Raw genomic sequence first — 72089 nt, 5'->3', positions numbered from 1 at the left:
ATCCTAATAAATTGGTCAAGGGTCCAAAGAGTAATGCTGTCAACTTGCAGTAAAATATGCACTGGAACTTGGCAACAAGAAAAGGTGGAACTGAAAAGATCATTTTTGACTATTCTAAAATTTGATAGTGGACTAATCTAAAAAAAAAAATTGACAATTTCTTTTAAAGAATCATCAATTTATTGAACAGCTGGAATAATTTGCAGCAGCCCTAAAGCCAGAGGTTTTCATAGGAAGTCCTGTTATTTTCACATGGCTGTAATCAGGGACATATTTCTGCACCTTTAATTACTTAAGTTTCCCACCACTAAATGCCTAATAATACTGCAGTGTCACTTGGTTAATGCACGTTTATTGATGAGGTTTAAACACATGCATGGCCACGTTTTACCGTTGTGGGTAGATTATGTTGTATCTCTAGATTAGAGTGCTTTTCTTTCTCTCCCACGCTCTCTGATGCTTAACCCTCATTTCATTGGTGATGCTGATCACGTGGACAGCAGGACATTGTTTTTGTCATCCTCCCCTCATTGTCACTGCTGGAAGACTGCTCTCTGGAATGCAGAAACCAAGCTTTCAAGATCTTAAAGACCACCGGACTTTTTACATGATGTAACCAATAGAAATGAGAAGACAGCTGTAGAAGATTGAATTGAAGACTTCTGAAAAAGTGGAATGGAGGATCCAAACTCGTATGCTCATGTTTTATTCACTTTTAGTGTTTTTTTGTGAACTTAGTGGTTGTATGTTGCGTGTTCAGCTTGTGGCTGTAAGAGAGTGTGTCTTTGTGAATGTAAAACAGCCCTACTTGTTATTATGGCATATCTTATTGTTGCATTAAGGACAAGTTGTAAATTTGCTCTCTCTGATCTGTGTGTAGTAGAACCACGCAGTATTCCTTCCTGCATGCCCGCTGCCAGGAAACAATGGTCACGTCTGACTGGGGGATTCCACTGCTCGTCGCTCTGTTGCTGCTTCTACTCGTTTATGCCTTCCTCTATCTGCCTGCGCTCTCTCACCGAGAGCAGCTTCAGCACGCTCTCAACAACCACACAGACACCATCGCTGTGATGACTGATAAACTCGACTGAAGCAAAAATGCTCCACCAGCTCCAGTGTGGTCTGGTTGACCAACATGCCGTGATTTACCGCCTTTCTCAGAAGGATTCAAGAAGACGAGAAGAATTCCAATAGTTTTCCAATTTCTTTACATTTTCTAAGAGAAGGACAACTTCTTATGGCTTCACAATGGAGACACTGACAAAGTCCCTACCTAAAGAAACTTAATGAATTGAACTTTTGACTTTTGGTCATTTTATTTGTACAATCAGCACTGGTTTTGCTGCATATTGAAAGGTGAAAAGTCTTTTTTTTTGCACACAAATCCCATATTTTTGGATGTCTCAGTGTAATTTCCTGCATATTTCCATTCAACATGTAAATGTCTGTAAAGTCTTTGATTCTTTGGGAAAAATGATTTTGAATGAAATTATTTTGATTGCTCACTCAAATCAGTTAACCAGTCAAATCTCTGCCCACCGAATAAATTCAGAATCCAGAATTTTACAAATTTTTGGGACAGTTCTGGGAAGTCAAACTTCACAGCAGAACCAGTTAGAATCTCCATTTCAGCTGGGGGTGAGACAACAATGAGCTAAACTCAGAGGCCGAATTAAAAAAAATCTGTTTTAACTGTGGATGGGACAACAGACAATGGAACTGAACCAGTTGGATGGTATTTCTCTTAAACGGTCGGAGCAGCGATACTGTGATATTGAGAGACAATTCTCTATGATACTTTTACTGTATCTGTGGAACTGAACAGAATAAAACACTCCTAAATAATTAAATACCAGAAATTCTAGCTTTTTTATGTCTAAAAGAGTCTAATATTTGCCGTAATTAAGGAGTTTAATATTTAGAGACATCATGAAATGAAACATCAATTTGAAAAATCTTAGTTTCCACAACACTGTCAAAGATAGATAAGGATAGTACGTCAAGTAAAGTGGTGTGTAAATGAAGTAATCAGGAAAAAAGTATTATTTAAAGTGGTATATTTCATTATTTGTTTTAATACAGAGTGCGGCCCGTAACTTCAAATATATTCTCCTTCTTGCCTCCAACAAAAAATGTTTGGACACTCCTGGTGTAAAGCTTAGCTTGCTTGTGTCTCTTACACTGACATTTATTATTCCAGTGTTGTAAAATAGCCACAAACTGCCATAAATTAGAACAGTTCTGCTGCTTTTAAAATGTAAGTAGAACACAACTACGCTACACGAAAATATTGTAACTGTGTAACATAAGTATACAGAAAATAGAAAGTATATATTTTAAACAACATAGGAAAATGTTTTGCAAATTAAAACTATACAATATATCACTGTATCAATACTTTGCCCCACCTCTAATGTTAACACTGAAATGTATAATGATATTTAATTCTTAAACTAACAGATAACTTCATACTTCTCGAGAGGTGTTGACACAGTCAGGTTTTCCAATAAAAATTGCGTAACGAGACACATTACCTCAAATGAGTTTGCCACCCCTGGCATTATTGAGAAATAGTCTCCAAAAAAAAAATTATATTATTTTACCATTAGATTATTGCATGTAAAACATGTATTTACTGGTGGGTTTGGACAATAAGTAAATGTTAACAGTTAAAAGGTAAAACTGTTAAATTGTGTTGTAAAAGGACGTGTATTTCTGTTTGTCTGATGATTGTTTTTTATAATGTGTGTGTTTGCAGTAATGTGGAGGATGTGGTGCGGTTCCCTGGTCTGCCCCCACGGAAGCAGTTGACCTATCAAGTGAAGCAGCTAATAGCCCGGGAGACCGAGCTGGAGAAGATGAGGAGGGTCGAGCAAGCTCATCAAAAACGCAACCCCCAAAAGGTGCTCAAAATGCTTAATTTTCCCTTAAATTTAGTTTTCTCATATTAGCTAGAACTCCTGTTACCAAACAGTGCTACCAATACTGTACTGGCAAGCTGAAAGCTGTTAAATGTAACACCAGGCTGTCTTATTAGGCTGATGTAAACCCACTGACTTTGATGCGTTTTTGCCTTCTGTGTTCTGTAAACGGGTCCTTTTTTCAGTTGATATTCTGCTCCTTTTTCCTGCTCTTTAATGTCGTCGTCCACACGAGCGACCACACATCAAAAGAGAAGTTAGTTTACGGTTCTTTGTGAACATAAACAGACAAGGATGCACCTATATTTATTTAAAATTCACAGTTTTGTAGTCGTGATGATTAGAGCATAAGCTTCTCTTTGCTGTTGTGTCTTTTGTTTGGTCTGCAGCAATGAAAATGGAGCTTAGCTCTGATTGGTCAGCCTCATTTTATCGCATCTTGCGCCGCCAAAAAATAAGCTTGATGTGTTTTATGTGGAATGTTGGATGCAGTGTGAAAAGTATTTTAGACTCCTGCCATGGATGGCAATGATTAGGTCAACACTTAGACAGTTGCTCCACCCAGGACTCTCCTATTTTTTTTTTTGTACATATTGCCAATGTTAAGTACATTATATTTAGAGAATTAATCATTTGAGGCTGAGGAATGACTCTTTTAAACAGTTACTTTTTTGAGATTCTTTATTGTTTGCAGGTGAGCATAAGCCCAATACATGTGCCTTTGGGTGACCAGTTAACTTAACAAGACTCTGTAGTGTTTGGATTCTTAGTTTGTAGAAAGTGGCTAGAAATGTTTTGAACATTTCCAGACAGATGTGTTTTAACTTTTTCTTATTTTTCCTTTGCTCTAGGTGGTGGAAAAAGAACAGCAGGTGAAAAAGCCGGTGACGACAAAACCCACGAGCAAGAACCATCAGCAACGTCTGGAGAACATTGTCAAACAGACTGTTGTGGAAGCCAAAGTGAGCAATCTACAACACACTCCTTTATTTTCCCACCAATCGCAACTATATAACCTATATAATATAGACAGATGGAGCATAACATTATAATAGTGGTTTAAAAACTCCAGCAGCACTGCTGTGTCTGATTCACTCATGCAGGGACAGCACATACTAACACACCACCACCACGCCAGTTTTCCTGCAGTGCTGAGAAAACTGACCCACCACCCAAGTAACAGCTGCTCTGTGGTGACCCTGATCATTCAGAGAAACAGAAGCACTAATGTCTGTCATTATAGGACTACGAATTGTGAAAGACACAGTAATACACATTATGGCGTACATTAAAGCAAGACAATACCTACCACAATAATTCAGAATCCCATTAAACCTTCTGAAATCCTCTACACATCACCTTTATATTAATACCCCCCTACAAATCCTCACCCTTTGACCATAAATACACAGAAGCTTTGTGCCTGAAGGTCTTAACCCGGGATTAATTGGGTTAATAGAGGATCTGAGTTAAAGCTTGGGGGGTTTATTGCAGGGTTATGTGGCTGTACATGAAATGTGTGCTTTCTCCCCTGTTGTGTTTTTACAGCCTGAATTGGATTTCTTCGGACGAGCCATCGTACCAAAAGAGAAGCCTGCTGTCTGTTTATCAACAGGTGAGTTAGTAGTCTCTGATGTCATCTTCTGCCTTATGTCTGTTAATGGTGCACTTGTTTGCTTTGCTGTAGACGAAAGGGAACCAAACCATAAGGCGCACCGGATTACAAGGCGCACTATAAATAAACTATTTTCTGGTCTATTTTCATACACAAGGTGCACCGGGTTATAAGGCGCATTTTAAGCGGCACTTGTTAGGAACAGGGTTGTCACTATGTTATTCTTCTAATTCAGCAGGTCTTGCAGCTGAGTTAAGTTTTATAACTTAAGCTAAGTTATGAAACAAAACTTTAATTCTAATTCTTAAACAAAAAGAGTCAGACAAGTCAAAACTCTTACCTGAAAACTGTTTATTTGGGTGAGTAAAGTGCTGCCGTTTATTTACAGTAAGGCTGGAGCATTAGCATTAGCGGCTAACCTGCCGCCCGACAGCGCTACACTGAGGAACCCTGTGTTCCGGTAAGCCAGGGCGATATTAGCTAGTGGTTTGTATGACGGAGCTTGCTTTAACACGGTAAACAAACAGACTACAGTCTGATAATACTCACCTCTGAACGGCCAAATGGCTAGCACGGTTAGCGGCGGATGCTAATGCTGCACCAGCAGTTCTAGCTAGGGTTAGCAGCAGACTACAGGTCAATAATACTCACCTCTGAATGGCCGAATGGCTATCGATGTATTATAAGCACTGGATTATAAGGCACACTGATTATTTTTTGGGTAAATTAGAGTATTTTAAGTGCGCCTTATAGTGCAAAAAATAGGTTAGATAATCTGACCAAAAGAACTGCACTGAAACCCTCTAGAGCAGTAGTCTTCATGGTAGTCCAAAACACAGGACTTTTCTTTCTGTATTTACTTTTCTGCTCCTGCCCCAGACAGATCTGGCCAATAAGCAGAAAGAACACATGGTTTGTTGTTACTCATTTTTTTACTCAATTCCATACACTTCAGCAGTGTGGAATTGTTAAAAAAACTGCAGCGTCATCGCTGTACAGTGAGCATCCGAGATATTTTGTTAAACAATAATGTGCGCTCCTGTTTCTTTCACAGTAACTTTATGTGAGTCTTTATTTCAGTCAGAAACTCACGTTCTAAAGCTTAATCCACTTTGAGTTTCTTCGCGGGTGAGGTCAGAGCGTTATATCAGTGCATGAGCTTGTAAAGAATGTTTTGAATCACTGATCACTGACCTGTGAATAGATTCACTCAGTGAGTCAACTCCTCACTCAACCCAAAGCGTCTGAACACCAAACAGATCACATGATAATTCACTATACAGTGGAGTTTAAATGTTTAAATGTAAATTTCTATATATACACACACACAAACACACACACACTTTTCTCTATTTATAATGGTATGGTTTGCACTTGATCCCCAAAGGAGAGATTTAAGTGAAACCAAAATAAAGGTAAGCATAGTTTTGAACCATTTCTTTGTCATCTGTAGTTTGAATTTTAGTAGGAGAAAAAAAAAAAAAAAAAAAAAAAAAAAAAATATATATATATATATATATATATATATATATATATATATATATATATATATATATATATATATATATATATATATAATCTAAAATATTTTTTTGGCCATAATCGCCCACCTCTATTATAAACTAATTAACTGATTCAGTCCAGAGCAAACCAACAACAAATAGTTGTGAAAAGTAAAAACTACACTCATGAGACACTCATGTTTTTAAAGTATAGAGGGTTTTCTTCAAGGTGCAAACCACTGGAACCACTCAAGTTAAAAACTTCCACTATGATCAGGAGATTTCTAGTTTTAATCCCGGTCAAAGCAATCAACTGGTTTTGCTCTCTCTGGGTGGGTAGATGGTGCTTTCTCTCCACATCACTCCTAGGGTGATGTCTGCAGCACTGGGCATCTGTGAGCTGATGTACCGGAACCGAGTCACTGCGCTTTCCTCCGAGTGCGATGTGATGCAACTCGGAAATGCAGCATCAGCAGCAGTTCAAAAAGAGGAGGTGCCTGATTTTACATGTATCAGAGAAGGCATGTGCTAGTCTTCAATCTCCTGGTGTTGTGGCATCACTAGTGATGGAAGATATACAGCTGAATAGCAGCTGAATGGGTGGGACAATTGGCCAGATAAATTATATAATATAGAAATAATAAAGAAAAAAACTGCCAGTTTTGAAACAAGATTTTTGTTCAAATAAAACTATTACTAAATGAAGTATGGAAAAGGTAAAAAAGTGTTCATGATTCATTGCATAACATCTTTGGAAAAAATGGTGCAGGCAGTGTTATAGGATGGGCAGACAGAAGCATAGGATATAGAGTTGCATTTCTTACTCGTGGTTCACTTAATGTTGTACACACTACAAATTTAAAAAATATTATACCCAATATTTAAAAACAATCTAAGCATATCTTAAACTTAACTCTGAATGACACACTCATGAGAAAACCCTTAACATGTGTTCTCAGATTAGCATGATCTTAGGCATGCAAACATAGCTGTGAAAACTGTGCACCTGGCGGCCCTTTTTGATGGTGCTTCAGTATGAGCAGAGAATTGCCAAGAAAGAATCAGTGAAAACGCTAAATCAATAAGTAAAAACATGTATACTAATATTATCACTGCAGTTTTACAAGCCTGTTTGCCACCCTGTTATTTGCCTCAGAATTAAATATGCTGTTTTTTTCCTGTTATAATGAATATCTGGTGGTTCTTCCTTGGTTTCACATTTATTTTAATGAAACTCTCCAATCTTGCACCAATGTTTTTTACCATTGAACCACACCTGCCTTTTTTTTGATACACATTGTAATTCTTTATCCCCCTGTACTTTTTATCACAGTGACTCATCTCTCATTTCTCTTGTCTTGTCTAGGTGAAGATGGGAAACCAAACTTAACCTTGCAGATCGGAAAAGCTGTAGGAAACAGTGACGTGTGGTTTAGGTTCAATGAGGGCGTGTCCAACGCTGTGCGCCGTAATGTTTACATTAGGGAATTGCTCTAATGATGGTTAAAAATTTGTGAAGAGATAAAACCAGAATGTTTCCATCTGGATAAATGTATTATAATTCTACATATTACAAGTGTATGTAAAGAACTGCTTTTCTTCTTACAATCTAGGGCCGACTCTGTGAATAAATATTTGTGATTTATTATTCATGCTACTGTTTTCCTGTGCCATTTCTTTTTGCCTAAATTGCCTGACAAAGAAATAAATGGTGAATAGTTTTACAATGATTAAAGAACTACATGATTAAATTAAAGAGTTAAGAGTTTAGTCAAACAAACTTGACTATGGTTGATACAGTATCACAGGGTTTTAAACATAAGCTCTCAATTCAACTGTTGATTTAACTTGTCAGATTAAAGCCCAGAGCCCCAGAGCGAAGAAGGCAAAGGGGCAACAAGTGCTAAATACCTCTGGGAACTCCCTCCTTCAAGACTGTTGGAAAATATTTGGTTTGTTCAGGATTTCTGTGCTTCTATTAAACGAATAAATCAATCAGGAAAAAAATCCACTTAGCATTTTAAGGTTTTAAATGTTTTTAATGATTTTTTATAGTGTTTACACATAAGCATTAGCATATCCTTATTAAAAGATTCATACTAATGCTATATTAGCTTAATATAAATTAAGATACTACTGTATTTACCACAGGACCTGTTTGTGTCCTGCAGCATTATTAGCATTATTATTATTATGCACAAGCCACAGAATATGTGTTCATTTGCTACTGTTGGAGCCACTGCTGTAATTCCTGGTGGGTCAGAGGAAAACCCATTTCTACAACACCACACATTTCCCTGACTCCACCCAGGGGTTGTCCCTCATCATCTCTGCATTCAGAAATGGATCCTCAGCCATTTTCTCCTCAATCCATTTCACCAGCCTGGAAAAAAAAGAGAAAAAAATGAAGAATATAGACCAGCCATATTATTAAAACCAGTGGCATATGAATGTCAGTCGATCCAAAACCTTTCAAGAACCCATCAAAAAAGTTATGATGAAACTGGCTCTTATCAGGAATACCGGAAATAAAGACCAATAGTCACTCACTCAGGAACAGATACAGAGGTTTTCTCTCTGGGGATTTGCAGCTGCAATTTTAGACTGTCCACCTGAAACTTCAGCTGAGTCTCATCCAGCTCCTCCATCTGTAAACACAGTCAAAAACCAGACTCGGCTAATGTATATCATACTGATTCAATGATTAAAAAAAAGAGACGGGTGAAAATGGTCTCCATGAGAGAGTTGCAAGACAAAAAAACACTGCTGACCAAAAAGAACACAACAACCTGTCTCACATTTACCAACAAACACTCTGATGATCCCCAGAACTGTGAGTAAATATTCTTTGGACTGACGAGACAAAAGTGGAGCTTTTTGGAAGGTGCATGTCCCGTTCAGAAAAAGAGCATCATACTGAATGTAAAACGTGGTGGTGGTAGTGTGATGGTCTGGGGCTGCTTTGCTGCTTTCGAGCCTGGAGAACTTTCTCCTGTAATAGATGGAAGCAGGAATTCTGCTGTTTATCAGAAAATCCTGAAGGAGAATGACCTGCCATCTGTTTGTGACCTCAAGATCAGGAGTACTTGGGTTCTGCAGCAGGACAATGATCCAGAACACACAAACAATTTCACCTCTAAATGGCTTAAAAAAAAAGAATGTTCTGGAGTGACCTAATCAAAGTCTGATTGAGATGCTGTGGAATGTTCATGCTAGAAAACCCACCAATGTGTCTGAATTAAAACTATTCTGTAAAGAAGCGTGGAAGAAAATTCCTCCACAGAGATGTGAAAGACTCGTTATCAGTTATCAGTAAAGCTTGATTGCAGTTGTTGGTGCCAAGGACGGCAGAACCAAGTTGTTTGTTTTAGGAGCAAACACTTTTACGCAGGGCTGGATAGTTTGTTTTCCTTTAATAAATACAATTAGCATTTAAAAAGTGCTTTTTATATTTACTCAGGTTATATCTGTCTGATATTAAAGTTTGTTTGATAATCAGAAAACATAATGTATGACAAAAAAAGAAAATTCTGTCAATTGTGTTAGAAAGAAAATAAAAGTACTCAATAAAGGCAATACATTAAATTAGCTGAATAACTGTTCCTGTTTTTTAAACTATTATTAAATACGTTTGTATAAAAGAATTTAGAAATTTACAGCATTTGGAAAAAAAAAACATAGTGTAATACAAAACCTTCAGCAGTCAATCACTACAGACCTTCAAACCTCATATGGTCTTTAGATTAGCAAAAGAACAGTAGAGTGGGGAGAGCTTCATGAATGGACTAAAAAGCTTCATGAAATGAGGCTTTAGTGCAACCCACTATGATGCAATTACTCTTTTAAAAAGTAACAGATTTTCATTAATTTGTATTAGTTTCTGTGTGTTTAACATGCATAGAAAACAAGAAATTGAGACCCTCTCAGTTAATTAATTAATCAGTCTTTAAACAACTCATCACATGTGCTTTTGTTTGGCTACAATTATATTTTATCGTCACAGCGGCCCTTTGCAGAAAGGATTGGACCCTCATTTGGAAATATTACTATAAATAAATGTAATAATAAACATTTAATAACATTTATGTTTCAAATGATCTAAAATAAAACTTAAAATATGGCTAACCCACCGCCAACCTACCTTATTACTGTTTCAGTGAGCAAGCTTTCCAAGATTAGCAATAGAAAGGTAAAATCCAAAGAGTGGCTTGCCGGATGCTGCTGTGATCTTTAACAAGTGAAACAAGCGTGTATAAGCCCAGGTGTGTGTGTGTGTGTGTGTGTGTGTGTGTGTGTGTGTTTGTGTGTGTGTGTCTAATAAACCACTCCATATCCCACCACAGTAGGTCAAGCTGTAGGCTCAGACTTGTTTGTTACTCAAATGAAAAGGCATTATGCTCATATGGATTCTAATGGCAAATGGGCGTCGCCCTGATTTGACTGCATTTCAGATGTAAAACACATGTAAAGCTTTTGAGTTCACTCTTATTTACTCTGACTGGACCATCCTAGGCCTCTGTGTGTTTAAGAAACAAGATCAGTGAACAAACAGTGGTGTGAAACAGTGTTAGCCCCTTCATGATTTCTTATTTTTTCATGTTTGTCACTCTTAAATGTTTAATATCATCAGACAGATTTAAATATTAGTCAAAGGCAACACAAGTAAACAAAAAAAAATGCAGTTTTTAAATAAAAGTTTTTATTATTAAGGGAGAAAAAAATCCACACCTACATGACCCTGTGTGAAAAAGTGATTACCCCCTAAACCTAATAGCTGGTTGGGCCACCCTTAGCAACAACAACTGCAACCAAACGTTTGCGATAACTTGCAATGAGTCTTTTACAGCGTTGTGGAGGAATTTTGGCTCCACTCATCTTTGCACAATTGTTGTAATTCAACCACATTGGAGGGTTTTCGAGCATGAAACGCCTTTTTAAGGACACGCCACAGCATCTCAATCAGATTCAGGTCAGAGTCTTCATTCTGTTTTTCTTCAGCCATTCAGAGGTGGACTTGCTGGTGTGTTGTGGATCATTGTCCTGCTGCAGAACCCAAGTTCGTTTCAGCTTGAGGTCTTAAACAGATGGTCGGATTTTCTCCTTTAGGATCTTTTGGTAGACAGCAGAATTTCATGGTTCCATTTATCACAGTAAGTCTTCCAGCCCCAACGCAGCAAAACAGCCCCAGACCATCACACTACCACCACCATGTTTTACTGTTGGTATAATGTTCTTTTTCTGGAATGCAGTGTTTCTTTTACACCAGATGTACTGGGACACACACCTTCCAAAGGGTTCAACTTTTGTCTCATCGGTCCACAGAATGTTTTCCCAAAAGTCTTGGGGATCATCAAGATGTGTTCTGGAAAAACTGAAACAAGCTTTAATGTTCTTTTTGTGGAACTCTGTCATTAACTGTGGCAAGTGAGGCCTGCAGTTCTTTGGATGTTGTTTTGGGGTCTTTTGTGACCTCTTGGATGAGTCTTCGCTGTGCTCTTGGGGTAATTTTGGTTGACTGGCCACTCCTGGGAAGGTTCACTATTGTTCCAAGTGTTCGCCATTTGAGGAAAATGGTTCCCACTGTGGTTCGCTGAAGTCCCAAAACTGTGGAAATGGCTTAACCTTTTCCAGCCCTATAGATCTAATTTATTCCTATTTCTTTGGCTGTTCGCATGATGTCTAGCTTTTGAGTATCTTTTGGTCTACTTCGCTTGGTCAGGCAGGTCCTATTTAAGTGATTTCTTAAATCGGTAATCTCCTAATGAGTGGGTTGGGTAATTGGCCTTGCAAACTGGTGACAAAATGAGAAACAGAAAAACATAGAAAAAAGGCAACATTTTAAAGTCCGATCAGTGTCATGTATAGGGGAGACTCAGCAAAACATAGGTGATGATGACAGTGTGGAGCCAAAACTTACTGGCCAAAGTTATCCAATATTACAAACAAATGAACCTGGGTTCACACTCTGCTCCAGATGTTTAGATTTAAAAATGGCCTTAAATGCACCGTAACTGTCTGGATAAACAGAAGGTTGTTATTGACCTCTGTAAGGGGTTGACTTTACATGCTATGATCTTGTGACTGAGTAGCTTTAACTATTCGCACATGGGGCTCCGTGTGATAGTTGCTGTGATCTTTGCTAATAAGATCAGAAGACACTACACTACAGTAAATCCTTAATCCTTCTTCAGGAGCTTCAGAAGCTTCAGCAGTACAGCTAACATACAACCGGTAAACCCATGTGCCCCAAAGCTCATTGATGAGATCCATGTGTGTTTAAGAGTTAACACTTTACCTCTGGTTGAATCAAAACGAAAGCAAGACATTATTAACAAAAGTCACGTTCATCATACAAATGATTGACATTACTTGTTTTTATTCACACTTTGACCTGTACTTAGATCATTTGTTCTCCCAGTCACACTGGAACCAATGGAAACAACACATATATGTGAGAAATAAAAGGTAAAGCATTAAATAGTGCATATTTACAATAGTAACTCTTTCTTTCACACACATTTCATTTCACGTCATCGTTTTCCTTTTAAGGGCTCATTTGAACATCTCAACACAATCTCAGTAATTCAGTCGTAGAGATGTTAGATGTCAAACAGAGTCATTTACAGTGAGAAAACTTACAACATCAATTTTCTTTACAGTAGTGATGATGGAAATCAGGGGTTGCAAAGTCTTAAACACGAATATAGCCAGTTTATATCCAAACCCACCAGCATTTGTCTGAGTTTAACATTGAATGTTGATGATGGGTTTAATTAAAGAATATTTGCAGTGCAATGATCTACATATACCATGCAATCATTTATACATTTTATATTTTAACTCTCCTGTTATGTTAAACTGTAACATTGAATTAGTCATGTTCTGTTTCTTTTATTATTACATTAGTTAAGCCAGGTTAAAAATGATTCAATATGGCACAAAACATAACAGGAAGGTTAAGCCCAAACCATTTCTTACAATTATTACAAAGCAAGGGCTCAGACTCTATACTCTTGCAAATAAAAGTGCTTCAGATATTTGTTTGTTTTTTGCGCAGTGCCATAAAGTAGTAAAGATGAGTTTCGATTGGTAAAGTATGTTTACATTAAAGTGAGTGTTTTTTAGACCTCTTAGAGGTTCTCTATTAGAAGCATGGTTCTGGCATTGGTGTTGCTTATAGGACTATTTGAAGTACCTTTAGTCCAAGACTGTATTCGGGGGGTGTACAGTCTCATTCACAAAGGGATGGTGAGGCTGCAGGAACTCATTACAACCAGATGTTTTCAGTAGTTTTAAGAATAATAAACTGATTAAACCATGGAATCAGTTGTGGTGCTGCCCACTTAATAGAGAACGTTATAAGGATGTGTAGCAAAGTTTAGAAAAGGTTCCTGTAAGGTTAGCCTGTAATTTTACAGACATGCTGTTTCAGGAACGTTCTGAAAACATGTTAAATAATAATGATTTGCATCAGATAATTTGTCACACATTCTTCTGAGCTAGATGAATAGTAATATTGTGAAAATGTTAAAAGGAACATTCTCAAAACTAAAATAAAAAAATGATGGAAGTGACATCGCAGCAAAGTCAGAACCTTTAAAAAAAGGTAAATAAAAATGTTCTAATAACATCCAGACAACTTAAGAGATATACATTCTAAGAATGCAAACAAAAAAGTTTAGGAAACATTCTATTAATCGAAATTTGTTAGCCGGAAAATTGTTTAGAAAGAAAACCTGCAGCCATACTACTCGGTTGTGAACAAGATTGGACACCCTGTAACAACTTTGAAGAGCAACTCCATTTACCACCGCTGTGAAGAATTCTGATTCAATATATTCATCTGAAATGGAGCACCTGACTGTGGTTTGTTCTTAATCAAATAAAAATTCCCTTTCAATAACCAAGATCACAGCCATTGTACTAGATAGTCTTCTGGCTGCTCTTCACTGCTTTGCCGAGTGTTGCAGCCCCTGCAGCCTTTTCTACGCCGCGCAACCATTCGGCACATTTCAGCAGCACGCTCTGGTCCACCACCTGCTCCACTGCTTCTTCATACTCCATGTCATCGTATCGATGATGGTCATTCAGAAGAGACACTTTCACTAGTGGGATGTTGGTCCGAGTCCCACATTTGCCCGATAGTTCTTTCTGATGGTTCGCTGCCTTGCCAGAGCTTCCACGTGCCGCCCGGAGCTGCCGTTCATAACTGCGCCTCTGCAGAAGCAGCACAGCCTCGGGAGTCAGGCACAGCGAGAAGCTCACGGCCTCGCCGTTCCCGTTTCCTGAACCTGAGCTTCCTAACGAGGCTTTTGGGCTGCGTGAATCTGTCGAGAAGGTGGCTGAGGTGCGAGTTGGTGTCCTGCTGGTCTTCAGTGATGTACCTCTGCTAGAATTTGTCGTTGTGACACTTTTGCCAGAGCTGTTTCCCAAGGAATAAATCCCAGAGGCGTTGGTAAAGTAGCTTGAGGAGTCATCAGGCTGTGGGGTCGTGATCCAGGCACTTTTGCCCTTGGGTCGTGACCCGGCAGTGGCACAGCTGGTGGGTAGCTTGCTTTTGTACTGCGTGGCTTTCTTGCCCAGCTGCTTCAGTCTGTAATTAACCGAACTCTTCTTGTCACCAGCCGGACACAGCGACTTCTTCTCTGCATCTTCTCCAGACAGGATTCTCGGCCGGGTTGCAGGTGGGAATGGCATTTTCACCACAAACAATAGCATATAAGACAGGAATTCTGTCTTGGAGGCAAAGCGAGGAAAAAACAGGATGCGATCTGATATGGTTCTAGCATGATCAGCGAGAGGTGAAGTTGAGAACCGGTCCAGAACTCCCCACATGCACCTGAATGTCTCCGGCAGAACCTCACAGAGAAAACTGCACAGAGTGCCTGGTCAGACTTAAGTAAGTTTTGTAGAAGAGGCGTAGCATGGAGCAGATTAGCCTGGCATGTGCAGATTAGAAGGCAATGGTTACATAACAAGTCAGATAGGGTGAGTCCCTTATCATGGACTGTGATGCTGCTTTTACCCACACCTCCCTGAGAAGGATGAAGTCCATGCATGAGAAAGAAAGATTCTATATGAAGGTCTAATTATGGGAAGGTCATTAATAGAATATATAGAGTTTTTTTGGACACAGTATTGACTTAAAACTTTATTTTTTTCACCATGCATCATATTCATATAAGACTTCATACTAGATGAAAATTATATTTTCCCAGCTTAATCACTTTCTTTACTTTTTATTTTCTGTTTTATTTTCTTTAAAATGTCCACCCTGCACAACTTAAAGCCCCACTAGGTAGATTTTTGATCTTTTTAAAGAAGTAAAATTACAGCTTGAAACTCACTGCAGCGCTGCATTGAGGTGTAATAGGAGGAATAGCGGTGCTATCGTGTCTGTGCTGGAGCTCCTCTGAGCTCAAACCAGACTCTGTAAGTTTTCCGAGGCGGCCGCGACTAACGCTTGCGAGAACTGCGACCTGCTTTCCAACCTTTAGTTCTAACAGTTCTACACGGACTACTGGTTCATTCTTTACAAACATACAGACATGTTGAAAGAAGCTGGAAAGAGACTGAATATGTCTGTGAAAACCAGAAAACGAGAAAGAGAAACTAATCCGCCTGAAACATTTATTACACTCTACAACTGTAGGGGGAGCCCACGAGCACAAAATCTCAATCCTACCTAGTGGAGCTTTAAGGAAAATGTAGAATTATTCCCAGTGATACCTTTTGATTTTCTTAAGTGACTTTTATTAATGTGGTATTTTTCCAAAACAGGATGGACCGCTTCAGCTTTATCTCAGCTATGTATGGATAAAACTGAGAAACATTAAAGGAGAACTCCAGTGTAAAATGGACTTTTGCTGTAGTAAAACATGATAAAAAGCACTTGAATAGCTCACCTCCGTTCTCCCACAGCGTTCCGAGATCCAGAAATGTTAACAGTTTGTCCAAACACCCTTCAGACTGGGTGACACGGGGCATAATTTGCCCCACGATAAATTGCTTTTTTCACCCATTATCCAGCTCAAAGTAGCTCCACACCTCCTTGCTAGCATCTAGAGAGCCCTGACATTTAAAACGAGGCATTAATAATTTAAAAAGTGCAAAAAAAACTTTTTAAAAACCTCTGTTTACATCATATAATGCTAGCTTCAGCTCCGAACACCGGAGTTCTCCTTTAAACGAAATTATTATAATAAATTGCTAAACATGCAGAAAATGTCTTTAATCTCTTGAAAATTAAACAGTGTAAAGATTGTGATGTCACTGATATCAAAAGCACTTTTCTTAAAGAGACAATTTTCCCAAAATGACAGGGTGGACAGGGAATTCTTGGACACATTTAAAGTTTGAAATGTATTAAAAAAAATAGCTAAATAAATACTTGCATGAATTATTTAACCATTTATAAGAATTATTCAACTTAACCAGGCAGCACTGCAGACACAAAAACCCACGCCCCTCATCATTACCTTCTAAATGACCCATAAAAGTGTTTTTTACACTTTATATTCCAGAGCAGCAAATGACTGCTAAATTTACATCATCAGATGTGGAGAAACACATGGAGCATTAAGCTTCAGAGCAGTGGTGTCGTGAGTAAGATAGTATTACGTTTCTCACGTGTCATTAAGAGTTTCCCGCTTAAAGGGTTTACGAGTTTACTGGAGTTAATCTCTACGAGAGGGTAACAGTGTCTAATCCCCAAACACACCCACAACAAAGTCACGCTCAGTTGCCGGCAGCTCTTATAGGTTTATTCTGAAAAAAAAAAAAAAAAAAAAAAAACACTGAGATGAATGTGGGTTTAAAGGAATTTAAACTTTTCTATGTATATTTGAAAATGAACTAGAATACATACTTGAACTGTATATTATGCAAAAGCTACGAGTGTTATATGCAGCTCTGGAAAAAATTAAGAGATCAGTTCAGTTTCTGAATCAGTTCCTCTGATTTTGCTATTTATAGGTTTATGTTTGAGTAAAATGTATATTGTTGTTTTATTCCACAAACTACAGACATTTCAAACACTTTTCCTAAATTCCAAATAAAAATATCGTCATTTAGAGCATTTATTTGCAGAAAATGAGAAATGGCTGAAATAACAAAAAGATGCAGAGCTTTCAGACCTCAAATAATGCAAGGAAAACAAGTTCATATTCATAAAGATTTAACAGTTCAGAAATCAATATTTGGTGGAATAACCCTGGTTTTAATCACAGTTTTTTTTCATGCATCTTGGCATCATGTTCTCCTCCACCAGTCTTACACACTGCTTTTGGATAACCTTATGCCTTTACTCCTGGTGCAAAAATTCAAGCAGTTCAGCTTGCGCTCTTCCTTCATCTTTAATCATGTTCCAGAGGTTTTTAACTTGCTAAAATCAAAGAAACTCATAATTTTTGTGCTCTAAGATTTTTTTTCAGAGCTGTATATATATTTTACTATTTAACTTAATCTACTTTTTAAATACTGTATATGACTGGACCTCCTTAAGGAATATTAATTTACACAGTAAGCATGTAAATTAGAATGTAAAAATTACAGTGGCGTTAGGAGTCTTGCCAAAGGACTTTTATTTATGTAACACATTATTGTCACCCAGACCAGGAATTGAACCCCAGGCTCCCACATGATGTGGTAGCTCATAAGCAGGCGGTAGTGTTATTCACTGCACCACACCAACCACTGAATTATTTTAGCAATTTAGCAAGACTACTTTTTATTCACATTTGCTGTAGATTAGTTTGTGAGTTTTTAAGCTGTCTTGCTGCTCTGCTCAATAACCCAAACATGACATATGTTTCACAGAGCTTTTACAAGCTGTGTAAAGTTCCTTTCCTTCCAGCACTCTGTCCTTTTACTCGTGAAGACCCCTAAGTGACATATACTGAACATCCTGAGAGCATCACAGGACAGTGTGTGAGTGTGTGATCATGTGACCTCATATACAGAATGTATGACTACTTGATTGACTTGATTGGTGCTGGAAATAAAAGTATCTTCTTTTAAAGGTGCATTGTGTAGGACCTGAGGGCAAGTGTGTGAAATGGCTACAGCAGTCCAATTTCAAAACACCACAGAGAGTAGTCGGCTCCGCCCACCCCTCCCCAGCCACGAAACTTATTTGGGTTGCCAAATTCAGCAGGCTGAATCTACACAATGTTAGGACTAATAGGAGAGTACGAGTGAGAGGAGAGAAATACAGCAATTCTAAACTCTTATCTAAAACCATATCTAGAGTTATATTGACTGTATGTTACACGAGGGAGAGCTAAAGCATCGCAATGTGTCGGAGCGCGCGAGCCCCATGGTGTGTCTGACCGCGGCTCCGCAAAAGGACCTGACTGAATTAGCTTGCCAGTTAGCTTACCTGTTCAGGAGAAAAGTAGCAGCTCTGGGTCGGTCTTGTAGTCTTTTTGAGCTCTAAGTCTTCAACTTTCAAACTCACTGCCAATATTCACTCTTGTTATATTCCTGCTTTGGTCACTGAGCATTTTGAGACATGCTGAGGCTTTTTAAGCTGTGTAGCAGCTGAGGTTCAACTAAACCAGCCCTGCTAGCTAAGCTGCTTTGCTGCAGCACCGATCGCTGTAGAGTAGTGTTGTCTGGCAACCTCGGTGGGAAGAGTTAGTGTTGGGGAACGAGCAGCAGGAGGAGTCAGAGGACAAAACTAACACAAAACCCGGGACGGCCTGCGCATTTAAAATAGGAACGTACTGCTGAAGCCCTGCTGACAAGAGCTGCCAGTACTTTCACTCAACATGTTTCCTTAATATCTAATGATACATCCTGATCATTTTATCATTTACTACTGAAAATTAGTTACATAGTGGTCCTTTAAGTTAAAGTATTTTTCTGTTGTTTTACATTCCATATAACTCGTTCTGACATGATTTCTAAGACAACATTATTATTATAATTATTTGTTAATATGTTTTGTTACATGTGTCTTTATCAAAATAACAAGAAAAAAAAAACACATGAATGAGCTGTTAAATTAATTTAACTCATTCAATTTTGGATTTTCTATAAATGTTCAGAACTTATTTAACCCTAATGAGGTAAAGTCTATCTGCAGGTTTTGATGATGTTTAGATAGGGTGACTGTGAGGATCATAGTTGTCGTCTTGCCACCTTTTGAAGAAGTCTATTGTAGATTGTAAGTTGTGTTTAGAATCATTATTTTCATTTTTAACTGTTTTAGAGGGGAAATTAACTGTTTAGATTTAGTTATTTAAATTAATCTGCAGACTAGAAAGACTGCAAGACTGAGAATCTGTTATCGCATAGTGTAAATCTGGCTTAATAAAAGAATTAATAGGGAGACCACTAAAAGTTCCTAGACAAAAATCATAGAATCAAGTTAGCGATCCCTAAAGAAATCTTATATGAAGAAACAAAACAATGAGAAAACTCCCACAAATATTTTTACACCTTTATTTGTGACAACTCATATAAGCCAATTTAACAAAAATAATTTTTTTGTATTCATTTTATTACTCGTACTTGAATTTCCAAACCAGAGACAATCCATAGATAGGGGCTAGTCAAAGATGGGTGGTTTGTGTAAATGAGGTGTCAGGGTGTCTCTCCTCTATAATTCGTCTTTGGCAGCTTCTTTCTGGGCATCCAGGTATTTCTTCCTCTCAATCACTTCCTAGAAATCAACACAGATGCATTAAAAATGTGTGAAATGCCATTAAAAAATGCATACAGTACCTCACAAGTACACCCCTCACTTTGTTCCAATGTAAAGCAGTCACGGTTCAGCTTGTATAACAGTTTAAATTTATTGTGCCCTCAAAATAACTAAATACACAGCCATTAATGTCTACACTGCTGGCAACAAAAGTGAAAACGGCCAAATTGTGCCTAGAGTTTCAATATTTTGTGTGGCCAACATTATTTTTCAGCACTGTCTAAACCCTTTTGGGCATGAAATTCACTAGAGCTTCACAGTTTGCCACTGGAATCCTCTTCCACTCCTCCATGACGAATCATAGAGCTGGTGGATGTTAGAGACCTTCTGCTCCTCCACCTTTTCATGTGAGGATGTTCCAGAATAAACGTATGTTCAACTGGGTTTGGGTCTGTGTGTTGAGTTATTTTGAGCCCACAGCAAATGTACACTGTCATATCAGCAGCACACGGACTACTTTGCATTCTATCTATATAAATAAACCCTGAAGTAGAAACATTTGAAGATGATGAATAATAACCGACCTTGGCTTTGTCCACTTTGGCACGCTCACTCTCTGCATTCACAAACTCAACTATCGGTTCCAGCTTTGCTTCACCAGAATATGACACTACCTGAGACACATTTACACAGAGACACATTTACACACAAAATAATAAACAAAAGATTTCACACGTGTGTTGACATCATTCACTAAGGAAACTTTTTTTATTTTTAACTACAACCCCAAATCTGAAAAAGTTATGGAAAAAGTATGGGAAAAAAATAATGGTTTTCATTTAATTTGACTTTTATTTTATTGTAGATATTGTGGCGTGGAGGAGGAAGGGAAACCAGCGAGACTCATTTCAGTGTTCTCTTGCTCTTTTTATTTTGCTCTGAGGAGGGCGCTAAGAGCTGGATTTACACAGAATTCCACCAGAAGTAGAACTAACTACCGCCGCAGCACAGCTAACCCCACTCTCACACACAGAGAACAGGGTGAGGCATTATACAAAACAACCACATTACTGATAACTTCATGAATAATACTAAAACAGTGGGGGGTAAACATGACATGAAACATGGGACAAACAGTAACATAAACACACTGAAAACAACCCACTTCTCCAACAGGGTGGGCTCCCATAATCCCTTCCGCACCCCCTCCAGATATTTTATGTATTGTGTCTATTTCTTCACCACTTCTGAACATGGTTAACACAAAGGTTTCTGTGTTGCACAGTAAGATTTTAAGTGGTATTTATGAATGTAACTCTGCATCGTAATGCTTGACATAGGTTTGCCAAAGTAATATTTTGATCCTGTGGTAGCTATTGTTGAATGATGATTTTTTGATTCTGAGGGATCGGAGATAACAGGTGTTCAGTATATGCTTGAACTTTTGTCCATTACACACTGAAATTCCTGCAGATTCCTTGAACTGTTTAGTGATAGTATGCTCTAGGAGCAAATCCCTTTCAATCTTGAGGAACATTGTTCTAAAACATTTCAATAATGTTCTCAGGCATTTGTTTTTAAACTGGAGATTTTCTCCTTTCCTCCTTAAACTCTCAGCCTTTCATACATACAGATTTCGTACCAAATCATGATTTCCCCTGTTGACATTACCTGTTTGAAATTACGTCCTTGTTTAATTATTTAAGACTAGCACTACTTGCCTATACACTGACCCCTTTTGGGGAGAATAATAAATAGTTTTAAGTATGTAAAGGTCAGTTTACTGCTCCAGATAGATCTTACCCTCTCAGCGTAGACAGCAGGGAATACTTTAATGCATGGGTATCTGTCCATCATCCGAATGTTCACGTCGTTTGCGGTAATGTCGATTCTTGCAACTACCACGTCTTCACTGTCACTGAAGTGTTCTGCAAGGTCTTCCCACAACGGGAACAGTGCACGACTATCTGAACTCCATGGGGAATCTGAAAAAACAAAAATAGGTTGTGAGATCTTTAGTGCAACGGGGCATTGTACAAACTGGGTGTTATAATACCAGTAGCAGTACTGTACCAGTCGTGGCACAGTGAAGCTGTTCTGGTAGCTCTGACTGGTGTTGTTTAAAGGAGAATTGCAGTGTGAAATAGTGTAGTGAAAACTTGTGGTGTAGTAAAACATAGCCCAACTCTGTTCCCCCCTAGCATTCCGAAATACAGCACTTTTAGCCGATGCTCCCAACAGGCTTACAATAGAAGTGATAAAGGAGCATAGAGTTGCTCATGCCAAAAAAATCCCTATTTAAACATCATTAACAAGCTCAACGTAGCTCCACACTTCACTGGTAGAATTCTGAGTCCCTGATATTTAAAAAAAAAGAGACACTGAGAGCTTTGAAGTTCTTCGAACTTAGTTTTCCAGGCACAGCCATCTTGGAATTAAGTGACAATACGTTGACTGACAAGCATGAACAAATAAGTAGGGTAGGGGAACAGATTGCAAAATGAATTCTATTTTATTATATATATTTTCAGCAACAGCTGGAATTCATGTATTTCCACTGAATTAATTTTGCTATCTGTTCCCCTAACCGACTTATTCGCTCGTCAGTCACAATAACGTGACATTTCAAGATGGCGGTGGTCAAAGAACTACCTCAAAGTACTGTGTGTATAAACAGTGTTTTTAATAAACCTGTTTCTAGTAGTGCCTTGTTCTAAAAGTCAGGGCTCTCGAAATTCTACCAATAAAGTGTGGAGCTACTTTAAGCTTATTAATGGAGATTTTTTTGCCTCTATCACTAGCATTGTAGGGCTGTTGAGAGCATTGACTAAAAGTACTGTATTACGGAATACTGGGATGCAGACAAAGGTGGGCTATTTGATAAAAAAAAAAGTTTGTACTCGTTATCATGTTTCTCTACAGCCCAACTTCACACTGCATTTCACCTTTAATGTTGGGGTTTCTTTTAGTTTGTTAAATGTCAGTAAATAATCATTTAAAGGTGTTTCCTAAGAACTGTACATCCAATCCCCCAAACCATTTAGGGATCTAATCTTAATGCATCAATACTATGAATACTATCTTGGCTTTGCAAGATTTGGATGCATCGTATGTACGTAACTAGTTGTATTAACTTAACTGTCCTGAATCTTGATCTAAATTTAAGAAGAAGTGAGGAACCTACAGAACAGGATTAGGACGTTCTTTTCGTGGTTGAAGGCGACTCTCTCAAAGTTCATTCCCACCAGCTCCTTTACTGGTTGCTTGTCCCAGCCATCAGGGACGGGCTCACTTTGTAGCTTTAGCTGTACAGAAAACACACACAAACACATACACACAGCTGAATGACAATGTCTTTTTGACCACATATGGTTAGATGATACCTGGTTTGGCACAGAATGCATACAAACCAGGTTAAGCCTGGTTTTCTCAACACAGCTGCCTTCATTCTGCATCCAAGAGTTTAGTCTGTGCTGCTTTGTACCCAAAAACAATCCAAAAAGTTCTTCATTCTGAAGTTACACTGATAACATGATGGGCGAGCTAAGTAGGAGTGTCTAAAAGAATACGTAGTGAGTATTTAAACACACTATTTAACCTCCTAAGACCAGAACTTTTGCATGGCATTATTATTTTTCTTTTTTACATGATGTGGTTTCTGAGAAAAATGATGTCCACGTATGAGGATTTTAGTTTTATATTTTAAAAGAACACAATGAAACTGCAGTTAGTAAAGATGCGTAAAACATTTATTTTGTCTGTGTGCAAAACAAAAGTAGAAACAACAGTTGTGCCCCTTTGAGCAATATGGCTCATTTGAGGTGCTGCTTCAACATGAAGATATAACAAAGTTGGCACTAGGTGGCAGTATACTGGCCTCATATCACACCAGGCCCTTGTAGAGCAACATTTAGTGTTGTGGTCTAGACAACCAAAAATGTGATGTGGACGCCAGGTTCCAGAAGGTTAAAAATCACTTTGTAGTAGCATAACACACACTAACACCTCATAGACCACCACAAAAAGAATTATTTATATAATTGCATGAGAAATAACCACACATACCTTAGCCTTCCCTTGTAGATAACTTTCAATAAAGTCAGTAAATGTCTGAATGTCCATCAGATCTGATGGTAACTGATATTGGAAGCTGTCCGTCAAGTTAACCATGCGAACCAGCGGTGCGTCTTCTTTCCTTACGCGGAAATACTCCATGATTCGTCCATTTCGGGGCTCCCCCGAGTCAATCAGCACAAACAGAACCTAAAATAATGATTTCCTTAATATTGTTTCATTAAACACGCAGATAATACTGCTGCTGTCATCTGTTGTTAACTTTTCTCAATTCTATAAAAAATTATAAATTAAGTCTGTTGGAGAAGTGGTGAATTAACAATTATTCTAGCTGATTAGAGGTATAATCCCAAATCAGAAAAGTTATGACAATATGGAAAATTATGTGTCTGTTATATTTATTTTGTCATTTATTTAATTGATGACAGCATTAACCATTGCAAAACAGGTGGGTCAGGGCAATTTGTAAGTAATGAGGTAAAAAGAAAACAAATAATGGTCTGATTTCGAACAGGTGATGTCAGCATGTGCAGGAATGGCAAAATTACAAAAAAGAGGTAGGTGCTTTACCATCCCAACTGTTTTGTTTATTCACATATAAAATAAAGTTGAGCAAACACTGAATATCTTGGGTTCATACTGTCTGCAATCAAATAAAAGTCAAAGTAAATGTAAGAAACACAATTTTTTTTTGTAGCGTTTCCCATACTGTCCCAAACGTTTCTGATTTTAGGTTTAAATTAACAGTCATACTGATATGTAACACATAAAAAAACAGTTCTAGTCCTTAATAAATAATAAAATTACAAATGAAGTCCTACATGTATAAATCTGTTAAAGACTGTATCCATACCTTTCCTCTGAACTCTTTGGCTGTGCTTTTGAAGGCGCGATACGTTTGTTTAAATCCTTTGCCAGCCTTGTCCATGAACAGAATCAAGTGATTCTGCACTACAGAGCTCAGGATCTTCGATGATGTCTGAAAATAACCAGAAAAAAATTTGTGCTAAAAGAAATACTCAGATACCTTTTAAGTAAATTTTTTGAAGGGAATTTTACTAAATTTTTCTAAATTGTCTGTCTACAAATAAACTTAGCTGGAGTCTTTGAAGTCTGACAGTTTTAAGAAACGATCCACTATGAATTGTTTATAGTGGTGGTAAATCGAATAAGTGCACTGAAGGTATAAGTGAATTTATGGCTAGGCTCAGACTGCAGAGAGATCATATTTGTTTCTTGAATCAGATCAACTGAGATAATTGGCAGCAGACACTGCAGCAGAAAGCAGAAACCTATTTTACTCTACTTGGATTACAATACTTCTGTCATTTTGAATTGGTTGTGGTCTGAACACAAATCAGTTCTAATTTATAGCAGTCTAGGTTTCTTATTCACGACACACAGCAATTCATCGAAATGACCATCCTGCCTCTCTTAGTCCAGTGATGTGCTCTCTGTTAACTGGGTGAAAATGTCTTTGAGTGCATTTTATAGGCATGTTCAGCAATCAACAATCTCTCATGAAGAGGTGCACTACCAAAAACATTTTATAGAGGAGAGGGACAAGCAATTTTACACCTTTTTGTGGCAAAACCCAATGGCTATGTTTACATGCAAAGTTTTCCTCCAACCTGAATAAGTTCATTCTGATTCAAGAATCTGATTGAGGTGTTTATTTGAACACGTTCCCCGGTAATGTGAGTAAACTCTCCATTTATATTTACGCTACAAGTAATCCGATCGAACATGACACGCATGTGTAGTATCACTTAGTGTACGCGTATCCATGACAACGAGCATCATGTGATGTCAGCCAGCGTGAGAGGAGCAATAGCAACTGGCTAACTAACCATGTTTCCCAGTGGCATGCAGTTCATATAGTGAGTACCCCGTCTGCAAACATCCCCCCTATTCTGACTAAGCTATTAGTTTGATTATTAACAGATTATTAAGCTGCATGTAAACATAGCCTGTCTAACCAAAACACACCTGTAATCATTTACATATCTGCATGAGACAAAACAACATGCTTCATTTTGCAGCAATCTGGAGCGCATTATTACTATTTTTTTATTGTATATGAATAGGGATGAGGGATACTGAAAAATTGCTGGTTTATTCAACTAAATGTGAGACTCCTGTCCCTAGTAAACATGTGTTATTATTTTTTTGGTAAATTTAAGCAAAATACTGTATGTGATCTGTATAAAACTTTCAATGACTGCGTTTACAGCTCAGATTATGCAGAAATTTTAAATATATGGATTTTTTTTTTTGTGGCGTACCTTGCCATTGTATTCTGTCACCAGAGGCATCTCATGGATCCTGATGAAAAGAATGACGTCGTCTTTCACCGTTTCGCTGGTCATCTCAAAATGTTCTGCCATTTTTGACTGTAAAAAAAAGAATATTGTTGTCATAAAATAAAAAATACCAAACTTTATGATCATTTTTCTCCCTACCAAAATCATTCCAGCAAATTGAATTTCTTAATCATGATTTTAATCATGATTAGTCACAGAATATTATGTAACTAATTACATATTATTTTAAGCAATTGACACCACTAATACTGTATAAGTATAATTTCATGTTGCCAAGCTTAGATTCATTATTTAATCTATTTTAAGTACACACTATTAAAGGTCTTACGTCTTCAGAGGAGGAAAAAGTTGTTTCTTTTTTGTGTAATTGACTACATCACTAATATACATATATGCTGTATATATGGGTACAGCTGACTGTATTATATACAGTCAGCTATTACCCTTTATATGCTCTCTGAAAGTGCTGACACTGATTACTGGAGAGTTAAGTTGTAATAGAAAGGATAACACAACAATAGACCAGAGGATTTATGTAATTTTCATCAGTTTACTTATGTCGATTTATGAGTTTTTACCTTTCTGAGAAGCAGCACTGAATGTTCAGTTCTACCGTACTTGCTGAAGACCTGCTCGTTTCCTGTTACACCAAAGGGCAGGTCAGGAACATCAGCTGCCACCTCATAAAACACCTTCACTGCCCCCTCCTCAACATCCTACATGAACACATCAATAAAAACACAGACAGTTAAATCATGTTCATTCAGTCACTGTGGTGGTGACCAGTGTGTTACTCTCTGCTTAACAAAGGGATATTTTTTAAATATCCCTGGTAAAAACCAATTAAAATTAACATATTAAAGAGATATTACATATTATTGACCGATAAACAACATCCAAGTGTCAAATTCAAGCTAAACTTTCAGAATTAAGCATCTAAAACAGGATGCAAATACAGCAACAAATAAAAAGTTAATGATTATAATTATTATTTAAAAGCGACAGGGGATTTAGAGACCACTGTGGTGAGAATGTGTAATTGCACAGAGCATGTGTAAGAGAAATGTTGTTTTTTATAGTATATTGTTTTGTTAATATATAAAAATCGGGCAAATGCAAAAAACAATACTACCAGACCACTCTTTTTTTCTTAAATATCATTGGCATATATGGGCTTTCATTTATTTTTTAAACTGTTTTGTTTTGGGCAAAATACGTTATAGCATACATACAGTAAATCTTTTAAAAAGGATTTTTAACAATGATTTGGTTTATGTTTTGATGTTTCTGGTAGGTTTTCTAATCATAATCATAAATCACTGTGCTAGTTGTAATTTTTGTAGATATCCATCAATTATCAAAAGTCACTGTTGGACAATTAACTTATGAACTTGTGGTGAATGATGCTCCCACCACCATGCTTAACAGATCCCAACTGTACATGTTATTCCTATCTGACATCAGACATTCCATTTCTAAAGTTGCGAAGGCAGTTTACATTTCTTGATCCACAGTATCACATGTGGGTATTAGAAATCATAGAAGGCACTACCACCCACAGTGGACAGTGCACTTTGTGATAATGATTGTCATCAGCAGCAACTTTGTAGAATTGTCAATATGAAAAAAACAAACGACTCTGTAAGAAATCAGATCCAAATCCAATGCAGGTCAATGCAGCATTCTTTAGCTTCCATGGAACATTGCACAAGTCAGTAAACAAGATTTCTACAGCATTCTTAAGTTCACAGAGCAGTTAGTAAATCATCTTATAACAAATCTTACCTTAAATAATCCAAGAATGACCAGATCGTCTTCTGCTGTAAACTTCTCTAATTGGCTGAGATCTTTGATGAGGTCAGCACTAGGGCCCTTTCTTCTTTTGAGCCATGATATAATGGAGGCTGAGCTCTTGAGAACTAAAACACAAAGTAGCCAATTTTTATTGTAATAGTTGAGATAAAAACAATTTACAGTAAGTAGATTAAAAATGTACTAACCTTACAACATTTAAAATTAGTTAATAAAATAATGCTGTCACTGAAATAGATCCCTTCTTTTTCATTAGTAGTGTGCTATATAGGGAGCAACTAAATAGTGGTAGAAACACAAGTGAATTTGAACACTCAGTACACAAAAGATGAATTCTAATTAAAATTAGATAAAGCATGTTGCTCTTTAAGAAATCATTGATAATAAATAACTACACAATTCAAACACTCAGAAAAAAGGCTGATGTACTCAGTAGTACCCTAAAATATAAATATGAATCTATTTGGTCACAGCCTACATTAGTAGGTCTGTTTTTAATGGACAACATACTGTCTGAGGAATTATTGCAATAAACAATTTACGTGCTTAAACAAATGGTATAAAAACCTACAGCAGCAGTAAAACTGTAGTGTGTGTGTGGACCTTGCTCGCCTGTAAAACAGTGAAGGAGAACAGAACAGCACAGTGTGATGCTAATTGCTATCTTGGTTTATTTCATGTTAAGCCCAGAACACACCCATGATTAATTAAGAGAATTATCACATGCCTTTTGCATGTTTCCTGCCAAGCACCTAAATCAAGCTGTTAAGTGCGCGACTGATGGAAAGTTTGTTTGAGCAAATGTTTTACCCCTGAGGTTGGTTTAATTGGACTGAACCGAGAGGCTAGTCGTAAGCTCTATATATCTACGAAATACAACTACAGCTCTGGGAAAAAATAAGACACCACTTAAAAATGATGAGTTTCTTTGATTTTACCAAATTGAAAATGTCTGGGATATAATCAAGATGAAGATGGATGATCACAAGCCATCAAACCAAACTAAGCTGAACTGCTTGAATTTTTACACCAGGAGTGGCATAAAGTTATCCAAAAGCAATGTGTAAGACCGGTGGAGGAAAACGTGATGCCAAGATGCATGAAAACTGTGATTAAAACCAGGATTATTTTTATTTACCCCCACTCTCAATCTCCTAATTATTATTTTTATAATAATCTTACAATTAAGTTAAAAAATCGTCCCTCTACGTACCTGGACAGTAAACAGGGTTATACTTGTCTCCGGACAGGTAGAGTCGTACAGAAGGCACAGTGGTGACATTTAAGGTCTTGGCGAGGTCCTTCTGTTTAGATACATCCAGTCCTCCCAGTTTCACGTCCGAATTTGCCTCTTTCAGCTCACTGGCTGCCTGAGCAAATTCCAATATAGAGCCGAGAGACTCTCCAGAGAGAGGAGCATCTGCAGAAAGAACATTATGAGCCATCAAATCATCACAAGTAGAACAAAACATACTGTGAGATAACCTGTGATCCCACCTCATTACAAAATCAACACAAATCCAGGGAGACTTACGGTAGAATCCAACAGGAGAATAAACTTAACAGAGATAACTGTATCCTAAACCTAACAAGGATCTATCTTTTTACAATGTAGGCTCTACAATTACTGGTACATTAATCAGCTAAGAAGCACTAAGAAGCCACGGCCAATGTTCATACCACTAAAGACTCAATCATTCTCAACATTAACCCTTTCAGACCTAAATTATGTTTCAGTGATGAAAGAAATATAAGAATTCTGTTTTGTGTCTGTAATACACACAAAAACAAGATTCAGTAAATAAAATAAAATAAGAAATATTATTATACAAGTATTGGAAATACTGTTTAACATTGCTATTTTTATTCTATAAAACTTTACCTAAATAACTTTTTATTTCACAAATCATTTCTAAGCAGTAAAAAAACTCAAATCACGTTGGTTAAAAAGTGTTAATAAAAGTTATTCTTTTTTATATACCTTTGAATGTTAAGTGCTTTGCTCAGGGACCCAAAGGTGGCAGCACTGCAGCTGTGAAACTCAAGCCCATAACCCTGTGTTCTGGAAATCTAATCAACCAAATTTCATATCCAGTGGAAGTTTTACAATGGTTTAGTGCTCCAACCACTCAAATAATTATCTTTGCTACAGAGAGAATAGAGAGCCTAATTTAAGAACCAGAAAGTGGCAGTTTTGCAGATGTGGTATTAGAACCAACAACCTTCTGAACTATGATCCAGTGCTCTAACAACTTGGATACTTCTATTTTTATATCTAATCTTGGAAGGGTGGAGCAGAGAGCCTTGCTCAAGAACCAGAAAGTGCAGTTTCACAGATGTGAGCATAGGCCTCATAACCTTGTGATCAATATTCTCAAGACCCCAAAAATAGCAGCATCGTAGATACAGTTTTCAAATCCACAACCATGTGGCCATTGATCTAGTGCTCTAACCATCAAAGAGACATTTCACAGATGTGGTTATAGAACCAACAACTATTTGATCTATAATCCAGTGCTCTATTCTAGTCTATTCACACACATACTACTTCTTTTTGCATGTCCCAGCAGAGAGCCTCCGTCCAGACACAGCAGTGTCAGTTTCAAAGATATAGAACCCAAAACCCTGTGATCAATGATATAGTGCTCGAACAACCCCCCAATTTTTTTTTGCATAAACCAGTATAAAAGGTTGCAGCACAGAACCTCACTCAAGGCCCACATCCATGATGGCAACATAGATGCAGGTATAGAACCCATGACCTCTGACCAATAATCTAGTGCTTTAATCAGCCAAGTTATTCCCTTTGCATATTTAAGCTTGTAATGCTTGTAATGCTCTTAATGTTTTTCAATCATAGTGGCAAAACAGTTTTTGTAAACAATATTTGCTAATTAATCTTACACATACAAATTTCAACTCATATAACTGCTAAAAAGTGCTACAAAGAAGAGCCATTTTAGATGACTGAGGAAGTATGTACAGTTCTTACATTTAAAGGTTCTTTACATTTGCATCTCTTTCAGAAATTGTTCTTTATGGAACAAAAAATGTGTCTTCTTTGACACTCCAAAAAGAACCCTTTGTAAAATATTTATTTTTAACAGTATAGTCAATTGTGTTCATCTGAAACTACAAGAAGCCTTTAATGGTTTTGGACAGATGTCTAACTTTACTTTTTAAACATTGCCTCCTAGGTTATCTAGGTACCCAGATATCTCTTCTTGTATAGTAGAGAACAAAACTACAATTCTCAAATTAATGCTCTAAAACATAAAGATACTACCAAGGGTTTTTTTGCGTGATGCCAAAAAAGAAGAACCACTTTAGGTGTCTGAAAAAGAGTGTTAGAACATGCTTTACCAATTTAAAGGTTGTTCACACTTACATCTCTTCTAGAAATGTTTTTTGGAACCAAATGTATCTTCTATGACACTTCAAATAACTTTAAAATGCTTTAAAATGCTCTAGTTCTCTAAAGCAACACATTAATCTTACATGTTAATTTATACTGTTGAAAAAATAACAGTGCTACCAGCATTTTTTGAGTGATGCCAAAGACTTCTACAAAGAATTTACTAATGATTTTATTGAAATGGTTCTTTATTGAACTAAAAAAAAAATACCTATCTTCCTTGGCACTCTTCAAAAAAAAACCCTGTGAAACATCTTTATTTTTAACAGTATAGTCTACTACAAGAATTTCAATCTACTCTACATTCTCATGATTTTCTGCATTGAGGTTCAGCAGCTCTAAGAAGAATGTATGGTGAGCCCTCACTCTTACTCACAGAAGTGCACGAGTAGCTGGCTGTGCAGTTTCAGCGCCCGGTTGAAGTTGCTTTCGGTCAGAACCAGCACGTCTTTATCCTCCTGGATTGGCTCATCGTTTTTTTTGGACAGGGTTCCACACATTAATGCGCTCAGCAGGACGTAGACAGCGCACACCTGCCCGAGCCCCATGCTGCCTGCTATCAGTCTGCACCCACAGGCCTGGTGACCTTTAGAGTGTGTGTGCGAGGAGGTGCGAGGGTTTAATGACTGTGTAGTAACTGATATCTGTGTGTACTTTGGTAATGGACGGCTCTGGACCAATAAAAGGAGAGAAAGTCAGGTAGATGGAAGTCGTGGCAGCAGCTCAGAGCAGTGTGAGGGTGACCTTACAGAGAACAACAGCTCGGTTTTATCTTAAGATCGGGTGTGATTTTGCTCATGTGCAGTATCAGCTCGCTTGGAATGAAAAAAAGGCCCATATTTTCTCTTGTAAGAGAGGAATTAAATAAAGATTACTATGTTACAGTTTTAGAATTACAAAATTGGAAAAGAATCTAATGCAAGGTTTGGGTACCCGGCATCAGGGCTGTGCAGAGACCTTTGGAGGGGCAGGTGCTCAAAGTCAAAAGGGAGCACATGAAGCACAAATTGAAAACACTCTACAGCAGGGGTGTCCAAACTTTTTTTGTTGGGGGCCAGAATGAGAAATATATTTGAAGTCACGGGCCACAGACTCTGTAATAAAACAAATAATGAAATATACCACTTTAAATAATACTTTTTTCCTGATTATTTCATTTACACAGCATTTTACTTGTCTTACTATCTTTATCTTTGACAGTGTTGTGTAAACTAAGATTTTTCAAATTGATGTTTAATTTCATGATGTCTCTTAATATTAAACTCCTTAATTACGGCAACTTTTAGACTCTTTGGCACATTTTACTGCGCTAGAAATTAGGGGTGTCACGATCTCGATATTTTATCGAAATCGAATCGAAATGAGGTCATGGTCTCGAGTATCGAAGTCAAAAAGAGGATCGACGATCCCTCCCGCGCGCGCTACGCAAATAGCGCAGCGCGCTACGCAAATGGCGCGGCACCAACACAGCGCATCCTATTCATTTAAATAGAGAGCCGCTGCATGAGCGCAGCCCCGCCCTCAGTTCTGCTGTGTGAGAGACAGCTGCCTTTCAACCACGGAGGAGAAACTGAAAACGGATTTATAGAAATATAGACAGGGCTCTCAAGTTTTGAGTGTCGGCGGGAGTGTGATCACTGTTTTTATCTGTCCAACGGGGGAGGGGGGGCGGGGGTTGGGCGCGCAGGTTTTGTATCTGTATCTAACGGAGGGGTGGGTGCGCGCAGGTGAGAGCGTGTGAACTCGCTGAAATGCGTGTGTCAGTGTGACTTGAGAACACTGACTATAGATCACAGTGAGGTGGATTAAAAATCTTAAACTTATAATTGACTACACCTGTTGCTTTCCATTGAATTAAAAAAACATCTTTCTCTCAGATAAAGTAAACACAAGCGTGTTTCTGACTAAAATAAAAGCTTTTCAGGAGAGATATAAGTTATGTGTAAATATTTATAACACAATACCTGACAAAATCTGTTTTAATGACGTTAATAAACATCACTGTGACAGCGCTAGTCACAGTTTCACCACATCACTTATCTAACCAGCCTGTACTGATTTCTGCCCCCCAATAATGCTTTCAATAACCTCTAATAGCCTTTAATAGTCTTCAGTAGCCTTTAAAAGACTTACCTGGCGGCCGTGGTGTGTCCACTAAACTCCGTAGTTATAAACATCCTGAGGTTAGCAGCCCGCTAACTGACCTGTTTATAATGTAATCCGAGCAGTGCCTCCGTGTCGGCTGTTCTAACCTGCTGCTGTTAGCTGCTTGGGCTGAAAGATGAACTGTAGTGAGCTGTATTATCCGGTTAGTGGGGTTAAAACCTTTATTTGTTTAAAGAAACAGTCAAAACGGACTGGCTGAGCCCTGTAGCCCGTGGCTGGGCTGTACTGAAGTAGTGACTGAGTGAAGAGAGCGGGGCTTGTGCTGCTGCAGCTCCGACTAGTGGTTTGATGAAGAACTGCAGCTTCATGTAAGTGAGCAGTTTCACCAGCCATCCACACACAGCTCTGATAAACTGCTTGTTTTAATAGTGCACACTGTTGCTACCAAAAAAAGTCACTAGATGGCATTACCATATATATCTTAATAAATAATAATAATAATATTTATAATATTTATAATAATAATAATAATAAATATATTATTTAAATTTTATGAGGCATAAAATAATAACAAGAAAAAAAAACAAGAAAATCGAGAATCGAATCGAATCGTGACCCTCAAATCGAAAATGAAATCGAATCGAGGATTTAGAGAATCGTGACACCCCTACCAGAAATGCACATTCTCTCTGCTTTTAGACTCTTTGGCTCGTTTTTCTGCGCAACAACTGCACACTCTCTCCGCTTTTAGACTCTTTGGCCCGTTTTTCTGCGCTAGAAATGCGCACCCTCTCCGCTTTTAGACTCTTTGGCCCGATTTTCTGTGCTAGAAATGCACATCCTCTCCGCTTTTAGACTCTTTGGCCCGTTTTTCTGCGCTAGAAATGCGCACTTTCTCCGCTTTTAGAATCTTTGCCCTGTTTTTCTGCGCTAAAAAATGCGCACCCTCTCCACTTTTAGACTCTTTGGCCCGATTTTCTGCACTAGAAATGAGCACCCTCTCCGCTTTTAGACTCTTTGGCCCGTTTCTGACACCTAGCGTTTAAACTTTTAATCTCACATTATAAAAACCTGCTTAACAGCGGGCCAACTTTCATTCTATTTTTAAAATACCTCGCAGGCCGCTCCAAAAAAGGAAACGGGCCGCAAATGGCCCGCGGGCCGTAGTTTGGACACCTCTGCCCTACAGAAACACACCTTACAATATAACTGATTGATTTGTGGTCTTACTGTGGTGTTACTGTAAACTACAAATGAACAGAAGTCACGTTAAATCAGTGTTTCTCAACCCTGTTCCTGCATATTCCCACTGTTCTCCATATTCTAGAGCTTTCTCTGCTTTAAAGGCACTTAATAAAGTAAGTGGTGGTGGTATAATGTGTTTAATACACTGCTGATATACATAATGATTTATTTATGAGCCACAGGGGGCTAAGAGATTTTAACAGGTAAACTTAATAAAAGATTGTTTATTAGCTGATCAGTTGGATCAGGTGGAAAATACACAATTTTAGTTCTGTGACCAGGGTTAAGAAACTGCTTTAAACTACCAACATTACCCAGTGTTGTACTAAATTCTAGCTATCCTCTACATCCGGCTTCTAGCAAACTAGAATCATTATAATTCATTTCAATTAATTAGAGCAACCAAGTCCTGCAACCCTAAAGTAATGAAGATAATTTGAAAATGAAATAGTTATTGGCTGATCAGACACATCAGGGCAAGTTAAACTTTACATTTATATATTTTTTCTCAAATCTTAATCTATCTAATCTATCTAATTTTATAGTTAAACTAACTGACTTAGACACAAGCTGCATTTTATTAAGCACACAGTGGGTTTGATCTGTGTGTTTTGATTCAGAGGTGTATTTTTAACCAGCTATCAGAAACAGTGTCATCACAGTTTACATGTTTAGCCTACAGTTACCTTTCTTTTAGAAAAATCTCTGTATATCTATATGTATTTTAACGTCAGCAACTGCTGCTTGTTAGAACTTGCAGCGAGGTACTGCCCTGCATGTTCAGTACTTGTGTACAGTGGTATGAAAAACGTTTGGGCACCCCTGATAATTTTCATGATTTTCCTTTATACATAAATCATTGGTTGTTTAGATCAGTAATTTCAGTTAATTATATCATATAGCAGATGAACACAGTGCTATTTGAAAAGTGAAATGATTTACAGAAAAAGTGTGAAATAATTATTTAAAAAAAACATTGGGCAGGCGCATACAATGAGTTTGGTAAGCTCATTGACCTTTGACCGTCATACACAGGTGAATCCAATTATGAGAAAGGATTAAGGTGTTAATTGCAAGTTTTTCTCCTCATTTTCTCTAAAAAGCAGCAACATGGGAGCCTCAAAACACAACATTCAAATAACCTGAAAACAAAAGATTGTTCAACATCATGGTTTAGAGGAAGGATAGAAAAAGCTCAATAATCTCAGAGATTTCAGCTGATCAGTTTCCACTGTGAGGAACAGAGTGAGGGAATGGAAGTCCACAGGCACAGTTCTAGTTAAGGCCTGAAGTGTCAGAACAAGAAAAAAATCTCAGATAATCAGAGGAGAAGGATGATGAGAGCAGTCATAGTCAACCCACAGACCACAGACCAGCTCCAAACACCTACATCATCATCCTGCTGCAGATGGAGTCACTGTGCATCATTCAGCTATTCAGCGCACTTTACACAAGGAGAGGCTGTATAGGAGAGAAATGCAGAAGAAGCCTTTTCTGAGCACACGCCACAAACAGAGTCTCTTGAGGTATGCTAAAGCATAATCAGATAATCTCTGCAATTATGAACAAATGAAATGAAAACTACAGTGTGGAACATACAACCTGTTTTCCTGTAATTACTTTCTAATTCCAGCCACTGACTGGTCAGACCAATAAGCAGAAAGTAAGCTTTTTTTTTTTTACATAGTCTATTGGGACACATTTTGTTGCACTTGCACTTCCAAGTCAATGAACGTGAAGAAATAAACTACAGTTGTGAAAACACCCTAAATCTGATTTCACAACAATGCATCTAAATTCTTAATTTGGGGTAATTACACTTGTGATTACTGTGCTCACATTTGTTTGTGAAAAACAAAATGGTGAATAATGTGCATGGTCTCCAAATAAATAAATAAGTTAAACAAATACAATTTAAATGACCAGGGCTGAGAACCACTGATCTATAGGATGATGTTTCAAATAACTGGAGAAAAAAAATGTTCAAATCAAATAAAATAAAATTCTGTAAAAGTTTATTTGTGCAGACATACATTATAAATGGAAAGATCAGGCCATCCATATTGTTTGCATATTTTATTTATAAACAATACCATCTTATCAGCTTAGCTCAGTCACATTTTAGGACATACAAAACTACATGCAGTGCTATTACTCCCAAGTTTGTGCTTAATGCAACACCCTCTTCCTTAAGAATCCCTGAGACAATAAATAAATGGCATTTTACATTTCAGGAAAAAAGCAAAACTAATTCAGCCGTCCATTAATTAAGACTCTTTTCATTGTGAGCGCCTTGCGTTCATTTTGTAAATTACCTTCAGTCCATGTCACATAAAACATAAATCAGTGCCAACTGATGAAAGAAAGAAAGATAGAAAAACTAATCAGCTAAAGAGTTAACTGTCTAAAGCTGAGGAGATCAGTCTCGTACACATACTGCTCTACAAGGTCTTTGGAAAGTACATGGAATGCTGTTTAAAGCATAATGTTAGGAGCTGATAGGCAGGAACTAAAAAAATAAGAAGGATTGTGAAAAGTAATAGAGAATTTTAGACAGGAAAGGGTAAAAAGAACAAAGTGCCTTAAGCCTACGTTCTTAAGTGCAGATATTACAGTAAAGACAAAAAGAACTCAAAGGAGAAACATTTAAAAGATCTCAGGCAGAAGAAGACGAAGAAGAAGAAAGCATCAGCTTCAAAAGTCCTTAAGTGCAGATATTACAGTAAAGACAAAACTCAAAAAGGAAAAGAAAATATTATTATTGTTATTAATAATCATGAATATTATTAAAGGCACCACTACCACATTCTTGATGCACTGATGGTCACATGCCTAGTCTGGATTAGTAGTAATAGTAGCACATAGTCTGAACTGGGTTATTTTCACGCGTGTAGCTTCTCCATCAGCTTAGTGTAACACTTTTCAGTTTCTGTTGTTGATGTATTTAAAGTAGAAATGGTGAAATGTGTAATTATGTATTTAAGGTGGGCGGTCACTTGACTCAGTCTTTAACACCGTTGTGGTCTCACCACTTTAGAGTCCAGTTCATTCATGAGGACATTATTTTAAAGAATAGAGAACCGCGGTTCCTCTCTTCAGTGCAGTTTTCTCTGAGCGTTGGCACCTTCTGCGTGAATCTGACTTCCATCTGTTTTAGACACAAAAAACAGAACTTAGACAGTGATTAAATAAAGCTGTATATATGGTGAACAATGAGATATAATGAGTAATAAAAGCAAATGAATCACAATTTCAGCATGAAAATGCATAGAAATGATAAAGGCTGCACGATATATTGTTTAAGCATTGTCATCACAATGTGAGCATGCGCAATAATCTCATCGCAGGATGTGCAATGTCACTTAAGGCAATTATATTAAACACATCATGTTGCAATGTTTTGATTCTTGACACAAGGAGTAGCTACACAGAGCTGTCTCTGTGTCTGTGTGAGTGACAGGCTGCTGCTGCCTGAGAAGCGAGAGGAGGAGGGGGAGCGGGTGTTAACACGAGTTAAACGCATGGCTGGGATCTTGCTTGTAAACGCAGCAGTCGAAAGCTGTGCACCTTTTTGTGCAGATCTTTCCAGTTACAGCCGGAATCACGCTTTTAATCCTAGGAAAACACTTATTTACCATTTAAAAAGCTCTTTAAATGCCCAATTATTGTTATTTTGCTGTTTGTCTTTAAGTTTGAGTAATCAGCCTCTAAAGACTCTAAAGCACTGACTCAGCTCTCGGTTGGCCCAGATCTCTAATGAGAGACAGTGCACAGGTGGGGTTGGGGCTGATGATGTCACAGGCCCTGAATTGTTTAATCTCATGATATATATCGTTTACAAAAAAAAAATCCAATATCGTGCAGCCCTAGAAATTTGCACATTAAAAAATGATGATGATTTAGCCATAGTTTCTTATTGGGAGGCCTGCTTACAGGTAAAGAGAGTCGACGAGAAAGAATTATGTTGCATTACAGTGGTGAGAACCACTTTGAAAACTAGCCTCTACAGAGCAATATTGATCATTTATTGGTAGGAGCAGTATAAGGGTTTTTTTTCAACAGCTCTATTTATTCTGGTAAAAATGGGCTCTGGTTCATTTGTACCATTGGTGTGGTTGGTTTTGGCAGGTCGAGTGCAGACCAAAACAACCTCACAGAGACCACTCCCAAACAAACTATGGGGTGTTTTTTTTTGTGGTAAGAATGATACCAATCCAACATCGATCTGACCCAACTATCAAATACACTCCATGTTTTAGCTAATCAGCTTTTCAGGTGCAGTTTAACTAGATTTAGCACTGAGATAAATCATTGAGGTTATGAAAATGCTTTATCTCCTGCTGCTCTTCATTTAATTGAACTGACATGCTATAATTAAAACACAACTTTCTTAATGTATTTATTTTTAGTTAATGAACTTGTTAACTTATAAAAAAAAATACAGATTTGCAAAATACTCTAAATCTAAACTCTCAAAAATATATTTAACGTGAATTCGGCCACCATCTTTATTCCAGCTGCTGCCAAAGCAGCATTACCAGGTAGCTGGTGTTTTTGGAGGAAAGTGTTGGATCTCCAGCTCTGATACATCAACCAACAGACGACAGTGCTGACTATCATCACAATGAGAGTGATGTAGGAAGAGCGAGCCATCTACCCACTCTGAGAAAGCCATGCTATATTCTAGCACGACATGGGGAATTAAATTTTACTTAGAAAATTGAACCCCTAATTACAAGCCTAGTTCAACAATGACACAGACAACAATCACATAAGAAGCAAAACAAATATGTGATGTGTGAAATATGTTTTTTTTTTTTTTTTTTTAGAAGATCAATATAGCGCATTTTTTAAAAATCCGTTAACTGCACATTATGTATGAATTTTACCAGGCAGGTTAAATTACACTAACAATACACTCTGCTGAAGTACAGCGTTTATAAGGGAGTTTTAGTGAAGGTTCTTTAGCACTGAGGATGGAACAGTATTAGCATTAGCCGCTAACCACAGCGCTAACTTTTTTGCCATTCAGAGGCGAGTATATCAGACTATAGTCTGCATGTTTACTGTGTTAAAACAAGCTATGTGAGATTAACTGATAGCACCCTGGCTTACCGGAACACTCAGGGTCCTCAGTGTAGCTCTGTTGAACTGTGTTAACTAGCACTAAGCACTGCTAACCGCGGCTAACACTGCTGCTAATTGCTGCTGTTACTAACGAAGCTGTTAAAATATTCGAAATCTAAGCTTAGTCCCCCCAAATAAACAGTTTTCAGGAGAAAAATATGTATAGATTAACATCCAGCACTCATTTGACTTTTAAAAGAAAATGTTTTTTTTTTTTTTTTTTTTAGAATTACAGTTTTGTTTACTTAATTTCCCTTGTGTTGCTTAAAAATGTGCCTATAATATGGTGCACCTTATATATAAAAATAGACCAACAGAATAGACGTTCATTGCTGGTGCACCTTATGTTATTGCTGGCCGATTTTCACTATTAAATGATTATTCGAACTACAGTTTTAATGCAATTCTTAAAATGGTAATCACGATTTTTCATCTTTACATACAGACATTTTTTTAAATCTAAAATATGCAAAAAAGCTACTCATTTCATAAATGTTTGACCTGGTTACCAGTGCCTCCCACAGACAAGTTTGCAAAAAAACAAGCCAAACACTCTAAACACAGTCAAACGCAAACGTACTGAGCTTGTAGCGAAAAACAGTGTAAATGTTACTTCAGCAGTGTAAAATTGGTAATCCTACTGTTTTAAAAACTGCATTTTACTCACTATTTATAAATGGTATGGTTTGCACCTGAACCCCAAAAGAGAGATTTAAGTTAAAGAAATGGTTCAAAACTATTGTTTTCCTTTATTTTGGTTTGTCATCTGTAGTTTGAATTTTAGAAGGAGGAAAAAAATTATCGAAATCCAATCGAAATATTTTTTTTTGTAAAATAATCAAGATTTTTTTTGGCCATAATCGTCCAGCTCTACCTTATAGTCTGTAATATAATATATGAATATGTATGTTCTGGAACTTTAACATTTTGTACAGAGATATTCACTCACAGTCCTGGATGGCTGCAGTTTAAGTAATTTAAATGATTTTTTTTACTGCTTAAAAAGAAAGATCATACTCTGTGGAACTGTAATCCTACTGAACTAGAAGTGAATTTCTCTGACGGAGAACTTCTATCTGTTCTATAAAAAATGCAGCAAAATGAGATGAACATGAGAAGAAATCAAGAAAAACAAAAACACCACCAGATGAAAGTGCGCCCACAATTTTGTAAGATCACCTAAAGGACAGGGCCTAGTAGACAGAGCATGGAGAGAGGACGGAGAGGAGGAGACAGGACCAGAGAGAGGATAGAGAACACTAGAACACAGTGCAGAGTAAATACCTGAGAGAGAAAGAGGAGAGAGAGAGAGAGAGAACACAACATGAGAAATGGTCATTGTCATCACAGATGTGAGTTAATTTAGTCAGAAAGTGTATATCTTAATTTATTTGGAAAAAAATGTAGATTTTTATATCTAAAATATCAGTTTTCCCTCACCATGTGTGAGACCATACTGGAAGGTTCCGGGTCCTGGACTGGTTAGTATGGAGTCTTTGCAGATCTGGGCGTGTCCAGACGTTTTGCTGGCGTAAGTTAGTCCGGGGAAGGGTAAAGCATGCAGAGGGACTAAGCTTGTTAAACCTCCAGATTGTGGAACGTTGGGGTAAGACGAGGCCTGGAGGGAGAGGGATGGAGTCGGGAGAGCTGGATCCCCACAAGAACTTTCCACAGCTGCCTGTAGAGACAAAAAGAGGTCTGGATTAAAGAATGAAAATATGTACCATTCTAAAATGGATCTAGATGGCGTTTTCATTGTCAATTAAAGGAGAACTCTTGTGTGAAATGGATTTTGGGTTCTCCACACACACACACACACACAACATGAAGGCGTAGCTTGTGCCCAGAAACGGATCTGGAGTTCGGTTTTGCGGCGTCGGACATGGACCAAACAGGTCCTCGCTGTAAGGTGTGTTTAAACAGATTGCTTCTAAACGAAGCAGCACGACCAATTTATCTCTACACCTTAAACAGAAGCGGAGTGGGAGAAGTGCTGCTCCCAACGGAATGAACGCAGCAGCAGCAGCAGCAGCAGCTCTAGCTCCCCATCTAAAGTAAAACAAGCAACTGTCCCTGACACATCTTCCAACCGTGTACCAGGTTCTGTATGCACTACAGTTTATGATTTGTTTCATATTCATGAGAAAAGATCATCTCGTTTTATAGAACACTGGCACTTATTTAAAAGCTTTGTTTTGCAATTCAAGCCCAATGGGGAAAAGTCTTTACTTAATAGCTTATTAAATTGTAATTGTTTTCTATTTTGTAAGTTTTATCAAAAAGGGCGCCATTTTATTTCTTTCTATTTGTTTTTTTGAGTGTGGGTTTATTTATTTATTTTTTAAGTTTGAGGGTGCATTGTGTCAGTACCTAAACTTGTACCTTTGCTTGTTTCTGGTTGCACTTTAACCACAAAGGGGACATTTAAGTAGAAACTTAAGAAATAAAAAAATAGTTTTTAACCATTTCTTTATCATCTTTAATTTGATTTTTAGTAGGGGAAGAAAAAAAATCAATTTAAATCGAAAATGTGATTTCTTTCTTAAAAATCGAAGATTGTTTTGGGGGCCATATCGCCCAGGTCTATTTGTACCTGCAGCAATTTTTGTTTACTTTTCCTGTTTTTAAAAGTATCATCAATATGAAATGATTTTAACCTCAACACTACTCTATGAATTAAGTAAGAAACATTACAAATAATAAACACTAATGAAAAGTAAAAATGCATCAATTACTATTGCAGTCAAGGCCAAACGTTTTGGCAAAATTAAATATTTCTCTCAGAAAATGTTTGCAACAGCACATGCTTTGTTATACAGCTCTTTATTTCCTTTGTGTGGATTTGAACAACAGAACAAAACTGAGAAAGAAAGGCAAAATTGAAAATTTTATGCAAAAAAAAAAGGGCTGAACAAAATTGGCACCTTTTCAAAATTGTGGATACATACGTCACCTGTGGCAAAATAAAAATAAATACCCGCTGAAACCAGATTTAAAAAAAGAGAAGCTGACTCTCTGTGTGTCTGTGTATGCTACACTCTGCATCGAGAACAGAAAGAGGAGAAGAGCACTGTCTTGAGGACAGTGGAAACATATATGTTTAAGAAGCTTATTGATGGTTTAGGAAGTGACTCAATTCAGTTTCTATTCCAAAAGATGTGCAACTAAATATGAAGTTGAGAGTGGCAATGATTTTTTGGGAATTTTGTCAAATTTGCCTTTTTGTCCTCTGTTTGTGCATTGTTCCAATACACAAGAGAATGAACATGTGTATAATAAAACGTGTCATTGTAGTAATTTTCTGAGAGAAACATTTTCTGTAAAAATATTAAGGGTGCCAACACAGTAATTGCAGATACTCACTACAGCCACAGAAACTGGTGCTTTGCAAAACGAGGTGGTGGTGAGCAGTCTGGCCACACCCTGCACCGCCGCAGAGTCTCCTTCAGCAGCAGCAGGTGGAGCTACCAGCATCAGCTTCTGAGCTTTCTTCTCCCCTGCAGGAACTCGCTTCAGGGCTGAAGCCACTCCAGGACTGGACGAGATCCTCTGAGCCGAATCAACAGGAAGTGCTGCCCCTGTGCTGCCCGTCTGAACGCCGGGCAGAGGCTTCCCATCTACTGCAGGCTGAGATACCTGATTCCTGCCTTGAGAGGATTTTCCCACATCTCCTCTGATCTGCTGCAGCTCCGGCTGCGGAGGAGAAAAATAAGCAGACACTTGTGTGTCTATTGGGGGTCTGCTCACAGTGTTCTGGGGGGCTTGTTGGAGGCTCAAAGGCAGACTGATACGCTTGCGCTGAGGTGCAGCAGCTCCTTGTAACCCTTTCATCGCTGGAGTTGGGTGGATCTCCCCAGATTTCTCAGAGATGAAAACAATCTGTTGATAAGTGGATGAGAAATAGGAAAAAGGTTATATACTCAGTCAGTTATATACTGTACTATACAGTGGCTTTTAAAAGTATTTATATCCCTTGAAATTCTGCACATTGTCACCTTATAACTACAAACTTAAATGTATTTTATTGCGATTTTAAGTAAAAGACCAACACAAAATAGAGCATAACAAATAATACATGGTTTAAAAAATATATAATCAAATAAAAACCTGGAAAGTGTGAGCCACCTTTTGATGCAATAACAGCTGCAAGTCTTTTGGGGTTTGTCTCTACCAGCTTTGCACATCTAGAGACTGAGATTTTTACCTCATTCGTCTTTGCAAAATTGCTCTAGCTCAGCCGAGCTGGATGGAGAGCGTCTTTGAACAGCAATTTTCATGTCTTTCATTTCTTTGATCTAAATTATTCCACTGTAGCTCTGGCTGTATGTTTAGGGTCATTGCCATGCTAGAAGGTGAATCTCTTCCCCAGTCTCAACAGGTTTCCTTCCAGGATTTCTGCCCTGTATTTATCTCCATTCATTTTCCCATTAACTCTGACCAGCTTCCCAACTCTGTCCCTGCTGATGAAAAGCATCCCCACAGCATGATTCTGCCACCACCATGTTTCATAGTAGTGTTACTTTTCCAGCCACGCATAGCGTTTAACGCATAGGTCAAAAACGCATTCTCTCATTCCACTTCACAATTATGTGCCATTTTCTGTTGGTCTATCACTTAAAATGTCAATAAAATACATCGCATTTTGTGGTAGTAAGGTGACAAAAAGTGAAAGTGTATGAATATTTTTGCAAACCACAGTATATCAGTGGTCACCAAGGTTCAATTCCATTTCCTAAAACTTGCCTTTTTAGATTTTGGAGCAGCCAGTGATTTTTTCCTTGCCCTGTACAGATAAATATATAAATTAGAGTTATAGTCATAGAGTTAATTTACAACCCCAATTATAATAAAGTTGGGATGGTGTGTAAAATATACATATGCAAGTTAAAGCTGTTTTATGAAAAAAAAAAAAAGTCATGTCAACATGATCATAAGTTAATTTTTAAATGGGCAATAAATGAAATTCTTTTTAGTAACCATGGACGCTGTGTCCTGTGGACTGAAGAAATGGACCATCCAGCTTGTTATCAGTGCACAGTTTTGAAAGCATGCATCTCTAATAATAAGAAGTTGCATTAGTGCCTATAATGTGGGCAGCTTTCACATCTGGAAATGGACTAATCAGTTAGGGGTGGGCGATATGACAAAACATTGAATTAAAAAAATAATAAATCAAGAATACATCACTGCATCAAAATGAATTACATTTAATTTAAAGATATTATTGCTAATTGAGATTTTTACTAGACTGTAACACAAGTCAATGATCCAACATGTCACAATACTAACAATGCACTCCATATATCCAATAATTGGGTAAAATAAATGAGACTTGGCAGATATAATCAGTCTCTAGTAGATATTTTATGGGAAATTTTACTTTTTCTACAAACAGTAAAAAAGTTGTACCCTGATCGATATGTTAGGATATTTTTGCAATAGATATAATTGAGTATATGATATATGATATGATATATGATGTATCAGACCCCTTCTATCAATACTGAACAGTATATGAAGGGATTTAAAATGCATGCTTTCATCCAGGCAACTTTGCTTTCAGAGAAAGCCTTGTATATTTTCAGCAATACAGTACTGAACCACATACTGCATCCATCACAACAGACTGGCTTTGCAGAAGAAGAGTCTGGGTGCTGAAAATGCCTGCCTCAATGCAAATCATTGCATTTAGTTTTTTAACTTACATTTATTTATATTTCCCACAGCATCCCAACTTATTAGAACTGGGGTTGTACCATCATACAGTAAAATTACTGTACTTTACAGCTTTAGTAAAACACATCTTCACACTTACACTACACCCGTAATGTGGCCATGTACTCTCCGGCTCTCGATGAGCAGGATCCTGTACGGATGGTCAAAACAAGGCTCAGAAAGAGACAAATCTGAGACTGAAACATGGAGGACATTTAAAAATATGCATGTTCTGAACCAGACAGCACTCTGCTGACCTCTACTGGCCGATATATATTCTGTTCTACATCAAGAACCTTAATGGAAATAAGTCTTGTACTCTATCCTCCTTGTTTACAAGCACATTCATGTACAGGACAAGTCAAACGTATGTAAGCAGTGGTAATAGTGTCACTCAGATTATGAAGGAACACATAAGGAATCATGTAGTAACTTAAAAGTGTTAAACAACCCAAAATACTCTGTAAAGCATTTAGGCGCTCTTATCTGAGGAGCTGTTTAATTTTATCAGTTTCTGAGGCTGGTAACTTTGATTAACTTATCCTGTGCAACAGAGGTAACAACTGCTCTTCATTTCCTGATGAGAGCCAGTTTTATCATAACATTTTAATGGCCTTTGTGACCGCACTTGGGCATACTTTCAAAGTTCATCATTTTTTTCTGAATGACTGACCTTCATTTCTTAGTCATTAATTTCTTTACTTAGTTGGGTAGTTCTTGCCATAATCTGGATTAGAATATTACTCAAATATTCACTATTCACTGTATACCTGTACCTCTACCTCTTCACAACTTTACAACTGATGCTCTTAAACACATTAAGAGAAAAGGAATTTAAGTAATTAACTATTGACAAGTTCAGCACAGCTGAAGCCATTCCAGGTGATTAACTGAAAGCTGACTGAGAAAATGTGTGCAAGAGGTGCTACTTTGAAATGTTTAAAATATATAAACATATTCTGGTTTATTTAACAGATTTTATGTTTACTAAATAATTCCATATGTTTTTTTCTTCATAGTTTGGATAATTTTAGTATTTAAGTATCTACAATACATAACATTTTAAAATAATGACAAAACACTTAAATTAGGGTGTGTTCAAACTGACACTGTACATGAGTTACTTTAAGTCATCTGAATTATTTTACAGTGCTTTCAAAAGTTTGGGAAACCCTGGTCAGTCTTTATTTTACTATAAAATATTAAAAAATAAGCACGTAAGCAGACGTAAACTGATATAAACTGGAATAAAAAGTTTGGGCAACCCGGAAGAATAACCGTAATATTGTGGTTGCCCTGTTTGCCTGCAAGTTACAACTATCATTATTCTAAATATAAATCTTGTATTCAAATTCATGTTAAAACAGAATGATTTTAACACCCTATGTGAGTCACTGAGAGGCAAAAGACAAAGTTACCTGGACTGCATCCACCCTTTAGGCCACAGTGGTTTTACATTGTCCTCCAGAAACGTTCTCAGATACTCTTCCAAACTTGGGCCACCAGCAGTTTCAAGCTCATAGCAGTTCATCTTCATCTTCACAACCTCCGACAGAAGCTCCCTAAAAAGGGCATACACAAAGTCAAACATGCAAATCAAAAATATGTTCCAGAAAATGCCCATTTTAGTGTTTTTCATTTTATTTACAATATATGTCCAAACTTTGTGGAAACCCTTTTCTAATGAATGCATTCAGTGACTTATTTGCAGACTTTGCTAAGACAGATGTGTCTAGTGTCTGTAGAGAAGTACTGTCTATAAAATCAGACTCCTTTTAATATGCAGATTAATATGGCACAATGTTGGATGCCAGGCATTGGGAAAATGGATTTAATGTCCCCCCAGCATTGAGCTGAGGAGCAGTTGAATTGTGTTCTCTGGAAAGATGGTGCTCCATCTAATTCCTTAAAGGATGAGGTGGGGTGACTAGCTAACATATTCACCTAACTAATGCTCTTGAAGTAAAATGCAATCAAATCTAAATAAAACTAATATAAAACATCCTAAATCCTAGCTATAATAGGTTTGTTTTTGTAATACCCTTCATTTCAGAAAAAACAATGAATGAAAGGCTGTCCTAATACTTTTGTCCATTTAGTTCACACTATCGATTTTTTCACACTATAAGGTGCACCGTATTATAAGGCACACTATCAGTAAACGTCTATTTTCTGTTTTATTTTCATACATAAGGCGCACTGGATTATAAGACACATTATGCAACTTTAGTAAGGACAGGGGTGTCGCCATTTTTTCCTTCTAGTTCAGTAAAGCTAAGTTAAGTAAACAAAATTGTAATAAAAACAAAACATTTTCTTTTAAAGTCAAATTAGCAATGGATTTTAATGCACGCAAATTTCTCTTCGGAAAGCTGTTTATTTGGGTGAGTAAAGCGCTTCTGTTTATTCACATTAAGCTTGGATTTACAGATTTCCACCAAGGCTGGGTGCAATAGCATTAGCATTAGCAGCTAACCGCTAGCACTAGCTGCAGCTAATGCCGCCCGACAGCGCTACACTGAGGAACCCTGAGTGTTTCAGTAAACCAGGGTGATATTAGTTAGTGGTTCATCCCACAATACTTCTTTTAACACAGTAAATGTGCGGGCTACAGTCTGATATACTCAACTCTGAACGGTGAAAGAGCTAGCGCGTGGCGCGGTTAGCAGCTAAAGCTAAGGCTGCTTCAGCCTCGGTGCTGGAGAACTAAACTGAAACTCCTGTTTAACGCTGAACTTCAGCTTGTAATTCAGTGGCTTTACTGCTCCTTACAACCTGACAGGTAGAATTCATGCATAAGACACACTGGATTAAATGGTGCACTAAATGGTGACAAATTTTAGGAAAATTAAAGGATTTTAATTGCAAAAAAAAATAGGTTATATTACAGAGGACAATCTTGTTAATGAGATATAGCACAATTATTTTCACAAAGCTGAAACCTGATCTCTTCTGTCCATTTGAATCTTTTGCGAGGCCCGAAGACTCGCTTTCCACCTTTCTCTTCCTCTTCTTCATCAGATCCATCCACTGCTCTCTGTTCTTTCTCAGCCTCCAGTCTGGAAACACAGAGCAAATTAAAGAACATTTATATAAAACCAATGACTGTAGAAAACAGGGATGCTGAAGATCTAATCCCTTCTGTTCTATAAAAAACAAAGCCAAAACTCTTTGCTATGATCTCAAATTTGCAACTAGAGTCTGGAGAGTAGAGATTTGTTTAAGCCCATCAATGAACAAAAAAAAAACTCCAAAGAAATACAGTAAGTGAGGTCATGCTGTATAATTTAATACTGTTTTTTAATGCAAACACACAAACATTTTGTTCATAATTGTTTATATGAACGTAAATAAATCATATACTATTGATGTTACCACAGTGCCTGTTACACCTTTTCATAATACCTAATTGTAAAATCTACTCTTTTCAGTAATCGCTTATAAAAAACATATAATTACTGCATTTTTTAAAGAGATAAAACGAATATTGAGCCAAACTGACCCTCTAAAACAGTCCCAGTGTTATATGTGGCCCATTGGGAAAATTAACTGTCTACCCCTGCTCGAGACCGCTGGTGGCCTCAGTTTTGATAATGATTGCACTCTCCATGCTTATATACCATCATTGGGTTTGACAGACCTGTTAAAACTACCTTTACTCTAAAAACTGTCTTTATTTGTTAATACAAATGGTTTATATGATGGCAGTAAAATAGGTGGCGTACTTGGCAGCTTTTGCTTCAGAGTGAGCTTGGCAGTTGTCGTTGAAACGGTCGATCTGCTCCGGCATGGTTCTGGTAACTGCCTCTTCCAGTTTTTGTAACAGGTCCCTTAGATGATCACCCTGACAATGGATGCAGAATTCAGTGCCTGAACCAAAACTTAAGTATTCAAGTATGTATTTCATGTTACTATATCTATATATATATTTAATATATATCAGGCACAGTCTTAAGACACAGTCTAGCCTCCATAATCGATTGTGAACTTCTACTTCATGCAAAACAATATTTTGCAATAATAAAAAAAAAACTAACCTGCAAAGCAAACAGTCACATCACACATTAAATTAATTTCCCTGACAGATTAAGGCTAATTTAACCAAACTTACACTTAGTGATTCAGTCAGTTTGTAAGCAGGCAATTTTCTGCTTTGCTGTAAAGCAACATGCTAGATAGGTCTCGCTTAGAATGCTGCCAATGTTGGCAGGATGATGCATCATATCCATGCTTATGATTGAGCATAAATGAGCCTATGGGTTTCTTCTGGTGAATGCAGGCTTGTTACCCTAAGTCAGGGGTGTCCAAACTTTTTTTGTTGTTGGCCAGAAGGAGAAATATATTTGAAGCCTTTTTCTGCGCTACAACCGCACACTCTCTCCGCTTTTAGACTCTTTGGCCCGTTTTTCTGCGCTACAACTGTGCACTCTCTCCGCTTTTAGACTCTTTGGCCCGTTTTTCTTCGCTAGAAATGCGCACTCTCTCCGCTTTTAGACTCTTTGGCCCGTTTTTCTGCGCTACAACTGCGCACTCTCTCCGCTTTTAGACTCTTTGGCCCGTTTTTCTGCGCTACAACTGCGCACTCTCTCCGCTTTTAGACTCTTTGGCCCTTTTTTCTGCGCAACAACTGCGCACTCTCTCCGCTTTTAGACTCTTTGGCCCGTTTTCTGCGCTACAACTGCGCACTCTCTCCGCTTTTAGACTTTTTGGCCCGTTTTTCTGCGCTACAACTGAGCACCCTCTCCGCTTTTCAAACTTTGAATCTCACATTATAAAAACCTGCTTAACAGCGGGCCAACTTTCATTTTATTTCTAAAATATCTCCGCAGTTTGGACACCCCTGCCCTAAGTCTAATAATTCCAATATTAACTTTAATACAGCATCATATTTACTTTAAGTTTAGTTTCTCTCCTTCCAGAGGATCATAGTTACTGACCAGATGAAGGAGGTGGAGTTTCTTGGCTCGTTTAAGCAGAGTGCCTTTCTTGCAGGAAAGCTGTGATGCCAGGTAGGAAAAGATTCCTGAACGTACCTTATCAGACACCTCCTTAGACTTAACCGCCACACTATAAACACACAGAGACAAAAAACAAACACACACACATACATACACACAATGAAAATATTCAAAAGTCGATAGATTCAGATGCTGAATATATAAAGGCTTGCTCAGATATGAAAATTGCTGGATCAATACAAAATGCCCAGAACTATAAAGTGCAATTTGTGGCTACCTTCACAGGCATACTAAATGATTTCAGAGGTCTTATGCAAATATACCTGCTAAAAGAAAAAAAAAAAGTCAGATTTTAGGCCAGCTGGTCGTTTAGACAAAAAAAAAAAAAAAAAAAGCATACCATATGCTGGTCAAAAGCTAGTGAATCTATTCACTTCATGCAACAATTACTAGATCTCTAGTTTAAATAACTGTATAATACCTTTTATTTTTAAGCAGAGTGTACACTGACCTAATTGCAATTGCAAGTAAGAAATGTAATTAAAAAATAATAAAAACTACATAGAACACTGAAAAAATAGCATTCACTATAATTCTTATCATAAAATAATTATTAATAAAATCCTTCACAGATGTAATTTTTTGCACTGCTGTGTGACTCCAAATCCCATCTATGCTTTACAATATATATTTTTAACAAATCCATAATATTTAAGTTAAATTACACATTTTATTTGTGTCCCTAGGTTATCATATTTGATCTTAGTGTAACTATAACTCAGGAGGTCAATCTCATCTTTGGCTTTGGTTTAGAAGCTGCCTGAGATTGACCAGTACATGGTTTGAATAGTTGAATATACAGGGGTGGGACAATGAAACTGAAACACCTGTTATTTTAGTGTGGGAGTTTTTATTACTGTAAACTGGAGCAGCCTGGTGGCCAATCTTCATTAATTGCACTTTGCACCAGTAAGAGCAGAGTGTGAAGGTTCAATTATCAGGGTAAGAGCACAGTTTTGCTCAAAATATTGCAATGCACACAACATTATGGGTGACATACCAGAGTTCAAAAGAGGACAAATTGTTGGTGCACGTCTTGCTGGTGCATCTGTGACCAAGACAGCAAGTCTTTGTGATGTATCAAGAGCCACGGTATCCAGGAAAATGTCAGCATACCACCAAGAAGAACCAACCACATCCAACAGGATTAACTGTGGATGTAAGAGGAAGCTGTCTGAAAGGGATGTTCGGGTGCTAACCCGGATTGTATCCGAAAAACATAAAACCACTGCTGATCAAATCACGGCAGAATTCAATGTGCACCTCAACTCTCCTGTTTCCACCAGAACTGTCCGTCACCACAATACATTATTGTGCTCTAAAAACAGGTGTTTCAGTTTCATTGTCCAACCCCTGTATATGTTATTAGATTCAGAGTTTTAAAAAAATATGGAAGAGTTACAACAACGAATGGCACCTCTTCAGTGGAATGGCCCATGTAGCAATAATATTTGCTGTTTTCAGTTTTCAGGAAAATTCTCATATGAAACATGACTTACTGTAGCAAAACGTTGTTTATTTCTGGAGCAAAGAGCTCCATCTTGTTCTCTCCTTCCATGTCCTTGATTGCCTAATGAGAGTAAATGTTGTGGGAAATAAAACACAGTGTGAGATGGTGAAATCTGCAGAGTAAAAGACCCCATTTAATCCTTTTAACTGGGATCACAAACAATACCTGAGTAAGTTCTTCGATGTATAGCTCCAGCATGGGAGGTAATCCATCAGGAAGTAAAGTAGGAGGTTTTGTTGGCTGGGATAACACTGTGTCTTCTTGGTTCTCCACCAGGCCTTGAGAACCAGTGTCCTGGTCCGCTGTCAAAAGCCCATCAAGGTCAAAGTCCTGATCTGCTGCTTTCACGGCCTGGAGGAGCTCGTCTGCACTCGCGGATCCAATGAGCGTTAGGAGCGGATCGGCCAAGGCGGACTCTTCTGGGACCTCCGTCTGGGTGGTGGAGACACTGTCAGCTGGAGTAACCACCTCCTTCCCCTTAGTATTAAACACCTGCAGCTGATTCAGCTTCTCTTTATGAAACTGTCGGAGCATTCCATCAATGCCAAGCGGTTTTCCACTTTTCTTCTTCTTTTTCTTCTCTCCTAGTGGCATGGTAATCAATGTACTGAAATAAAGAGGAGAAAATCACAGATCATGAGATGCTACACACAAAACAACGGGTATATAAATCTCAATCAATTATCTGCTAAACTCATGTAGATTGTTGGCTTCAAACATACTATAAGTGTCCCGTTGCACAACAATACAGATTAAAAAGTGATTTTACTTTTAATTCTAAAGATTTTATCAAACCATATGAACAATCCCTTGTGAAAAAGAAGTATACTTAAGTTATGTTATTTTGGAACAAATAATTTGTACTTAATTACTACTTATTTGTAATTAAAATGATATAAATTTGCACTAAATTCATATTGAGTATTCTAGTCGTATGTTATTTTCGCCACTATTTAATATAATTTAAGTATATTTGTGTGAGCTGTCGGACCAAACATTAAAAATTTACATATGAACATAATAAAAGTGGACTTAAACTATATGCGCAATAATTCAAGTATACTTTTTCTACTTATACTTACATTTTATATAGTTCATCTGTAATTCAGTCTACTTTGAAAAAGTATAATTTATTTGGCTGTGCTGATTTTATACTGGTGCTTTTTATGATAACATATTCTTTTGATAAATGAGTCTAAAGGAGTCCATATTTCTGCAATAAAACTTTACTTCAGTCAAATTTGCTACAAAACAATAATTTTGTGTTGACAAATTAAAACTGTGATAATGAACTTTTATGTTTTAAATTTATACCTAAAAAGTTTACTTTAGTTACTTTAGTGTCGGTAAAAGAACTTAAAAAAAAAAAAAAAAAAAACTTGTAGCAATGAGATACATTGCTTTTGTTTTCCCCAGTTTTTACACACTCCTCAAAATGAATGTGATGTTAAATCTATATTTTAATCACATTTTTAATGTTCAGTCGGACAGCTCACACAAATACACTTAAATTATATTAGTGGCGAAAATAACATACGACTAGTATACTCAATATGAATTTAGTGCAAATTTATATCATTTTAATTACAAATAAGTAGTAATTAAGTACAAATTATTGGTTCCAAAATAACATAACTTAAGTATACTTCTTTTTCACAAAGGATTATAAATCTAAAGCTTTCAGATACCCGTTTTTCACGTTTTCAGGCTGCACATCCTCTTGTCTCTTTTTCTTATGGTTGTTCAGCCTCTCTTCCTCTCCTTCTTTGAGCTTTCGTTTCTGAAATATGGAGAAAGATAAATGGAGCTCAAATTACTTAACAGCCAAACATGAAGACAGTCATTGTAATCTGGTGTTGTTTAGACCTGGTAATCATTTAAATAGCTCTGAAATTTCTGATTTTGATCATCTGAAAGGAGAACAAGTGTAGCTACACAAACTACACCACAGCAAATGGAATAAGTCTAAGAATAGAAGTCTAAGTTCACATTAAAAGCCTCATTAATCAATTCTGATTTGGCCGTCTTGATGGTTGACATCAGGTCAAAAAAATTTATCATTCCTCCATTGTGTCTTATTGGTGAGACTCCTGACCCAAAGCATGTTATACTGCATCTTAACAGCTAAACTTTAAGGGTCCTTGGACAGATTTTGCAGGATATTTTGGTAGTTGACGTACTTATATAAAATTAAACCATATTATAGGACACATTTACACATGAAGGATGTTCTTATTTTCAGGAAATTCTACTTAAATGTGTCTTCAACTAACATTTGCTCATTCTGGACTACCTCTCGCCCAGTACAACAAGCTGTGTCTTGTGCTGCTAACCCATTTAACTTAAGCACTTTACCTTCTGCTAACAATGGTACTGCTGTTGCACTGCTTAATGTTCGCTCCCTTTCTAACAAAGCACTTGTGCTCCAGGAGTCTATATTAGACAACTCTATCGATATACTTTTTATAACCGAAACCTGGCAGCAAACTGGTGATTATTATTCTCTGAATCAGGCTACCCCCCCTAATTATAAGTACATCTGTAAACCTCGTTCCTCTGGTAGAGGCGGTGGTCTTGCGGTTATTTTTAACAACAAGATCACGGTTACTGAAGTAAGCATTACATCTGCTAATTCCTTTGAATGTCTCACTATTAAATTACCTGGCTCTGTCACTGCAATACTAGTCTATCGTCCACCCAAACCTAATCCATTATTCCTGCCCGAGCTGTCTGAACTGCTCACTCTTGCTGGCACAATTTCTGCCCGCTTGTTGCTGGTCGGTGACTTTAATATCCATGTTTCAACCCATGACTGCAAAGCTGCCTCTGATTTTCTGTCTGTCCTCGAGTGCTTCTCTTTTACACAACATGTACACTTTCCCACACATGACAAAGGTCGGACCTAGTGCTGGGCGATATAACGATATCGATTTGTTTCGCGATAATTTTTCCCTCGATGACGATGATAAGCCTGTGCAATAGAATTCGATAAACATTCATTTCCATTTCCGTCTAAGTGGCGCGGCAAACAACGAAAACACAACGTGTAATCAATCCAGAAGACGCTGGAGCAAATTAATAAATAGTTAAGAAAATTGTAATAGTTATTCTCATGCATGCAACAAAAAACCCTAAAGAATAGTGGAGTATGGCCCGACACACGCAAACAACCATAGTGTTTGTACTTTGGGAATAAACGGCCGCACTGTTCAGCACGTTTTAAATAAATTTTAAGTAAATTTTAAGCACTAAATGTAATTAATTCAATTTATATTAGGACCTCGGGGCAGGTGCTGCAAAAATGTGTATGTGGGGCGCGGATTAAAGGAAGAGGTTTTTTTGCGGAGCGGTAACAGGACAAAAACACCTTAAGAATGATGTCTAAATGACTTTCCTCTAATCTAATATAATTTAACATGGTTTAAGGATATAAAATAATTTCTAAACAAACGAACTTTTTAATATTGAGCTTATGGCCCAAGTGCAAAAACACAAAATCATTTATCATTTAGATTATCTGCCTGAACGCGAGCCCGAACCCGAGCTTGAACGCCAGCCTGACTCAGGCGCTGCATGAACTCGGGCCGGTCGAGAACACCGCTTTCCTCTCAGATTAGGCGGAAGAAAATGGTCTTTTTTTTAATGTAACAAATCACACTGTGATTTTTGTGATATTTCCCCAATTACAGCTCAGCTGCGCGTTTAAAGCTCAACGCATGAATTAATCGGTGCGCTGTGCGCCGCGCGTGCTCGCGGGGGATTTGACGCGTCTGTCAAGCAAGTTAATGGACCGTTTTGGGGGCAGAGATTAAGAAGTACAGCAGGTACATCTCAGATTTGTAGTTTAATGCTCTACTAAATTACTGGCTTTAAAACTGGCTCATGATATGGTCGGTTCTGGCTGGATTTTTTCCTGCCTACAGGCTGCATTTGACGGAAAGCAGCTCCTCAGTCAGACAACAGTGTCAGCATACAAATCGTGTGCGTTTCCTACAGGACAAACCATTTAAAAGTGCAGATAAACTCATTAAAAAATCACACAGTGTCTGTCTGGCTTAAAATACTTTTAATAAGGTACAGCTTTTAAATTAATAAATCAACATTCATTAAAAATCCGTGAGAAGTTCTGTATGCTAAATGACAAGCTAAGCTAATAAGCTAATAACATTTAATAATAACAGAAAAATAGATATGAATTTGGAAAATAACCAACTAAAGTGAGCTCAAAATACAATAATAAATATAATCTAACGAATTTCAAAATATAAATTAGAAATATTGAACTTCAATATTAAATTCAACTTCAACTACAAAAAACGCAAGGACCGATAGAACATAACGAACAGAAAAAAATAAATTTGAAATTGGAAAAAAAGTTCAAAATGCTAAAAGAAATAAAACCTAACGAATTTCAGAATATAAAATCTAAATATTGCACTGCAGCAGTACAAAAGCCTAAGTGCTTAAACAAACAAACCAAAAAACAGCCTATCACAAATCATTTTTTGAGCCCGACCCAGCTGAGGAAAAGGTGGGAAATCTTTTTTTTTCCGGCTGGGTCTTGGAAAACTTTGTGGTGAATTAAAGGGGCCGAGTTGCAATTTTTGTTTTACTTTAATCAGTTTTTAATCCGTCTTTTTAAAAACAAATATTCCAATATTGGCTGCCAATCAGTGCCCAATATTCTGAGCTCAAAAAACGCTATTCGGGCCAGCCCTACTAATCTAATATAATTTAACATGGTTTAAGAATATAAAATAATTTCTAAACAAACGAAATATTTAATATTGAGCTTATAGCCCAAGTTTTTTTTTCAGTCATGGAAAATTGGAAAAAATTGGAAAAAAGCCCGAGTTCATGCAGCGCCTGAGTCAGGCTGACGTTCAAGCTCGGGTTCTGGCTCGCGTTCATGATTAATTTGTTTTTTTTAAAAACTAATATTGGAATATTCGCTACCAATTACTGCCAAATATCCGGAGCTCAAAAAATGCTATTCGGGCTAGCCCTAATAATTATGGAGATACAGAAAAAAATATTGTGATAAAACTTCCATCACTCCCTTATTCTCTCACTAATAAAAACAAACCTTTAAGTGTGACACAAAGTGATTTGATTTATATCGTGATACATATCGATATCGACTGATATGGAAAACTATATCGTGATAAGATTTTTTCCCATATCGCCCAGCTCTAGTCGGACCCTTGACTTAGTCTGTACCTCCTCACTGCCTGTTCTCAACCCTCACTCTCTATTGTTTCCACTCTCTGATCATAAACTTATCCTGTTTACTGTCCCTCTGATCTTCCCCCGCCGCTCCACCAAAAAAATGTATCTCTTTCCGTAAGACTCAGTCTATTGATCCTTCTTTTCTTAATCAATCTATTTCTTCCATCTTTCCTGTTACCTCTGCCCCATCCTCTCCTGAATCACATGCACTGCTGCTAAATTCTGCCCTTAATGAATCCCTGAATATACTAGCCCCCCTGAAAACAAAAATGGTGACCTTTCCTACCTACTCCCCCTGGTATACTGCAGATCTACGTAGCATGAAACAGGTTGGTCGTCAGCTAGAACGTCTCTTCAAAAAAACAAAACTTACTGTTCACGCGAATGCATATAAGCAACATCTGTCTGCATATAGAGATGCTGTTAGTGCTGCTAAGACAACCTACTTTTCTGACCTCATTAACAGTCAGCATAGAACAAACTCTCGGCACCTCTTCTCAACAGTTGATAAGCTATTTAAAAGTCCAGACAGCACTCTTTTACCCTCTCCAGCCCTTTGTAACACTTTCCTACACTTCTTCGACTCCAAAATAGCAAATATTCATAGATCCCTGATCTCTGCTTCTTCTGGACCCCCCTCTCACTCCTCTCATACTACCAACCTCTCTCATTTTAACATTTCTTCCGCCTCTCTTGCTGCCTTTAACAGTATTGACTCTTCCTTTATCGCTAATATTGTAATGTCTTCTAAGACCACAACCTGTGCTCTAGATCCACTCCCCACCAACTTAACTAAAGCCTGCGTACCTGCCTTGCTCCCCCACCTCACTGTTCTCATCAATCAATCACTTCTCCTTGGTCAGGTTCCATCTGTTTACAAAACGGCTGCAGTCACTCCTATACTAAAGAAACCTGGTCTCGACCCTTCTGACCTCAACAACTATCGCCCTATTTCCAATCTCCCCTTCCTGTCTAAAGTCCTTGAAAGAACTGTGGCCTGCCAATTGCAACATTATCTTGAATCACAAAACCTATTTGAACCCTTTCAATCTGGTTTCCGACCCTTCCACAGTACTGAAACGGCATTGGTCAAGGTTATTAACGATTTACTGGTAGCTGCTGATGCTGGTGCTCTAAACATTCTTTTGCTACTAGATTTAAGTGCTGCATTTGACACAATTAACCACTCTATCCTTCTATCTCGACTCTGTGAACTTGGCATCGTTGGCACTGCCCTGGACTGGTTCTCATCTTACCTAACTGACAGAAAACAATTTATTTCATTGGCTGGCTATTCCTCCCATACCTCTGTGATTAAACACGGAGTACCACAAGGATCAGTCCTTGGACCTCTCCTGTTCATCATCTATATCCTTCCTCTTGGGCCTCTGTTGCGTCACTTTAACCTAGACTTCCACTGTTATGCGGACGACACCCAAATTTATCTTAGCACTAGTTCTATCAATAACCCACCCACTACTCATTTAGAAAGCTGTCTCTCTGCGATCCAGAACTGGATGAAGGACAATTTTCTCATGCTAAACAGTAATAAGACCGAGCTCATCCTAATCAGCACTAAAGCAGTCCTCAATCAAACTCCTACTCTCTCTCTCAACTTTGGCGGTACAGTAATCTCTCCCTCTACCCAAGTCCGAAATTTGGGCGTTCTTCTAGATTCCACTCTCTCTTTTACAGCTCACATCAACTCTGTGGTGAAAACTGCATTCTTTCATCTGCGCAGAATAGCTAAAATTCGACGATCCCTTACTCAGTCCACTGCTGAAATACTCCTTCATGCTTTTATTTCCAGCAGACTAGATTACTGTAACTCCTTGCTTGCTGGCATTAGTTCTTCCTCTATCCATAAACTCCAGATGGTACAAAACGCAGCTGCCCGTTTACTCACTCACACTCGCACCCATGAACACATTACACCTGTTCTCCAAAATCTTCACTGGCTCCCTGTTAAATACAGGATTCAATTCAAGATTCTCTTACTTACCTATAAGGCATTAAATAATCTTGCACCTCCTTATCTGTCAAACCTCCTTCTTCCTTACAGACCATCTCGATCCCTTAGGTCTGCTACTGCTGGACTTCTTAAAGTCCCAGCCTCTAAACTCCGTGGCTTTGGTGATCGGGCTTTTTCCAGACTTGCTCCTCAACTATGGAATTCTCTCCCATCTGTGGTCAAACAATCCTCCTCTCTTTCCTTGTTCAAATCTACACTCAAGACTCACCTCTTTTCTCTTGCCTACGGCCTTCCCTCTGTTTAATGTACTATACCACTTATCCCTGCTGTCTGTTCTCGTACTATGTTGATTGTCTGTCACCACTTGTTGTGTAATGTTATTATGTGTAAGTATTATTATTATTTCAATTGGATGTACATATTAACAGAACTTATTTATTACTTAAAATTTTACCATGTCATGATATACAATGTAATCAATCAATGAGGAAGTGAGCTCATTACCCCTGTTGTCCACTTCATCACACATTAATCACGCATCAACAATACAATTCTATGTTAACAATTTTTTTCCTTTTTTTTGGCAATGTTGTCGATTATTATAAAGATAAGATGAGCATAATGCAGAGCCCTCAAGGTTTGGGGTGCCTAAATGTTGAAAATAGCAATTTAAGATCCATCAGTGTCTTTAATACATGTTCTGTAATGTGTTAATAAAAGCTATTGTAATTTACTTTGTAATGACTTTATGAATTTATGATAGCTTTAGAGAAGCACGTTTGTTTTTTCCAAACAACATTTAGGGAAGTCATGTTTTTTAACAGAATGATAAAATTTAGTTTGGGCTTCTTAAATATTATCACATGTAGTTAATGATACTTTAATGTTGTGGATCAAACCAACCAGTTTTTTTTTTTGTTTTTTTGTTATAGTAATGAACAATGACACTTACTGATTTAATGCTATTCATATAGTGTGTGTTAATATATGAATATATTACACATAAACAGTTCTGGACAATTTGACTCTTTTACAATTTTACACTTGGCTCATTTTAAGCTTGGCTCAGTAACAGGAAGAGTTGTAAACGCTTCAGATATTCCACAGCCTTACAGTTCAACAATTAGATGTTAAGAACTAGATATTCCTAGAAACTTAAGAATTTAGGCCACACAATATTTATGCCTGGAAATTCCTACATGTTCAGGCAAATGAGTTAAACAACCTTAAGTCACATAAGACACACCTTAGGCTTAACGTTCTTCTCAAAGTCATCCGTCTCATTTTCTTCACCCTCTTCTGACGCCTGGCGGAACTGGAGCGTCCCAGAATTTATGTAAAACCCTCCATGTTTGGTTGTAAGACAGGCCGGAACCAGCTCATCATACTTCAAACATTATACAAGAATAAAACAGGTTTAAAAAATTTAAAAGGTTAAGAAAATAATGTTTTGCAAACCAGTTCACACTGTGAAAAAATTAACAGAATATCTGAACTCATTCCGAACATACTGCAACAAAACCTTCTGTGATCCAGAAAGAAGAAAAGTAACTGACCATTAAAATCTAAAATCTAAAAAAAGGAATGACGTTGGAATCACAGGCTGGATGTATGACTTTGATCCTGTGTTGATTAAGATAAATCAGAGATTTAAACCTCAGCAGATTATTGTTATAGCTTGTGTGTGGGGGGGAAACTCTGCCCTGTTCCAAAACTCACCGCTTCAGAGTTGTCGATGAAGGAGTCTGTTTCATCATATCCAAAGCCCATGTCCACCAGATCCTGTAATCTGTCTTTCCGTCGTTTAGGAGCACCACCCTAGAAAATAATAGTATTACCAGATATCAATACATTCCATACAGTTCATACCATCACCATAATGTAGAAATTAATTAGGTAATAAATCCACATATGAAACAAGAGACCTAAAACAAACAATAGAAAATACATGTGTTTTAGCATGATCAAACTCATATCATTATGTCTAAAGGGTTACACAATATTCTAGTCGAAAAAGAAAGAAGAAAAAACAACGGAGCGGGTGTTCCCAGTATTTTTGTTTATGTGCTGTACCATAAATTCCCTGTTTCGATTAACTTGATTATGTGAAACAACTTTGTCGTATTACACTTCTTAAAAAAGAGGTAGGCTAACATCTTAGTGACTATAAGGGTACTACTACACTAGTGACTAGAAGGGTAAAACCACAGTGAGTATTTATGAGACTGCTAAACAGGCACGTGCATTCCTGTGAGTTTTACCTAGCTTTAAAAATCAAAAAATGTTAATGTTAATTTATTTGAATTTATATTGCAGTCTTTCCTCTAACATTTTCATGAGGTAGCACTAAGGACTAAAGGTAAAATCATGAATGATGCTGCACTGCTGAGGTGGCTGGCTAGCTTAATTTGAGATTAAAACAGCACTGCTGAGGTAAATGTATTGCGCTTGGATGGTTTGTCTGCTTGGATGTTAAAAATATTTAGTGTTCAATGATACAATCATAGTTTTGTAATTGCTTTTTCTTTGGAACGCATGAGGAAATACACAAAAGCTATGTCATTTATTAAATAGTGAAAAATGTGGCAGATTTAATGAAAACCTGTGAAAAACATGTTTGGTATTCAGCCACAAATGCTAATTTTGTTGCATTCCTACAACTTACATATTTCTCCTCAAACTTTTTGGACAGGGCCTCCATCTCATCCCTCTCCTTCTCTTCAATCTGCTCTTCCAGAGTTTTCCTATTGCTTCCATTTGTGATCTTCAAAAGAGGAAAGAAGAGAAGCCAGAATGGAATTCTATCTGTGCCATGATCTACTCTTAAAAAAAAAAAAAAGAAAAAAACACACAAATGCTTCTTTGAGTGATGCCACATCAGAACTGCTTTTGGTCCTTTAGGAACCTCGAAATTACAGAAACATAAAATACTTTTATAAAATTATACATTTATAAAAACGTTTTCTATTTATTTCTACAGCAGAACTGAAAACTGTTTCACATCTTAGACATACTATGGACAGGATTAGTTACAATCATAATTACAAACCAACTGATGTATCAATCAGCATTGACAAAGAGCTCCTATGGAATCTCATTAGAACTTTACTGACTGGAATGGAAAGTAGAACCATTTATAGACCATAAATAGAACCATTTTTGTGCACAAGTACATTCAGAAAGACGTGCGTTTTATAAAAACAAACAGCATTATAAACTACATTATAGGGCTGGATATTGTTTTTTTCAATATATATTGCAATTTAAAAGAAATACAGATTTTTTTTCACCAGCATTTACTCTCACTCTGTATATCCAAAAATGTAATAATAATTACTGAGTAGATATAACCTGTTTCTGGTATAATGGAAAATGAAAACAGTGACAGACATAGACACAGAGACAGAGACAGACAGACAGACAGAGAGAGAGAGAGAGAGAGAGAGAGAGGGAACAAGAGCAAGAGGGACACAGACAGACAGACACTTCTCAGTGGAGTCTCTTCTTCTCTCTACCTCTCCTCCCTCTGAATCAGTTCTGATTTAACACATTTATAAATAGCATCAAAGTGGGTTCCACCCACCACTTCCACTTGCAGCTAAAAACACACTGGTCTAATCCAGTGCAGTCTGGCCTGGTACTGGTGTGGCCCTGTTAACTACTGTTAAAACAAACAAACATACAAACAGACAAACAAACAAACAAACAAACATCATGTGTCCCAAGGTTTGTTTCTCCTCCAGCTCTGAGGGAGATTTTTATTGCCTCTGTCGCTCACTGGGGCTTCTTGTTCTATGTTGTGTTTTATTTGATTCTCTATACTGCTTACAGTTATGGTTCATCAGTTATAAAAATGCTATATGAATAAAATATATTTGTGACGGGTAATACCAGTGTAAAGAGCAGTAAAACACCAGTGAAATTATATTTAATAACCTTTTGCTCACAGCATGACTCGTGTTGAGTAAACGACCTCTTTTCCATAATTACTCTAAACATTATTACAGATTTAGAGGAATGTCAATCATTACTTCAAATAACTTTTTATACATTTAATACAGTGTTATTTTATAGGGGGGTGGATATTTTTGCCATGTCTGCAGTGCTGCCTATTTACCCTGATTCATTTCAACTGGTTTAACTGGTTAAATAACAGCTGTTGTTTGAATTATACTTCTTAAAGTTACCTAAAAGGGTAAGAGATCACACCAGTGATTAGAAGAGGGTAACACACCAGTGACCAGAACAGTAAGCTACCACACCAGTGACTAAAAGAGGGTATCACATCATAACACACCAGTGACTAGAAGAGGGTAACACACTAGTGACTAGAACAGGGTATCATACTAGTGACTAGAAGGGTAAGCGAACACACCAGTGACTAGAAGAGGGTAACACACCATAACACACCAGTGACCAGAAGAGGGTAACACACCAGTGACTAGAAGAGGGCAACACATCAGTGACTAGAAGTGGGTAAGCTGCCACACCATTGACTAAAAGAGAGTTAGGTACACACTAGGAAAAATAAGTACAGATTGTACTTAAGAGTATAAAGCTTGTTGCTGGTGCTGTACCTAATATTGAGGTACAATAAATTACTCTTCATTAAAAGTCTTTTTTGTACCCATGTTTTTTTTTGTACCAGTAAAGATTATAAAGATTATAAACATCATCAACTGAATGTGTGTCTTGATGATCCAAAATTGTCTGGCTTTCAAATAAAAATGTATAATTACAATTTGCATTGTTTATTTGTAAAGTGATACAGAATACAGAATGTACGCTTTTGGCTGGTAAAATGGTACAAATCTGTTCTTCCGGCTATTAGGAAACATATCTGAGCCTGTAAAGACCAATATTACACCAATATGTAACAATTATGTAAACTTTTATTGTACCTCTGTTTTTTAGTGTGTATCACACCAGTGACAGTTGTGTACAGGTATTTATGAGAGTGTTGAACAGGCACGTGCCCTCTCGTGAGTTGTAACTTACCTGTCCTTTGATCAGCTCGGGGTAGTAGAACTCCGGGCAGCGCCGCTCATCCGGCTCAAACAGGACCAGCTGAATTCTCGCGGATGGAACCGGGTCGGTGGTCTCGGGGGGCGGCGGATCTGCCGCCTGCTGGGTAGGGGGCACGTCTGGGGCGGCATGGCTGTTGGGGAGGGACGGGGGAACGACCTCGCTCGAGAGAGTCGTGAGCTGGATCCTTCGCGGCGTGGCCATTTGCACCTGTCGTCGTTTCCCCGCGCGTGCACAGGTGCGCCAACTTAAGTGATTGGAAAGCCAATAGCGAGCGGCCGAGGTGTCGCTTTAGCCGGTGTGGAGAGGAGGTTCCTCAGAGGCATGCTGGCGCATTATTCCGCTCTGGAAGGAGGAGAAACAGCCTGAAAAACAAAGCGAGAAGCTGGAGCTTCAGTGCATGCCCCCCCTAGACACGAGCTGATGGGTGGTCGACCTCCTCAGACGGTCGTCTGATGCTCAGCTCCTCGTTCAGCATCTCTGTTTGAGGATGAACCCGGATTAGGGCGATCCAGGCCTCGTTTCGTTCAGAGACGCATCAGCGGACCGAGCATCGTCTCGACGTCGGCTGAGCGTCGGATGAGAATCGGGACGCAGGTTTAGCGAGACTGAAGCTGATCCACCATCTCAAACCTCAGCTTTCTGAAATGACAGCTGAGCTGAGAGCAGAGCCCAGAATTCCTCAACAGCAGCAGTAGCAGCAACACAGCCCAGCATCATCATCAGCATCATCATCATCAGCATCATCATCAGCGCTCGCAGCATCCCCGCAGCCTGATTGGACAGGATCAGGTCGGTCATCCCGCCCACCAAGCCCACCTAACAAGGCGTCATCAGCGCGCGCCCCCCTTAACAAGCTTTTTTTTAATACACTTATTGTGTCAATACAGTCAGAAACCTATTGTTCATGAAAACCACCAAGAAAAAGAAGTGAGACAATTATAAAAAAAAAAAAAAAAAAAAAAAAAAAAAGTTATTTGCAAATGTTCATGCAGATTTCTATTTCTTGACACAAGTATTTGTTTTTAAACAGTTTGGCATAAAGCATTAAAAAGTAACAATAGTTTAACTATCACTTTAATCTTTAACCTTTTGCTCAGAGACCGTTTTTAAAACATAGATAAGCAATCTGATCCAAAAGTCCAATATCAGAATAAAATTAATAGTATAGAGGAAACACTTTCTTAAGCACTTTCCCAATTAATCTAAAACCATTTACACTGGAATAGCCACTAGATATATCATAAACTCCAACGTGTGAACTACTGAAACGATGTATTTAAGTGATTTATTTTTAAAAAAATATGTACAGTGTCACGCTGCAGCAAAGGACGGACGAGGAGAGCGGACGCACACGCAAGTAATCTTTATTAAACAGAAAGCAAATAAACAGAAACTGAGTACAAACTGAATCACGAATCGAACAGAACAAACCGCAGCCGAGACAGACGTATACACGCACAAGAACCGACAAACCAACACTGACCACAAAAAGGAGCTTAAATACACACACAAGGCGGGAAAGGGAACCGGTAACACCTGGGGAATTAGGTGGGCGGAGCTACGAATGAATACAGGTGACAATAGTTAAGGTAAAGACACGGACGAACACAGGAGCGGAGTTACAGATGAACACAGACAGAGATAATATACACGTTATTGTGACTTAATTTCTTTCTAAAATTAGCCTAATAATTACCTAATTACCTTTCACACTACATGACAAAAAAGAAGGGACCCTTTCAAATTATAATGCAAGAAATTTTTAGAATAGGTAGAACACATTTTTCATAAAAGTTTTAAGTAGTAGTAGTCTCAGTAGTTCACTATTTCACTCTGTAGTCTACTAATTTATGTAGGCTTAATACATAAGCCTATTGTAAATTGTTTTTTTTTTCTAACATTGTCCTGATTCTTTTTTTATAATATTGAACAAAAACTGATTGTGACTTGTGCAGCACAGTCAGAAGAACAAAACTCCTGTGAAGACGTTGGCGGCAGTTGGTCGGCTCAACCATGAGCTCTTAAAGCTATTTTTTTTTTGTGTGTGTTCAGGCAATGCACGAGAACAGTGAGAATTACATTAACCAATGCACTTATATACAAATAAGTTGATTTATGTTGATATTTGTTTTTAAAATATAAATGCTTTGCCCTACAACCATTCCAAAATGGGTCAGATAAAGATTTTACCTGCTAGTTTTACTACTAATTTGACACATGTTAATCATTACTATTTTTAGCCTATAAAACAATGATTCTAATAATACTTGTTTGGATAGACATTTGATCTCAAGACAGCATCCTAAAAATACATCTGATAAAAAAAGTTTTAATTTTTTAAAAATAAATTTCTCTGGGATTTTAAAATGTGGCAAATTTGACAGTGAAACTGAGCATGTATATATATTTTATTCCAATCTAGATAAAACACAAGGGACTGAAATAATATCCCTCTGCAATAAAGATGGCTGCCTGTTAATTTTCTGCAGGTTCCTCTGTACTGCAGAGGGCGCTGTCCTTGTTGCTGGAGGCCCATCATCTTTCTTTCATTACTTTACCAGGGTATATATTTAAATTCCAAAAGTCTGTAAGTTAAGTTTTTGGTGAGAATGTGTAATTGCACAGAGCATGCTATAAAGTTTTTTTTTTTTTTTTTTTTTTTTTTTTAAACAAGCATTGTGCTGCAGTCTCTGTTCAGAATGAGTGCTATTTTACTGACGAGGCTGAAGTTGGCGTCTTATTCGCCAGTGTCTTATTCGGATTTTCCGGTCCACCTTAAAAAGTCGAAGTACCAATTATTCGCCAGTAGAGAGCAGGGTTGAGCCGAGCAAAACGAGTTTGGCATTTAGGGCATATTACACTGAGAATACATTGCCTGTTCTGGGTATTTCCAGTTGCCCGAACTCCAGATTATCAAATAGTCTGTTGAATTTGACACCACATTATGAAAATATAACTAGTATACTGTGAATAGCCTAAAGAACTTAACATTTAATGTACAGTTTTTTTTTATTATGAGCCTCTGAACTTGGCATTTGAGAAGATTAAAGGAGAATAAATTGCCTGTTCTGCATATTTCTAGATGCCCTAAATCCACATATTCAAATAGTCTGTTAAATTTGAGACAAATTATGAAAATTTACATATTAAACTGTGAAAATCTTTAATAATTACAAAGATTACTGTACAGTTTATTATTATGACCCTCTGAACTTGGCATTTCAGAATATGTCAGTAGAATAAATTACCTGTTCTTCATATTTCCAGTTACCCTAATTCCAGATTGTCAAATAGTCTGTTGAAATCAACACCACATTATGAAAATATACCTATTAAACTGTGAATAGCCTAAATAACAAAACATATTACTGTACAGTTTTTTTATTATGACCCTGTGAACTTGGCATTTGAGAAGATTAAAGAAGAATAAATTGCCTGTTCTGCATGTTTACAGATGCCCTAAATCCAGATTCTCAAATAGTCTGTTGAATCAGACACCACATTATGAAAATATACCTATTAGACTGTGATGAGCCCAAAGAGCTAAAAATATTACTGTACAGTTTTTTTATTATGACCCTGTGAACTTGGCATTTGAGAAGATTAAAGAAGAATAAATTGCCTGTTCTGCATATTTCCAGATGCCCTAAATCCAGATTCTCAAATAGTCTGTTAAATTTGACACAAAATTATGAAACTATACCTATTAAACTGTGAACAGCCTTTATAACAAAAAAAAATACTGTACAGTTTTTTTTTATAATGAGCCTCTGAACTTGGCATTTGAGAAGATGTCAGGAGAATAAATTGCCTGTTCTGCATATTTCCAGTTACCCTAATTCCAGATTGTCAAATAGTCTGTTAAATTTGACACAAAATCATGAAAACATACCTATTACACTGTGATGAGCCCAAAGAGCTAAAAATATTACTGTACAGTTTTTTTATTATGACCCTGTGAACTTGGCATTTGAGAAGATTAAAGAAGAATAAATTGCCTGTTCTGCATGTTTACAGATGCCCTAAATACAGATTCTCAAATAGTCTGTTGAATCAGACACCACATTATGAAAATATACCTATTAGACTGTGATTAGCCTAAAGAGCTAAAATATTACTGTACAGTTTTTTTTATAATGAGCCTCTGAACTTGGCATTTGAGAAGATTAAAGAAGAATAAATTGCCTGTTCTGCATATTTCCAGATGCCCTAAATCCAGATTCTCAAATAGTCTGTTGAATCAGACACCACATTATGAAAATATACCTATTAGACTGTGATTAGCCTAAAGAGCTAAAAATATTACTGTACAGTTTTTGTATTATGACCCTGTGAACTTGGCATTTGAGAAGATTAAAGAAGAATAAATAGCCTGTTCTGCATATTTCCAGATGCCCTAAATCCAGATTCTCAAATAGTCTGTTAAATTTGACACAAAATCATGAAAACATACCTATTACACTGTGATGAGCCCAAAGAGCTAAAATATTACTGTACAGTTTTTTTATTATGACCCTGTGAACTTGGCATTTGAGAAGATTAAAGGAGAATAAATTGCCTGTTCTGCATATTTCCAGATGACCTAAATCCAGATTCTCAAATAGTCTGTTAAATTTGACACAAAATTATGAAACTATACCTATTAAACTGTGAACAGCCTTTATAACAAAAAAAAAATACTGTACACTTTTTTTTATAATGAGCCTCTGAACTTGGCATTTGAGAAGATGTCAGGAGAATAAATTGCCTGTTCTGCATATTTCCAGTTACCCTAATTCCAGATTGTCAAATAGTCTGTTAAATTTGACACAAAATCATGAAAACATACCTATTACACTGTGATGAGCCCAAAGAGCTAAAAATATTACTGTACAGTTTTTTTATTATGACCCTGTGAACTTGGCATTTGAGAAGATTAAAGAAGAATAAATTGCCTGTTCTGCATGTTTACAGATGCCCTAAATCCAGATTCTCAAATAGTCTGTTGAATCAGACACCACATTATGAAAATATACCTATTAGACTGTGAGGAGCCTAAATAACTAGAAATATTACTGTACAGTTTTTTTATTATGACCCTCTGAACTTGGCATTTGAGAAGATTAAAGAAGAATAAATTGCCTGTTCTGCATATTTCCAGATGCCCTAAATCCAGATTCTCAAATAGTCTGTTGAATCAGACACCACATTATGAAAATATACCTATTAAACTGTGAATAGCCTAAATAACAAAAAATATTACTGTACAGTTTTTTTTATAATGAGCCTCTGAACTTGGCATTTGAGAAGATTAAAGAAGAATAAATTGCCTGTTCTGCATATTTCCAGATGCCCTAAATCCACAGGGTCATAATAAAAGAACTGTACAGTAATATTTTTAGCTCTGTGGGCTCATCACAGTGTAATAGGTATGTTTTCATGATTTTGTGTCAAATTTAACAGACTATTTGAGAATCTGGATTTAGGGCATCTGGAAATATGCAGAACAGGCAATTTATTCTTCTTTAATCTTCTCAAATGCCAAGTTCACAGGGTCATAATAAAAAAACTGTACAGTAATATTTTAGCTCTTTAGGCTAATCACAGTCTAATAGGTATATTTTCATAATGTGGTGTCTGATTCAACAGACTATTTGAGAATCTGGATTTAGGGCATGTGGAAATATGCAGAACAGGCAATTTATTCTTCTTTAATCTTCTCAAATGCCAAGTTCAGAGGCTCATTATAAAAAAAACTGTACAGTAATATTTTTTGTCATTTAGGCTATTCACAGTTTAATAGGTATATTTTCATAATGTGGTGTCTGATTCAACAGACTATTTGAGAATCTGGATTTAGGGCATCTGTAAACATGCAGAACAGGCAATTTATTCTTCTTTAATCTTCTCAAATGCCAAGTTCACAGGGTCATAATAAAAAAACTGTACAGTAATATTTTTAGCTCTTTGGGCTCATCACAGTGTAATAGGTATGTTTTCATGATTTTGTGTCAAATTTAACAGACTATTTGAGAATCTGGATTTAGGGCATCTGGAAATATGCAGAACAGGCAATTTATTCTTCTTTAATCTTCTCAAATGCCAAGTTCACAGGGTCATAATAAAAAAACTGTACAGTAATATTTTTAGCTCTTTAGGCTAATCACAGTCTAATAGGTATATTTTCATAATGTGGTGTCTGATTCAACAGACTATTTGAGAATCTGGATTTAGGGCATCTGGAAATATGCAGAACAGGCTATTTATTCTTCTTTAATCTTCTCAAATGCCAAGTTCACAGGGTCATAATACAAAAACTGTACAGTAATATTTTTAGCTCTTTGGGCTCATCACAGTGTAATAGGTATGTTTTCATGATTTTGTGTCTGATTCAACAGACTATTTGAGAATCTGGATTTAGGGCATCTGGAAATATGCAGAACAGGCAATTTATTCTTCTTTAATCTTCTCAAATGCCAAGTTCAGAGGCTCATTATAAAAAAAACTGTACAGTAATATTTTTAGCTCTTTAGGCTAATCACAGTCTAATAGGTATATTTTCATAATGTGGTGTCTGATTCAACAGACTATTTGAGAATCTGTATTTAGGGCATCTGTAAACATGCAGAACAGGCAATTTATTCTTCTTTAATCTTCTCAAATGCCAAGTTCACAGGGTCATAATAAAAAAACTGTACAGTAATATTTTTAGCTCTTTGGGCTCATCACAGTGTAATAGGTATGTTTTCATGATTTTGTGTCAAATTTAACAGACTATTTGAGAATCTGGAATTAGGGTAACTGGAAATATGCAGAACAGGCAATTTATTCTCCTGACATCTTCTCAAATGCCAAGTTCAGAGGCTCATTATAAAAAAACTGTACAGTATTTTTTTTTGTTATAAAGGCTGTTCACAGTTTAATAGGTATAGTTTCATAATTTTGTGTCAAATTTAACAGACTATTTGAGAATCTGGATTTAGGGCATCTGGAAATATGCAGAACAGGCAATTTATTCTTCTTTAATCTTCTCAAATGCCAAGTTCACAGGGTCATAATAAAGAAAACTGTACAGTAATATTTTTAGCTCTTTGGGCTCATCACAGTGTAATAGGTATGTTTTCATGATTTTGTGTCAAATTTAACAGACTATTTGAGAATCTGGATTTAGGGCATCTGGAAATATGCAGAACAGGCAATTTATTCTTCTTTAATCTTCTCAAATGCCAAGTTCACAGGGTCATAATAAAAAAAACTGTACAGTAATATTTTTAGCTCTTTAGGCTAATCACAGTCTAATAGGTATATTTTCATAATGTGGTGTCTGATTCAACAGACTATTTGAGAATCTGGATTTAGGGCATCTGGAAACATGCAGAACAGGCAATTTATTCTTCTTTAATCTTCTCAAATGCCAAGTTCACAGGGTCATAATAAAAAAACTGTACAGTAATATTTTTAGCTCTTTAGGTTATTCACAGTCTAATAGGTATATTTTCATAATGTGGTGTCTGATTCAACAGACTATTTGAGAATCTGGATTTAGGGCATCTGGAAATATGCAGAACAGGCAATTTATTCTTCTTTAATCTTCTCAAATGCCAAGTTCAGAGGCTCATTATAAAACAACTGTACAGTAATATGTTTTGTTATTTAGGCTATTCACAGTTTAATAGGTATATTTTCATAATGTGGTGTTGAATTCAACAGACTATTTGACAATCTGGAATTAGGGTAACTGGAAATATGCAGAACAGGCAATTTATTCTACTGACATATTCTGAAATGCCATGTTCAGAGGGTCATAATAATAAACTGTACAGTAATCTTTGTAGTTATTAAAGATTTT

The 72089-nt window shown here is 37.2% G+C and overlaps 5 protein-coding genes across 10 annotated transcripts in view; 1 reads left to right on the top strand and 4 right to left on the bottom strand.

Annotated features, from left to right (window-relative positions):
• Nucleotides 1–7692, top strand: part of chtf18 (CTF18, chromosome transmission fidelity factor 18 homolog (S. cerevisiae)) — a 29280-nt gene extending 21588 nt beyond the window's left edge. The window contains exons 19-22 of the mRNA XM_007238137.4: nt 2759–2903; nt 3773–3883; nt 4470–4536; nt 7405–7692. Coding sequence (XP_007238199.3) covers nt 2759–2903; nt 3773–3883; nt 4470–4536; nt 7405–7535 — 454 coding nt within the window. The 3' untranslated portion in view covers nt 7536–7692. The remainder of the gene's footprint in view (nt 1–2758; nt 2904–3772; nt 3884–4469; nt 4537–7404) is intronic.
• Nucleotides 7693–8056: 364 nt separating this feature from the next.
• On the bottom strand, nt 8057–18608 carry gng13a (guanine nucleotide binding protein (G protein), gamma 13a). 2 transcript variants are annotated; one of them, XM_022674915.2, is made up of 3 exons: nt 18418–18608; nt 8589–8686; nt 8057–8421 (listed from the first exon to the last, which is right to left on the bottom strand). In XM_022674915.2, exons 2-3 carry the CDS (start codon nt 8684–8686, stop codon nt 8316–8318), a joined length of 204 nt encoding a protein of 67 aa, XP_022530636.2. In that variant the 5' UTR covers nt 18418–18608; the 3' UTR covers nt 8057–8315. The 2 variants fall into 2 exon arrangements, with proteins under 2 accessions (XP_022530636.2, XP_022530635.2); XM_022674914.2 differs by lacking the exon at nt 18418–18608 and adding an exon at nt 10180–10354.
• On the bottom strand, nt 13962–14735 carry LOC107197112 (proline-rich protein 18). The gene has a single exon (XM_015602692.2). The coding sequence runs from the start codon at nt 14733–14735 to the stop codon at nt 13962–13964; it is 774 nt and encodes a 257-aa protein (XP_015458178.1).
• Nucleotides 18609–19470: 862 nt separating the features above from the next.
• zgc:136472 (uncharacterized protein LOC678514 homolog) lies at nt 19471–31932 on the bottom strand. The gene is made up of 11 exons (XM_007238142.4): nt 31688–31932; nt 29110–29316; nt 27870–28003; nt 26663–26800; nt 26046–26153; nt 24614–24739; nt 23752–23949; nt 22871–22991; nt 21490–21671; nt 20271–20360; nt 19471–19704 (listed from the first exon to the last, which is right to left on the bottom strand). Exons 1-11 carry the CDS (start codon nt 31857–31859, stop codon nt 19642–19644), a joined length of 1539 nt encoding a protein of 512 aa, XP_007238204.4. The 5' UTR covers nt 31860–31932; the 3' UTR covers nt 19471–19641.
• Nucleotides 31933–36723: 4791 nt separating this feature from the next.
• On the bottom strand, nt 36724–64995 carry ubn1 (ubinuclein 1). 5 transcript variants are annotated; one of them, XM_007238138.4, is made up of 17 exons: nt 64232–64994; nt 61899–61997; nt 60953–61051; nt 60480–60620; nt 53721–53812; nt 52198–52639; nt 52022–52092; nt 50442–50571; nt 49230–49348; nt 48447–48563; nt 46923–47066; nt 45605–45655; nt 44533–44572; nt 43153–43668; nt 41230–41467; nt 40969–41073; nt 36724–37810 (listed from the first exon to the last, which is right to left on the bottom strand). In XM_007238138.4, the coding sequence occupies exons 1-17, from the start codon at nt 64460–64462 to the stop codon at nt 37758–37760; spliced, it is 2688 nt and encodes an 895-aa protein (XP_007238200.3). In that variant the 5' UTR covers nt 64463–64994; the 3' UTR covers nt 36724–37757. The 5 variants fall into 5 exon arrangements, with proteins under 5 accessions (XP_007238200.3, XP_007238201.3, XP_049325935.1 ...); XM_007238139.4 differs by having other exon boundaries at nt 50538–50571; XM_049469978.1 differs by lacking the exon at nt 61899–61997 and having other exon boundaries at nt 64232–64995.
• Nucleotides 64996–72089: the final 7094 nt, after the last annotated feature.

The sequence above is a fragment of the Astyanax mexicanus genome, chromosome 21 (genome assembly GCF_023375975.1).
Source record: "Astyanax mexicanus isolate ESR-SI-001 chromosome 21, AstMex3_surface, whole genome shotgun sequence".
Classification (NCBI taxonomy): domain Eukaryota; kingdom Metazoa; phylum Chordata; class Actinopteri; order Characiformes; family Acestrorhamphidae; genus Astyanax; species Astyanax mexicanus.
The sequence above is the reverse complement of the archived record's forward strand: the minus strand, read 5'-3'. Positions and strand labels throughout refer to the sequence as shown.

Excerpts from the sequence above, each read along its gene's own strand:
- gng13a (XM_022674915.2), bottom strand. The coding sequence starts at position 8,686 with ATGGAGGAGCTGGATGAGACTCAGCTGAAGTTTCAGGTGGACAGTCTA. Across the intron at positions 8,422-8,588 it reads ACCTCTGTATCTGTTCCTGA|GCTGGTGAAATGGATTGAGG; the intron begins GTGAGTGACTAT and ends TTTTTTTTCCAG.
- LOC107197112 (XM_015602692.2), bottom strand. The coding sequence starts at position 14,735 with ATGCCATTCCCACCTGCAACCCGGCCGAGAATCCTGTCTGGAGAAGAT.
- zgc:136472 (XM_007238142.4), bottom strand. The coding sequence starts at position 31,859 with ATGGGGCTCGGGCAGGTGTGCGCTGTCTACGTCCTGCTGAGCGCATTA. Across the intron at positions 22,992-23,751 it reads ATCTACAAGGGAAGGCTAAG|CTAAAGCTACAAAGTGAGCC; the intron begins GTATGTGTGGTT and ends TTTTCTGTACAG. Across the intron at positions 20,361-21,489 it reads CTGCTGTCTACGCTGAGAGG|GTAGTGTCATATTCTGGTGA; the intron begins GTAAGATCTATC and ends AATGTGTCTCAG.
- ubn1 (XM_007238138.4), bottom strand. The coding sequence starts at position 64,462 with ATGGCCACGCCGCGAAGGATCCAGCTCACGACTCTCTCGAGCGAGGTC. Across the intron at positions 52,093-52,197 it reads ACATCGAAGAACTTACTCAG|GCAATCAAGGACATGGAAGG; the intron begins GTATTGTTTGTG and ends TACTCTCATTAG. Across the intron at positions 48,564-49,229 it reads TCTGAAGCAAAAGCTGCCAA|ACTGGAGGCTGAGAAAGAAC; the intron begins GTACGCCACCTA and ends CTGTGTTTCCAG.